At 47.6% G+C, this 72,089-nt stretch overlaps 1 protein-coding gene and 3 pseudogenes across 1 annotated transcript; all 4 read right to left on the bottom strand.

Annotated features, from left to right (window-relative positions):
* Positions 1–2,579: 2,579 nt before the first annotated feature.
* LOC147966328 (uncharacterized) lies at positions 2,580–4,106 on the bottom strand (annotated as a pseudogene).
* A 2,079-nt stretch (positions 4,107–6,185) lies between these two features.
* On the bottom strand, positions 6,186–24,890 carry LOC147966327 (uncharacterized). Its single transcript, XM_087530788.1, has 6 exons — positions 24,676–24,890; positions 14,956–15,552; positions 14,286–14,875; positions 13,385–14,026; positions 13,272–13,295; positions 6,186–6,610 (listed from the first exon to the last, which is right to left on the bottom strand). Exons 1-6 carry the CDS (start codon positions 24,888–24,890, stop codon positions 6,186–6,188), a joined length of 2,493 nt encoding a protein of 830 aa, XP_087386914.1.
* Positions 24,891–32,103: 7,213 nt separating this feature from the next.
* LOC147966326 (uncharacterized) lies at positions 32,104–61,783 on the bottom strand (annotated as a pseudogene).
* Positions 61,784–64,246: 2,463 nt separating this feature from the next.
* Positions 64,247–67,099, bottom strand: LOC147966325 (uncharacterized; annotated as a pseudogene).
* Between the last annotated feature and the right edge of the window lie 4,990 nt (positions 67,100–72,089).

Genomic DNA, 72,089 nt, shown 5'->3' with positions numbered 1-72,089 from the left:
AGGTTGCAGCGATGACAGAAAATCAACTGGAGGCTTTGCAGTATTTTTTGGTCCTAATCTTGTGTTATGGAGTGCCACGAAACAAGCCACTGTGTCTAGGTCAAGTACGGAAGCTGAGTACAAGTCTTTGGCCAATGCTACTGCAGAGATTATTTGGATTGAGTCATTATTGGATGAGATGGGAGTTAAACAGAACCGTATATCGTGCTTATGGTGTGACAATTTGGGAGCAACTTATTTGTCTGCCAATCCTGTGTTTCATGCAAGAACTAAGCATATAGAGATTGACTTTCATTTTGTGCAAGAAAGGGTGGCAGCAAAAAAACTTGAGATACGGTTCATTCCTTTCAAAGATCAAGTGGCGGATGGATTCACTAAAGCACTTCCAGCAAAACCATTTGAGGAGTTCAAGAGGACTTTGAATGTAGGATAGTTGAGATTAAGGGAGGGTGTTAGAGTTTATGTTTATCTCCACATGTAATCTCAACCATATTCTATCTCTCTCCCGTAGTAGTTTGAATCTCTTTCCTGTAATCAAATCCTCTTCTTGTATGCCACGACGAGGGCTTCTTCTCGTCCTAATATATACAGACCACGCGGCTCTCTCGAGGAGTAGGAACGCTTCCATAATTCTTACAATTGGAACATAGTTTTTCTGCCCAGTACACTGGTAAGGTATACATCCATAAAATAAAATGGACGGCCTTTAATTACGTGGTTAGTCGTTTCAGTTCGTATTTTTTTACACCGGTTTTGCTAAATACATCTATATTCCGCGGTTTCAACACACTGCTCTGTCCGTCGTTTCTCGCCTAGCATTCATCTCTCTCTCTCTATCGATCGACAGTACGAGCGGACGCGTCGCCGGACGAAGCCACGGGCAACGGGACGAGGCATCGGCAACACTGACTGCAGGATTGACACCCTCCGCAGGTCCCTGATGTGGGTGCACCGCACCGCTTGGCGGTGCATGGTCGGAGCTCCCGCCGACCATCAGGTTGAGGCGGCAAGGAGCAGGTGGCATGCAGACTGAATCAGGCGGAGAGCGCGGGCACTTGAAGACGCGACTCCTGAATGACGGCTTGACCACGGCGGTCGGCAATCTTGAAATATCACCGGTAAAATACTGGTTGCTTCTATGGGATAATAAATTACACCGGTAAACTATTTACAAGCGTATACAAGGCCTCCAATCAGGGTCTTAAGGAGGTAAAGAATTCTACTTGCTGTTAAACCCTCACTGATTCTCCATAGAAAAACTTGTAAGGCTCTGAACTTGTTGAGTGAAATTATGATTGAAGCAAGATTTTTTTTTTAGAATCTCTAGTCTCTACATACAAGAGCAGAAAATGGTTCTCTTCCATGTATTTGACTCATGTTTTTTGCTTTCGATCTGTGTGCGGACTTGCCTTTGTGCCGTCGTAATATATTTATTTGTTTGTTGCTGTTAGAGTTTCAATTTTCTTTTTTAGAACCAAAATTCGTGGGCAGCAATAAGAAAGTGCTGGCATTGCAATGTCATATCAGTGCTCCAGAAAAGTGTTCCTTTTAAGTTTTAACCATGCATTTTTTAAAGTAATACTTGTTGTCCAATGGAATCAATCAGAATAACAACTTCAGTGTAATGAAGGATAAAGCATTTTTACTTTCAGCTCCTCCCTGTGCTTGTGATGGATTGGTCCATTATCTGTTAATTTCTGCATAACAAAATGAAGGACTGGATGCTAAGCTTAACATTATCATCTCTCTAGTTAGACAATCACGGTGGTAAAAATAATTTGGGAAATAAGTTTTTTTTTTCTGCTAGTAGGGAGCAGATATGTTCCTGCAGTCCTGCTAGTACAATGTATTGTTGATGCATATTCATTTGATTAGCTCATGAGCAAATACTTTAGGTGCCCTTGCACGTCTTGTACTCAAACTGAAGGATTTGTTTGGTGTCATCTTTTCCAGCACATGAAGACTGAAGAACAAGAAGCACTATAACTAGAGGCAAAGGGAATATTTTTTTTCTTTCATGTGCTATCAAGATAATAATATTTCTGCTCAGGATGATCCACTTAGACATGTATTCAGAAATTTGTGCTTGACATGTACTCTCATATTTGTGTTTGGGGCGGTCCAGCATGGGATGAACTAGGAACAGATTGGCTTAACCATATTAAGTTTTCTTTGCATAATCAGTGATCTAGTACAAGCAACCATTGTACAATTTGGGCATCGACGATGTGAAGATTTGAAATTGGGATACAACGATTGGATATGAGAAAGTTGGGGTTCTTACTGCAAAAGTCATGTTTTACATCTAACTGGTAGTAGGGGGGTTTTGGTGAAATGTACAATAAGTTGTCTGAGATGCCTCCACTCCAATCTGTGCCGTCCATATTCAATCCAACAGCCCAGGTTTCTTTTTTCTATTCTTCTACCATAAGCTCAGCTTTTATACTAGTTGCTCCTGCATAAACACGTGTTCTCGATCTCTCCAATCAAGCGCATATTTCGCACACGCCCAGCACGTTTTTGCAGAGGTAAAGCGAATGACGCTCAACGGAAGGCCAAAGTAGAGCACCTAGCTAGTATTAAATGTCACCGTACCAATGTCTATACCCAAACAAACTGCCGCCTTCGGCGTCGTCTTCTTGGACTGCTTCTTCCTCCTCGTCGACGTGGCTATGGTAGTGAGGGACGGAGCTCCAGGGGCTGTCGTCCAGGATGCTGCGAAACCGACTCCGCAGGAACGTGACGGCCTCGTGCGCCGCCGCCTGCTTCGTTTTCTTGGCTGACGCCCGGTGCTGCGTGAAACTCCACTCCAGGAGGGGCTCCTCCCCTTCCATTATTCTTGTTGTCTTGGGCACCTCAATCCCCACTGTCACGGCGACGCCTGCGCCATCATCCTGATGGCGCGTTGTATATAAGGGCCGGTCCTATGCTCCTAGGCAGTTGGTCACATTCCACAACAGCAGCTCCGCCTCCGATAGAGACGCCAGCGGCGGTGGTCCAATGGCGCTGCTCTGCGGGAAGCGCTGTGCTGTGACGCACCGCCAGGTCCCCACCGCGGCGGTGTTGGGTCCATATGCGCGGAGGCAGCCATTGCGCACGTCGTAGGATTGCAGCAGCCGGAAAGGCCGTCGCATGTTCTTCTCGTCGTCGACGAAACAAATCTGGTTCTCTCTTATCATGCGGCCTAAAGCAGCTGCCTCAACTACGAAAGCGTCGCAACAGGCGTCGCCGACGAAGATCGCGTGGCCGTCACAGTCCTTGACCGGCGCCGGCGGCTTCGCCATCTCCCCAACGAGCGCGAAGATCCCTATATTGTTGGTGAATGTCGTCCACCGGGTCGTCCCTAAGCCCCTGCCGACCATGTGCAGGCTCCCATTGAGGACAACCAGGTACAGCTTGACGTCGTGGAATCGCTGCTTCGCAGACGGCATGCTCCACCGCTGATCAGGGCGCTGTTGGAGGTCTTCTTCATGGAAGACGTGGAGGCGGGCTTCGATGTCAAGGGCATGGAGTTTCCCCTCGAAGAAGATGATATCTTGGAGCCTGAACGCCTTAGTCAAGATCTCCCAGGAGCGCCCTTGCAGTCGTCCCCGCCTCAGGTGGCAGACGACGATCTTAGATCTCGGTATATACGCGCCGTCTCCAATCTCAACAATGGCAGCCACCGTGCAGCCCTGGGCGTCCGGCGCGGAAGACATGACAAACTTAACCATCGGCTCTTTGGTCCGCCGCGGCAGCTTGATCCGCTCCTTGGTGAAAGCGTTGAGCAAGAAGGGGCGCCCTGACACCGGCGGCACGAGGGCGAGCCAGTCGCCGAAGGAGCCAAGGCAGGTGGCAGCGGCGGCGTCCTCAGGCAGCGGGACGCGATAGATGGCGGCGTCGTGAAGGCTGACGTAGTGCCCAGGGGCGACGAGCCATGCCATGGGAGGGCGCGGGTGGGCTCGCTCGGCGGCGCGCCAGGTCTGGCACACGCCGCCGAAGCGGGCGCGGTTGCGAAGGGCCGGGGAGGTCGCGGTGAGCCGGACGAGGATGATTGTAAGCAGATCGTGCGGGAGGTCGGACCACGGACTGCGGTGGTGCCCCGCTCGTTTCTTCGCCGGTAGCATGATGATCGCCGCCACGCAACGCAAGGCAAGGCTCCAAAGAGATCTTGTCGAGCAACTCAACACGAACAATGAGCGATAGGAGTATCTTTGGGAACAGCACGTAATAACTACGTATTGCTCGTATTAAACGCGATTTGTTTGTAGGGTACTCTACTAGGGATACGCCCCGTGAAGAGTCCATAGTAATAATACTGTATGTTCTAAAAAAAAAGTCCAAGAACTCATCCTGAATCGATTTGGTTGGGGACCTGAACTCAAACATTCTTTTCTCAACCTTTTTATTTGATGTATTGTTTCCCCATCCCTATCCATTGGTAGTTTCAGGCCTTTGGGGTCGTTTTCTTTATTTCAAAAAAATAGACTTCCGCTCCGTATTATAAATAAGGTAAACCTAGACGGTGACAAGAAAATCCTTTTATAAAAAGGTGAAAGAAAAAACTGTCAACAAAAGATGTATCATAAACAACACACACGAGACATACTACAAGTGGTACGGCTAGCTGCACCATACTTGATTAGCCGGACTACAGCAATTCAGTCCCCGTGTCGACGCTGAGCAAGCTCACATCTTCCGGAAGAACCATTGAACCTTGCCACAAAGCCCTCGCTCAGTTGCCGTCGGAGAGGACCACCTTCCCTCTCACTCCGGACCAAGGAGCAGTAGGGGCTAATAGGGTTGCCGACAAAGTCGCGTGTAGAAGATAACAGACCAACTGGACCATCCCACGTTGGAACCCAAGAGACTCCATGGTATAATCCAAGCATGCCCTAAGACAACATCCCACTGTGACCGAAAGGTACCACAGCTTTACTGCAAAGCACCAAACAGGGTAAAGGCGTAGAGCATCACCCCCACCGAGTCCAAAGGAATGACCTTGGGTTTTCTACCTGAACCCTGGAACAGGGAGGGGAACCACGACGCCGGCTCAAGAGGGTTGTGAGACATCCACTCGCGTTCATTCTTTACTTTTGTAAAAGCAATCCTAACCTTATATTTTGGTGTGTGCCGTTACTGGCAAAACATTCATGCATTTAATCATAGAGTAGGTGACATCTTAACATTCCTATATGCAGTAATAAAAACTGTAAAGGTGATTCTAATTTTGTGAACGGTGTCGTGGGCGGATAGAAAATGTCACATGCATATTGACCAAGCGGAAGTAGGCAATCCCTGAACAAAAAGTATAGTGTTCTACCAATAGCCCAATTCAATATAATCTAATGTGTTTTATTTCAATCATATCTTATATATATATATCTAAAAGAGTGATCCCGGAACTTCTAATTATCTCAACATACATGCTTTCAAATTACCAAAATTGTTATAGCAGTCGTTAGATTTACTATCTACATCTAATAGAATCCGTCGGCTCTACACATAAGAATCCTCTATCAACTACCGGTACAAGATTTATGTAAACCAGTGACTTAACATTGATTTCCATACCGTTTGAAATTATGCTCATAAATAATTTTTTCAGAATATCATGTGGTCTATTTTAGTTGTTCTCCTGAAGATTGATCTAAATAGCTCTAGAATTTGAGCGGCTAAGTCTTCTATGTTTAGGATTTGATTAGTTTTTCAAAAGATTAATATGTCTAGGCGTTGGGAGTAATTGGTGATCGACCAGATTTGTATTTAAAGTTATAAACATTCCCTTGTGCGGCGCAATGACAAGCGTGGCATGTAGTGGTAAGCTCGTAGCCCCTAGGATTTACGACGTCAAATGCATTATGATCACATGCACGCCACAACCATCATGAGCGAGGATGGGAAGAGTGATAAGTAGCAACATGGTGGGCCAACATATTAAAATAGAGGATGCTCATATATATCGGGGGTATTGAGTTATACTTATTTGGCTATTCCCGCAAAAAATAACTTATTTGGCTATGGTGTAATATTTTTGTCTCCCACTGCAACCCTCGGGCATATTTGCAAGTAGTAGAGAACTAGAGATAAGTAGAGCTTTGTCAAAAAATTATCAAGCGCATGTTTTGTGCAATCTGTGCACCATATTGTAGGGCAAATCAATGGCGCTCAAGTGAAGGCCAAATTAAGCAGCAGCTAGCTAATTATTAGTACATGTCTCCGTACCAATGTTTGTACCCAAACAGATCGTAGTCTTCGTCGTTGTAGTTGTTGTCTTCTTGGACTGCTTCTTCCTCCTCATCGACGTGGCTGTGGTAGCGAGGGACGGAGCTCCAGGGGCTGTCGTCCAGGATGCTACGGAACCGACTCCGCAGGAACGTGACGGCCTCGTGCGCCGCCGCCTGCTTCGCTTTGTTGGCTGCCACCTGGTGCTTGGTGAACCGCCACTCGTGGTCGTCGGTTATCCCTGCTGTCTTAGGCACGATGATCCGCACGGTCACGGTGACGCCTTCTTGGTCGTCCTGGCGGTGGGTTCTGTCTGAGGGCGGGCAGCTTGCTCCCAGACAGTTGGCCACGTTCCAAAGCAGGAGCTCCGCTTCCGACAGAGATGGCCGCAGTGGTGATTCAATGGCTGTAACGCCCCGAGACCGATGTATTAGGTGTCCTTCAGTTTTTCGCTGTTGTTACCTTGTCATTTGCTTGCGTGTCATGCATCTCATATCATGTCATCATGTGCATTGCATTTGCATACGTGTTTGTCTCATGCATCGGAGCATTTTCCCCGTTGTCTGTTTTGCATTCCGGCGTTCCTATGTCATCCGGTGTCCCTTTCTACCTCTTTTCCTGTGCGGGTGTTAAACGTTTTCGGATTAGACCGAGACTTGTCATGCGGTCTTGGTTTACTACCGGTAGACCGCCTGTCAAGTTTCGTGCCATTTGCACTTCGTTTGATACTCCAACGGATAACTGAGGGACCGATAAGGCCTCGAGCGTGTTGCAGCCCAACACCCCTTCAAAGTGGCCCAAAACCCACCAAAACCCCTCCCATCATCTAGGCCGTTCGATCACGATCGCGTGGCCACAAACCGCACCTCATTTGGAACTTCCTAGCTCCCTCTATCTATAAATATGTGTCCGTTCCGGAATTTTCGTGCAGATGAAACCCTAACCTCCTCCTCCGCGCGCCACCAGACGCATCCTCACTGGCCGGACATGTCCACCGCGCCTTCCACCTCACTCCAGCGAATCAGCGCACGCCACATCAGCGCCGCCACCGCCCTCACCCACTCAGCGCGCGACACGTCACCCGCGCCGCGCCCTCTCTCTCCTCCCCACCGCCACGCCCGCCGTGGCCCGGGTCTGGCCCTTCGGGTCCGATCCGTCGGAAAGAGCCCCGCGCCCCGCCGCCTGGGTCACCCCACCTCCTCTGGCTCCACGCCGCCCGCCGAGGAGCCCCCTCGCCACCGCGAGCTTCTCCAGCTGCCGCTTCGCCCTCGTCCGCAGCCAAGTCCGCCGAGCCCGCGCCAAGTCCGGCGACCCCGCGCGCCAAGTCCGGCGACCCCACGCCGCGGCAACCCCTTCCTCCTCTCCGGCGGCTCCTTTCCCCAACTCCAGCGAGTTCAAGTTTTTCGGTGAAGATCCAGGCCATCCTCGGGAAACGCGCCGCTATAGTGCCACATCCAGATCCAATCTCCTCGGTTGACTTCTTCTCCCCGAAACCCTAATATTTTGCATACTTTGACGCATCATAACTTCATCACCGTGGCTCCGATTTATGCGTGTAGCATATCAAAATGTTCGTCTCGAAGAATACTTCATTTCATCTTATTGCATCATTTTCATTTGAGCTCATCTTGATGCCTGAAATGTTGTTGGAAGAGGGCTATGTGATGATAGTTTCAGATCTGTTTCAGCAAATGCACTTTTGTCATTTTTGCCATGTTTAATGTGTGCATGATATGATCCTGAGCTCTACTTGTGTTTTGAAGTATGCCATTTCATCTTTACAGGGGTGTATGCCATGTATTTTTGTGATCTTTGCGGTGACTAGCACAAGCATGCAAAGTAGCTTACTTATTGTTGCTGATTTCAAGGACTTAGAAATATTCTAAGTCCTTGTCCTGTTATTATTTTTATGCCATGTGTTCATGTTGCTACCGAGAGATCTATGCCTCTTTTGAGTGCATATGCGTCAATCATTCCTTTCCAAATCATGCATATGCGTCACATATCGCATCCCGCATATCATACCATGTTTGCATCATGTTGTTTGTGCATTGCACGTGGTTGATTGTGTTCCTTTTGCTTGTTGTTCTTGCTTTGGGTAGAGCCGGGAGACGAGTTCGTGTTCGAGGAGCCCGTTGAGTATGTTTACGAGGTTCAAGCCTTCGTCTTGTTGGAGAACTTTGCAGGCAAGATGACCATACCCTCGAAATCACTTCTATCTTTGCTTGCTAGTTGCTCGCTCTTTTGCTATGCCTATGATGCGATTACTACCACTTGCTTATCATGCCTCCCATATTGTCAAGCCAAGCCTCTAACCCACCTTTTCCTAGCAAACCATTGTTTGACTATGTTACCGCTTTGCTCAGCCCCTCTTATAGCGTTGTTAGTTGTAGGTGAAGATTGCAGTTTGTTCCTTGTTGGAACATGGATATTTTGTTGGGATATCACAATATCTCTTATTTAATTAATGCATCTATATACTTGGTAAAGGGTGGAAGGCTCGGCCTTATGCCTGGTGTTTTGTTCCACTCTTGCCGCCATAGTTTCCGTCATATCGGTGTTATGTTCCCGGATTTTGCGTTCCTTACACGGTTGGGTTATAATGGGAACCCCTTGACAGTTCGCCTTGAATAAAACTCCTCCAGCAAGGCCCAACCTTGGTTTTACCATTTGCCACCTAGCCTCTTTTTTCCTTGGGTTAGGCCGGCCCAAGGGTCATCTTTACTTTAACCCCCCCGGGCCAGTGCTTGTCTAAGTGTTGGTCCGAAATAGAGCCACTTGCGGCGCCACCTCGGGGAAACTTGAGGGCTGGTTTTAGCTGTACGTAGTGTTCATCCGGTGTTGCCCTGAGAATGAGATATATGGAGCTCCTATCAGGATGTTGACGCATCAGGCGGTCTTGCTGGACTTGTTTACCATTGTCGAGGATGTCTTGTAACCGGGATGCCGAGTCTGATCGGATTGTCTTGGGAGAAGGAATATCCTTCGTTGACCATGAGAGCTTGTGATGGGTTAAGTTGGGACACCCCTGCAGGGTTTTGAACTTTCAAAAGACGTGTCCGTGGTTATGGGCAGATGGGAATTTGTTAATGTCCGGTTGTAAAAAACCTAGAACTTATCTTAATTAAAATGCATCAACCACGTGTGTTACCGTGACGGTCTCTTCTCGGCGGTGTCCGGGAAGTGAACACGGTGTTGGAGTTATGTTTGGCGTAGGTTGTTCTAGGATCACTTCTTGATCATAGATTCTCGATTGTGCATTTGCCTTCTCTTCTCGCTCTCATTTGCCTATGTTAGCCACCAAATATGCTAGTCGCTTGCTGCAGCTCCACCTCATACCTTATACCCTTCCTATAAGATTAAATAGTCTTGATCGCGAGGGTGTGAGATTGCCGAGTCCCCGTGACTCACAGATACTTCCAAAACCAGTTTGCAGGTGCCGATGAAACCGTGCAGGTGATGCAACCGAGCTCAAGGAGGAGCTCGATGAAGACCATGTTCATAGTGTTGTTTCGTTTCAGCTGATTAGTAGTGGAGCCTAGTTGGGACAATCGGGGATCTGTGTAGCATTTGGGGTAGTCTTCTTTTATTTTGGTTCCGTAGTCGGACCTTGATTGTATCTGGATGATGTAATGTTATATTCATGTATTGTGTGAAGTGGCGAGTGTAAGCCAACTATGTATCTCTTTCCCTTATGTATTACATGGGTTGTGTGAAGATTACCTCACTTGCGACATTGCTTTCAATGCGGTTATGCCTCTAAGTCGTGCTTCGACACATGGGAGATATAGCCGCATCGAGGGCGTTACAAGTTGGTAATCAGAGCCTTCCCCGACTTTAGGAGCCCCCTGCTTGATCGAATCGCTGGCGTTGTTGAGTCTAGAAAAATGTTTTGAGTCATTTAGGATTATATATATATCGGAGAATAGGATTCTTTTAGTCCTTAGTCCCTTCATCGCTCTGGTGAGGCTTCCTGATGTAGACTTTTGACTCTTCTCTTCTCAAATTTCACTAAAAAAATTTAGGATCACGCGGGTATCTTGGAATCGTTCCGATGGTTTTGTGACGAGGACATTGTTCTTGGTGCCTCCTGACATTTAGGGGTTGTGGCAGTGTCCCGGCGAGTTGAGCTCCGAGGTGTTGTCGTCACAATTTTATCGTTGCAGTTCTGGAATACCTGAGTTTTGCCGACATCGAAAATCTCTTTTATGCAGTTGTTGGTGAGATAACCTCGACGCCACCCAGTACTGGGGCGGGAGTTCGGGAGTATTGCCATAACTCGTATAACGGATGCTTTTCGAAGGTCGAGGTAAACAATTTCCGAAGGTTTCTTGGTTATGTGTTGAAGGATGGATATAGCTGGATGTAGGATTTGCTAGTTTTGGGTGAGATATTATGCTTCCCCTGTATCCCCAACACCTGATTGCATAACCGGAAAATTTCGGGAGTTTATAAGTGGGAATTCAAGTAGCTGTTAGGATATCTTTCCGATAGATGTATGATATGAAATTGTGGTTCGACGTCTAGTGGTCCGCCTATCCATGGTTGGTTTTTACAGTGGTCTCGTTGTGTCTTAAAGAGTCCTTGGCTATGCTGACTCGGGGACGCTTCGTATGTCATGTGCACTGCCTTGTACATGATGGTGCTGTACGATCGAGCCCGTGTGGGCCCCACCACGAAAACTTCGGACGAAATCTCTATCATATGTTTATTCCGGCTTATTCTGCAAGCCAATCCTTGTTTTTGTTTTGAGTTGTGGTATTCGAGTTGCTTCGAAGTCAAGTGTTGATTCCATACCTTCCCTAAGCGGTGTTCTCATATTCCTATGTGAATACTAATCCTTCTTGATCATCGAGATTGTCATCTAAATTTCTTCTCAACCGGCGTGTCTCTCTTCAAGTGGATCTGTTCATTTTAACATCCGCAAGATCAACTCAAAGTCTTCTCAACGTTGTTTGTTTCATCTGCCCCCAAGTTGTCTTTGTTTTCCCGCCCTCCCACCCTTTTTTCTTCAAGGACTCGGATTTCTTAATCAAGTATCCATTTTATTCATGTGAAGTCTCTTCATTCTTTTCTTGCAATGTTCATACCCGGTGATTCTCATGAAGATCAGAACGAAGCTTCAAGTTCATTACTCTTCATTCTTTTCCTTCTCCGGTGGATTCAATTCAAGCTTTGGTATTGAGCATAGTCTTTTCTTTTTGCCCAATGCTTTTCTTATGCCGGTGCACCTCATAATCATTCCACTTCTCGCGCTGGTCAATTGTTCCGGAGTGCTCAAGATATCTCGAAGATTCGTGTTTCCACTCTTAATCCGTTCAAGCTATTTTGAGGATGTTATCTCATTCAAGTCATTTAATTCAACCGGTGCGATCTCTCTTTTCAAGTATTTGTTCAACGGTGTATCTTTTGAGTGGGCCCTAACCCATAGGTCTTTTCCAGGATCTTGCCTGACTCTTCTTATTTTACCGGAGCTTTTCTCAAATCTTTCAAAGTGTGACGTAAGTTTGTCAGTCAAATGCGTTTCTCCAAGATCTGTCAAATTATTTCATTGTTGGCTCAACCTTTCTATTCTTCATTATTCCGGAGTGACTCAACAATTCATGGTGGTGTTTTTCGTCATCATTCTCAACATTTGAAGACCGAAGAAGAGTTTCTCTTAAATCTTGCTCCATTCTCTTCAAGATTCATGGTTCTAGCTTGTTGCCATCCTCTCATAATTATTTTCGATTGTGGGAATTTTTTTCACCCATCCGGAGCAATTCAGGAGTCTTTTCAGTTTGATTTTCCGGAGCCCATTATCTCAGAATTATTCATTTCAGCTTTCAGCTCTCTTTCTCCAAATCTTACCGGTGCATCATTCAAATATTCTCTAATCAGTTCATGATCTCTTCGTTATCTTATATCTAAACTCTCTCATATATCTTCGTTCATTTGCTAATTCTTACCGGTGATTCACCCCTACTTCGTTCATTTTCAATTCTTACGGTGGTTCGTTCAAGATTTCTCTTCCTTCTTTATCTTATCAATTCATTCGTTGTTTCAATCCTACCGGTGGTTCATTGAAGATATTCTCAAGTATGCTATATCTCTCTTAATCTTTTCTACGAGAATAAGTAATATGCCAAATCCGTTGATTGTCATCAATTTAAATTGGTGAAGGATAAGCATAATGTAATTATTATTCTTGTTTCATCAAGTGAACTCAATTCCCTATTCCGGAGGCTCATCAAATTCCTGATTTCAATTGTTTCATCTTCTCTCTTCCCGGAGTTCCAACCTTTTTCAATTATTTCACCACGGAGATTCATTTAAATCGGTACAAGGATTCACCTTGTGTTTTCAACTTCCTTTCCTTCCGTTTGATCATTCTTTTGTTTAACGGAGTTCTTCATGAAGGTTCTACATGATGGTTCATCAAGGATTTAATTCATTCTCGAAGTTTTCATTGAGATTCTTTTCTAAGGAGCTCAAGTATTCTTCATCTTGCAATCCGGACTGCAATTCTTTCTACCGTATCATTAGAGGTGGTATTATGTCATTCTTGATAATTTGAGTTCATGTTTCATGATTCACATGTTGTCAAGAATGAGGTATTTTAAATCCATCAACCTCTCCGTTGGAGTTATCTTGGGTTATATTTCACCTAAAGCCTTCCCTAAGGATTGTCGCTAATTGTGGTACGCATAAATGACCCAAGTTCTTCATTTATCCTCCCGGTGAAATAAGTTCTTGTCTCCTTGTTGATATGAATCCAATCTATTGTTTCCGTTAGTGGCAGAATTTCACCTCATAGTTTTGAGATGTTTTCCATAAGCAGAGGCGGAACCAGGATTTTGCAAAGCCCAGGGCTAAAACTAACTGACTAAATATAAAGTCAAATACCACGCACATCAATGTGCGTTATAAGTATGCCACAAAATCACATTCAAAACGAAATATAAAGTCATTATTATCACAAGAGGAAATTCCATATAACAAATAGTTTAACAAAGTGCATCATCGCGAACATGGTTTGGTACCAAATTAGTGAAGACTTGCTTAGTTCAAGGCAGTTGTTTCTTCACCAGCAATATTAGAAGGATCTGAATCTGCAAACATAAAAATCAAGTATTTCAAATCAAGACTCTGGACATAGACTAAATCAATTGTTTATATGAAATTTTGCAAGAAAAAGAACATATTATAACATTAACACGAAGTCCACGAGGTAGTAGCCCCTTGCGTTTTCTCATTTTTTGATAGCACTGTATAATCTTAATATCATCAATGCTTGCAAATACAACACGCTCAATATAGCACACCAAAAGGTGATTCATCCATTCATCATTCATCTTGTTTCGCAGATCACTTTTGACGATGCTCATAGCTGAGAAAGCTCTTTCTACGGTTGCCGTTGCGATGGGGAGAATCAAGGCCAATTCAATGAGATGATATACCAACGGAAAATGTGTGTGCCTATCTGTTTGAACCATCTTTATAGCAAGCTGGCCAAGATCAATGCAACTTAAAATTTCAGTATCAGCTCTAGCTTCATTAACAAATGTCTCAAGTTGGTCCCTAAGAACTCTGCACTCATATTCTGAGAAATCCGTGCCATAAATCTGAGCAAGTTCCACTAGCTTATTTATATCAAAATTGGCAAAAGAATTTCTTGGCTCAAGACAAGCGATGCATCTCAATAGTTGGGTAGATTTCTCAACAAAGCGATTGTTGAACTCAACAATAATTTGGTCAAGCACCACATTAAATATTTCATGATGGAAATAATGTAAGTAAGTTACCATCTGGCCGCCACGACCTCTCGAACGACCCCCAATAGCTAATGTTTCCATCATGTTTGGAATAATGATTTTTATGTTTGAGACAAAAGGCATTTACCTCTTCAAATAGCTCATCCCACCCCTGATGCCTCATCTCATTAAGTTTCTGCAATGTGGTTTGAATCAAGCCCATAGCACGAACAATATTCTAGTTCTTCTTTTGCAAGCACTATGATAGATCATTAGTTTTTCCCAACAATTTCATCATAAGATGCAGTATAAACACAAACTCAAAGCTCTCCATATGATGTATCAAACCTCGTGCTGTGGTCTTTTGTGATGTGTTAGTGGCATCATCAGACATATTCTCCAATACCTCTAGCACTGCATACCACATGAGATGAAGATGGCACAAGGTTTTATGATGTGAGTCCCACCTAGTATCACCGGGTCTTGTAAGGTTAGTTTGTTGGTTCCTCCCTCTCCCTGTAAAAATTTCTCCATTCTCTAATTTCTGCACAAGATCATCATGTTCCGCTAGGGCTAACTGGTCATGTCTCTTACAAGAACCATTAGCACTGTTGACAATCATTGAAGTGTAACTAAAGAAATCCATGACAGAAGGACAACACTTGGCAACGGTAACAACCACTAACTGCAACTGATGTGCAAAGCAATGTATATAAAAAGCATAAGGATTCTCATCCAGTACCCTTCTTTGCAGCCCATGAAATTCACCTCTCATGTTCGATGCTCCATCGTATCCTTGGCCTCGCATTCTATGGATAGATAGGCCATGTTTAAGAAACATAGCATCCAAGGCTACCTTCAATGAAGATGATGTTGTGTCGGCAACATGTTTAATCGCAAGAAACCTCTCAATCACTTCCCCTTGACTATTCAAATACCTATATGAGATAAGAAAAAAAATATGAGCATTACTTCATAACAAAAAAAGCAATAAAAAATCAATTCATGACATACAAACCTCAAAGCCACAGCCATTTGTTCCTTGAGAGATGCATCTCGAGCCTGATCAACAAGGACAGCGAATTTTTTATCCCCAATATCCTTCACGATTGCTTTAGTCATCTCTTCTCCACAAGCTGTGCACAAATGCTTTTGTATTTGTGCAGATGTCAACAAATTATTTCCAGGAGCACAATCTAACAACTTAGCGGCATTCGAATCTCTTTTTTTATACCACTGCACCATCTCTAAGAAATTCCCCTTATTGTTTGAGTTAGCAGACTCATCATGTCCACGAAAAGCAAGAGCTTGCAATAAAAGAAACTTCACGACACCTAACATGACAGTGAGACGACCCAAGTACTCTTCCTCCTTCTTCTTGTCTGAACCGGCCCATACTTGTTCCACATTTTTCCTCGGGTTTTGAAAAGCTTGACATTGTCTTCTTGCTCTATTATGAGCACTGTTAACATTACCAACATGAGTAACAAAAGATGCAATAGCATTTTTCCAGTTACTAAAACCTTTCTTTGTATATGCTTCTATTCCATAGTTTTCAGCTCTTGGTTGCTTAAAGAGAAAACAATGAAAACAGAAGGCGGCCTTTTTGGCAACACTATATTGAAGGAAATATGCCCTAGAGGCAATAATAAAGTTATTATTTATTTCCTTATTTCATGATAAATGTTTATTATTCATGCTAGAATTGTATTAACCGGAAACATAATACATGTGTGAATACATAGACAAACAGAGTGTCACTAGTATGCCTCTACTTGACTAGATCGTTAATCAAAGATGGTTATGTTTCCTAACCATAGACAAAGAGTTGTTATTTGATTAACGGGATCACATCATTAGGAGAATGATGTGATTGACTTGACCCATTCCGTTAGCTTAGCACTCGATCGTTTAGTATGTTGCTATTGCTTTCTTCATGACTTATACATGTTCCTATGACTATGAGATTATGCAACTCCCGTTTACCGGAGGAACACTTTGTGTGCTACCAAACGTCACAACGTAACTGGGTGACTACAAAGGAGCTCTACAGGTGTCTCCAAAGGTACATGTTGGGTTGGCGTATTTCGAGATTAGGATTTGTCACTCCGATTGTCGGAGAGGTATCTCTGGGCCCTCTCAGTAATGCACATCACCTAAGCCTTGCAAGCAATGCAACTAAATGAGTTAGTTGCGAGATGATGTATTACGGAACGAGTAAAGAGACTTGCCGGTAACGAGATTGAACTAGGTATTGATATACCGACGACCGAATCTCGGGCAAGTAACATACCGATGACAAAGGGAACAACGTATGTTGTTATGCGGTCTGACCGATAAAGATCTTCGTAGAATATGTGGGAGCCAATATGAGCATCCAGGTTCCGCTATTGGTTATTGACCGGAGACATGTCTCGGTCATGTATACATTGTTCTCGAACCCGTAGGGTCCGCACGCTTAAGGTTTCGATGACAGTTATATTATGAGTTTATGAGTTTTGATGTACCGAAGTTGGTTCGGAGTCCCGGATATGATCGCGGACATAACGAGGAGTCTCGAAATGGTCGAGACATAAAGATTGATATATTGGACGGCTATATTCGGACACCGGAAGTGTTCTGGGGAAGTTACGGATAAAACCGGAGTACCGGGGGGGTTACCGGAACCCCCCGGGGGGTTAATGGTCCTCATGGGCCTAAAGTGGAGAAGAGGAGGGGCTGCCAGGGCAGGCCGCGCGCCCCCTCTCCCCCTAGTCCGAATTGGACAAGGAGGGAGGGGCGGCGCCCCCCTTTCCTTCCTCTCCTCTCTCCCTTCCTTCCCCCTCTCCTACTTGGACAAGGAAAGGGAGGGGAGTCCTACTCCCGGTAGGAGTAGGACTCCTCCTGCGCGCCTCCTTCTAGGGCCGGCCGCACCCCCTTGGCTCCTTTATATATGGAGGCAGGGGGCACCCCTAGACACACAAGTTGATCAACATGATCGTTTTCTTAGCCATGTGCGGTGCCCCCTTCCACCATAATCCTCGATAATATTGTAGTGGTGCTTAGGCGAAGCCCTGCGACAGTTGAACATCAAGATCGTCACCACGCCGTCGTGCTGACGGAACTCTTCCCCGACACTTTGCTGGATCGGAGTCCGGGAATCGTCATCGAGCTGAACGTGTGCTGAAACTCGGAGGTGCCGTAGTTTCGGTGCTTGGATCGGTCGGATCGTGAAGATGTACGACTACATTAACCACGTTGATATAACGCTTCCGCTGTCGGTCTACAAGGGTACGTAGATCACACTCTCCCCTCGTTGCTATGCATCACCATGATCTTGCGTGTGCGTAGGATTTTTTTTGAAATTACTACGTTCCCCAACAGTGGCATCCGAGCCTAGGTTTTATGTGTTGATGTTATATGCACGAGTAGAACACAAGTGAGTTGTGGGCGATATAATTCATACTGCTTACCAGCATGTCATACTTTGGTTCGGCGGTATTGTTGGACGAAGCAGCCCGGACCGACATTACGCGTATGCTTACGCGAGACCGGTTCTCCCGACGTGCTTTGCACAAAGGTGGCTAGCGGGTGTCAGTTTCTCCAACTTTAGTTGAACCGAGTGTGGCTACGCCCGGTCCTTGCGAAGGTTAAAACAGCACCAACTTGACAAACTATCGTTGTGGTTGTGATGCGTAGGTAAGATTGGTTCTTGCTTAAGCCCGTAGCAGCCACGTAAAACATGCAACAACAAAGTAGAGGACGTCTAACTTGTTTTTGCAGGGCATGTTGTGATGTGATATGGTCAAGACATGATACTAAATTTTATTATATGAGATGATCATGTTTTGTAACCGAGTTATCGGCAACTGGCAGGAGCCATATGGTTGTCGCTTTATTGTATGCAATGCAACTGCGCTGTAATGCTTTACTTTATCACTAAGCGGTAGCGATAGTCGTGGAAGCATAAGATTGGCAAGACGACAACGATGCTACGATGGTGATCAAGGTGTCGCGCCGGTGACGATGGTGATCATGACGGTACTTCGGAGATGGAGATCACAAGTACAAGAAGATGATGGCCATATCATATCACTTATATTGATTGCATGTGATGTTTATCTTTTATGCATCTTATCTTTCTTTGATTGACGGTAGCATTATATGATGATGTCTCACTAAATTTCAAGATAAAAGTGTTCTCCCTGAGTATGCACCATTGCCAAAGTTCGTCGTGCCCAGACACCACGTGATGATCGGGTGTGATAAGCTCTACGTCCATCTACAACGGGTGCAAGCCAGTTTTGCACACGCAGAATACTCAGGTTAAACTTGACGAGCCTAGCATATGCAGATATGGCCTCGGAACACTGAGACTGAAAGGTCGAGCGTGAATCATATAGTAGATATGATCAACATAGCGATGTTCACCATTGAAAACTACTCCATTTCACGTGATGATCGGTTATGGTTTAGTTGATTTGGATCACGTAATCACTTAGAAGATTAGAGGGATGTCTTTCTAACTGGGAGTTCTTAAGTAATATGATTAATTGAACTTAAATTTATCATGAACTTAGTACCTGATAGTATCTTGCTTGTTTATGTTTGATTGTAGATAGATGGCCCGTGCTGTTGTTCCATTGAATTTTAATGCGTTCCTTGAGGAAGCAAAGTTGAAAGATGATGGTAGCAATTACACGGACTGGGTCCGTAACTTGAGGATTATCCTCATTGCTGCACAGAAGAATTACGTCCTGGAAGCACCGCTGGGTGCCAGGCCTGCTGCTGGAGCAACACCAGATGTTATGAACGTCTGGCAGAGCAAAGCTAATGACTACTCGATAGTTCAGTGTGCCATGCTTTACGACTTAGAATCGGGACTTCAACGACGTTTTGAACATCATGGAGCATATGAGATGTTTCAGGAGTTGAAGTTAATATTTCAAGCAAATGCCCGGATTGAGAGATATGAAGTCTCCAATAAGTTCTATAGCTGCAAGATGGAGGAGAACAGTTCTGTCAGTGAGCATATACTCAAAATGCCTGGGTATAATAATCACTTGATTCAATTGGGAGTTAATCTTCCAGATGATTGCGTCATTGACAGAATTCTCCAATCACTGCCACCTAGCTACAAGTGCTTCGTGATGAACTATAATATGCAAGGGATGAATAAGACTATTCCCGAGCTCTTCGCAATGCTAAAAGCTGCGGAGGTAGAAATCAAAAAGGAGCATCAAGTGTTGATGGTCAACAAGACCACTGGTTTCAAGAAAAAGGGAAAAGGGAAGAAGAAGGGGAACTTCAAAAAGAACAGCAAGCAAGTTGCTGCTCAAGAGAAAAAACCCAAATCTGGACCTAAAGCCTGAAACTGAGTGCTTCTACTGCAAGCAGACTGGTCACTGGAAGCGGAACTGCCCGAAGTATTTGGCGGATAAGAAGGATGGCAAGGTGAACAAAGGTATATGTGATATACATGTTATTGATGTGTACCTTACTAGAGATCGCAGTAGCACTTGGGTATTTGATACTGGTTCTGTTGCTAATATTTGCAACTCGAAACAGGGACTACGGATTAAGCGAACACTGGCGAAGGACGAGGTGACGATGCGCGTGGGAAACGGTTCCAAAGTCGATGTGATCGCGGTCGGCACGCTACCTCTACATCTACCATCGGGATTAGTATTAGACCTAAATAATTGTTATTTGGTGCCAGCGTTGAGCATGAACATTATATCTGGATCTTGTTTGATGCGAGACGGTTATTCATTTAAATCAGAGAATAATGGTTGTTCTATTTATATGAGTAATATCTTTTATGGTCATGCACCCTTGAAGAGTGGTCTATTTTTGATGAATCTCGATAGTAGTGATACACATATTCATAATGTTGAAGCCAAAAGATACAGAGTTGATAATGATAGTGCAACTTTTTTGTGGCACTGCCGTTTAGGTCATATCGGTGTAAAACGCATGAAGAAACTCCATACTGATGGACTTTTGGAACCACTTGATTATGAATCACTTAGTACTTGCGAACCGTGCCTCATGGGCAAGATGACTAAAACACTGTTCTTTGGTACTATGGAGAGAGAAACAAATTTGTTGGAAATCATACATACAGATGTATGTGGTCCAATGAATGTTGAAGCTCGTGGCGGATATCGTTATTTTCTCACCTTCACAGATGATTTAAGAAGATATGGGTATATCTACTTAATGAAACATAAGTCTGAAACATTTGAAAAGTTCAAAGAATTTCATAGTGAAGTTGAAAATCATCGTAACAAGAAAATAAAGTTTCTACGATCTGATCGTGGAGGAGAATATTTGAGTTAAGAGTTTGGTCTACATTTGAAACAATGCGGAATAGTTTCGCAACTCACGCCACCTGGAACACCACAGCGTAATGGTGTGTCCGAACGTCGTAATCGTACTTTACTTGATATGGTGCGATCTATGATGTCTCTTACAGATTTACCGCTATCGTTTTGGGGTTATGCTCTAGAGACAGCCGCATTCACGTTAAATAGGGCACCATCAAAATCCGTTGAGACGACGCCTTATGAACTGTGGTTTGGCAAGAAACCAAAGTTGTCGTTTCTAAAAGTTTGGGGCTGCGATGCTTATGTGAAGAAACTTCAACCTGATAAGCTCGAACCCAAATTGGAGAAATGTGTGTTCATAGGATACCCAAAAGACACTGTTGGGTACACCTTCTGTCACAGATCCGAAGGCAAGACATTTGTCACTAAGAATGGATCCTTTCTGGAGAAGGAGTTTCTCTCGAAAGAAGTGAGTGGGAGGAAAGTAGAACTTGATGAGGTAACTATACCTTCTCCCTTATTGGAAAGTAGTACATCGCAGAAACAGGTTTCTGTGACACCTACACCAATTAGTGAGGAAGCTAATGATAATGATCATGAAACTTCAGAACAAGTTACTACTGAACCTCGTAGATCAAGCAGAGTAAGATCCGCACCAGAGTGGTACGGTAATCCTGTTCTGGAAGTCATGCTACTAGATCATGATGAACCTACGAACTATGAAGAAGCGATGGTGAACCCAGATTCCGCAAAATGGCTCGAAGCCATGAAATCTGAGATGGGATCCATGTATGAAAACAAAGTATGGACTTTGGTTGACTTGCCCAATGATCGGCAAGCAATTGAGAATAAATGGATCTTCAAGAAGAAGACTGACGCTGACGGTAATGTTACTGTCTACAAAGCTTGACTTGTCGCAAAAGGTTTTTGACAAGTTCAAGGGATTGACTACGTTGAGACCTTCTCACCCGTAGCGATGCTTAAGTCTGTCCGAATCATGTTAGCAATTACCGCATTTTATGATTATGAAATTTGGCAGATGGATGTCAAAACTGCATTCCTGAATGGATTTCTGGAAGAAGAGTTGTATATGATGCAACCAGAAGGCTTTGTCGATCCAAAGGGAGCTAACAAAGTGTGCAAGCTCCAGCGATCCATTTATGGACTGGTGCAAGCCTCTCGGAGTTGGAATAAACGCTTTGATAGTGTGATCAAAGCATTTGGTTTTGTACAGACTTTTGGAGAAGCCTGTATTTACAAGAAAGTGAGTGGGAGCTCTGTAGCATTTCTGATATTATATGTAGATGACATATTACTAATCGGAAATGATATAGAATTTCTGGATAGCATAAAGGGATACTTGAATAAGAGTTTTTCAATGAAAGACCTCGGAGAAGATGCTTACATATTAGGCATTAAGATCTATAGAGATAGATCAAGACGCTTAATTGGACTTTCAGAAAGCCCATACCTTGACAATATTTTGAAAAAGTTCAAAATGGATCAAGCAAAGAAAGGATTCTTGCCTGTGTTACAAGGTGTGAAATTGAGTAAGACTCAATGCCCGACCAATGCAGAAGATAGACAGAAAATGAAAGATGTTCCCTATGCTTCAGCCATAGGCTCTATCATGTATGCAATGCTGTGTACCAGACCTGATGTGTGTCTTGCTATAAGTCTAGCAGGGTGGTACCAAAGTAATCCAGGAGTGGATCACTGGACAACGGTCAAGAACATCCTGAAATACCTGAAAAGGACTAAGGATATGTTTTTCGTATATGGAGGTGAAAAAGAGCTCATCGTAAATGGTTACGTTGATGCAAGCTTTGACACCGATCCGGACGATTCTAAATCGCAAACCGGATACGTATTTACATTAAACGGTGGAGCTGTCATTTGGTGCAGTTCTAAACAAAGCGTTGTGGCGGGATCTACATGTGAAGCGGAGTACATAGCTACTTCGGAAGCAGCAAACGAAGGAGTTTGGATGAAGGAGTTCATATCCGATCTAGGTGTCATACCTAGTGCATCGGGTCCAATGAAAATCTTTTGTGACAATACTGGTGCAATTGCCTTGGCAAAGGACTCCAGATTTCACAAGAGAACCAAGCACATCAAGAGATGCTTCAATTCCATCCGGGATCTAGTCCAGGTGGGAGACATAGAGAATTGCAAGATACATATGGATCTGAATGTTGCAGGCCCATTGACTAAGCCTCCTCCACGAGCAAAACATGATCAGCACCAAAGCTCCATGGGTGTTAGAATCATTACTGTGTAATCTAGATTATTGACTCTAGTGCAAGTGGGAGACTGATGGTAATATGCCCTAGAGGCAATAATAAATTTATTATTTATTTCCTTATTTCATGATAAATGTTTATTATTCATGCTAGAATTGTATTAACCGGAAACATAATACATGTGTGAATACATAGACAAACAAATTGTCACTAGTATGCCTCTACTTGACTAGCTCGTTGATCAAAGATGGTTATGTTTCCTAACCATAGACATGAGTTGTCATTTGATTAACGGGGTCACATGATTAGGAGAATGATGTGATTGGCATGACCCATTCCGTTAGCTTAGCACACGATCGTTTAGTATTCTGCTATTGCTTTCTTCATGACTTATACATGTTCCTATGACTATGAGATTATGCAACTCCCATTTATCGGAGGAACACTTTGTGTGCTACCAAACGTCACAACTTAACTGGGTGATTATAAAGGTGCTCTACAGGTGTCTCCAAAGGTACTTGTTGGGTTGGCGTATTTCGAGATTAGGATTTGTCACTCCGATTGTCGGAGAGGTATCTCTAGGCCCTCTCGGTAATGCACATCACGTAAGCCTAGCAAGCATTGCAACTAATGATTTAGTTGCAGGATGATGTATTACGGAATGAGTAAAAAGACTTGCCGGTAAGGAGATTGAACTAGGTATTGAGATACCGACGATCGAATCTCAGGCAAGTAACATACTGATGACAAAGGGAACAACGTATGTTGTTGTGCGGTTTAACCGATAAAGATCTTCGTAGAATATGTTGGAGCCAATATGAACATCCAGGTTCCGCTATTGTTTATTGACCAGAGATGTGTCTCGGCCATGTCTACATAGTTCTCGAACCCGTAGGGTCCGCACGCTTAACGTTACGATGACAGTTATATTATGAGTTTATATATTTTGTGTACCGAAGGTTGTTCGGAGTCCTGGATGTGATCACGGACATGACGAGGAGTCTCAAAATGGTCGAGACATGAATATTGATATATTGGAAGCCTATGTTTGGATGTCGGAAGTGTTCCGGGTGAAATCAGGATTTTACCGGAGTCCGAATCTCGGGCAAGTGACATACCGATGACAAAGGGAACAACGTATGTTGTTATGCGGTCTGACTGATAAAGATCTTCGTAGAATATGCGGGAGCCAATATGAGGATCCAGGTTCCGCTATTGGTTATTGACCGGAGACATGTCTCGGTCATGTATACATTGTTCTCGAACCCGTAGGGTCCGCACGCTTAAGGTTTCGATGACAGTTATATTATGAGTTTATGAGTTTTAATGTACCAAAGTTGGTTCGGAGTCCCGGATATGATCGCGGACATAACGAGGAGTCTCGAAATGGTCGAGACACAATGATTGATATATTGGACGGCTATATTCGGACACCGGAAGTGTTCCCGGGAAGTTTCGGATAAAACCGGAGTACCGGGGGGTTACCGGAACCCCCCGGGGGGTTAATGGGCCTCATGGGCCTAAAGTGGAGAAGAGGAGGGGCTGCCAGGGCAGGCCGCGCGCCCCCTCTCCCCCTAGTCCGAATTGGACAAGGAGGGAGGGGCGGCGCCCCCCTTTCCTTCCTCTCCTCTCTCCCTTCCTTCCCCCTCTCCTACTTGGACAAGGAAAGGGAGGGGAGTCCTACTCCCGGTAGGAGTAGGACTCCTCCTGCGCGCCTCCTTCTAGGGCCGGCCGCACCCCCCCTTGGCTCCTTTATATACGGAGGTAGGGGGCACCCCTAGACACACAAGTTGATCAACGTGATTGTTTTCTTAGCCGTGTGCGGTGCCCCCTTCCACCATAATCCTCGATAATATTGTAGTGGTGCTTAGGCGAAGCCCTGCGACAGTTGAACATCAAGATCGTCACCACGCCGTCATGCTGACGGAACTCTTCCCCGACACTTTGCTGGACCGGAGTCCGGGGATCGTCATCGAGCTGAACGTGTGCTGAAACTCGGAGGTGCCGTAGTTTCGGTGCTTGGATAGGTCGGATCATGAAGACGTACGACTACATCAACCGCGTTGATATAACGCTTCCGCTGTCGGTCTACAAGAGTACGTAGATCACACTCTCCCCTTGTTGCTATGCATCACCATGATCTTGCTTGTGCGTAGGAATTTTTTTGAAATTACTACGTTCCCCAACATATATTCTAACCAATCATGCGATTTGTACCACTCTTCACAAAAGCCTCTCATCTGCTTCCCAATTCTTCCCTGTTCATAAACATGGCATGTTGGTCGACATGCTCCCATGGCCAAATACTCTCTTCTAGCAGCATCCCTAACATCCGGATGCAACTCTTCAATTGGTTTTCGGAGGCCGGGATCAGGATTAATGTCATCCGGATTAAGCTCCATACGTGGTTCACTTTCCTTTGCATTACTAGCTCCCACCGGTACTAATTCTGTAGGTGATCCATCAGTGTTGGTGTTGTTGGCTGAAGGCTGATTGGATGTTGACTGAAAGAAAGACTCAATTGTACGGGTCCTCTTGTTCATCTTGTATTTCTAATTTGCTGACAACAAATGAAATAAATTTGACTAAGTAAATATAACTCACTGAGTTTGGCTGATATAAAAGAATTAGGGAAAAAAATTAGATGATACAGATTACCTGTGCGGTCAGTATGCGTTGGCCTCAGTCTCAGTGCGTACACTGCAATTCAGAATCAGATGGAGAAGAACAAGAGGTGGTCGGGTTGTGAGGACGCCGGACCCGGCGGCCGGGGCGGCGGGGAATCGCCAATCGCTGGTTGACGAGGACGGCAGCGCAGCGAGGATTTCTCTATTGCTGCTGCCACAATCAGGCGAGGGATTTTTTTCTCTTTCTTGATTAACGAGCGATCAGGCTACAGATCAGAGATCGAAGCGTCAAACGTGTGTAATGGGCGATTTGTTCTCTGTTGTGATCAATCGATTGAGTTGGGCTAATGGGCTGAACTGCTGAAGGCTTGTACGTGAGTGCGTGGGTCTAGGTGAAGCCTGGGGCTGGGCTTCTATGTATCCCATATTCTGATTTTTTTCTACTATACATATAGATACTAGTCGGGCCATGCCTGGGGCTACAGCCCCAGTTGCCCCAGGCCTAGTTTCGCCCCTGTCCATAAGACCACAACAAGTTTACTCTTTTCGTTGTTGGTTTTTCAACAACTCTGTTCGAACCTTTGCCTAAAGATGCTTTTGCAAGCTCATTTAAGATAGAAGATGTTGTTTTCTCCTCCGTTCATTCCATTCTAGTTGTCTCTTTTCTTCCGGAGGCATTGTGTTGTTGCTCTCTTCAACCCTTCTTCTTGTTCTTGTCAGGACCTTGTTCTTTTCATGCTTATCCATTTAACCGGAGTGTTGCGTCCTCTTTTCAAGTATCCTCTCATCTTGTCAAGATCATGTTCAATTCCTTCCATTTCGAACCGGAGTGTTGCCATAATGGATCTTTATCATTCCTTGTACATCTTGTTTCAACCGGAGTGCTTGCATGTACCTCTTGTCCATTGAAACCCTTTTCTTATGTCCATCAACCTATAAGGTTCCCATAATGATCCTTGTTCCTCTTTTCTAACGGAGTGTTTGCAACTTTGTTCTTCTTAGTTGCATTCTTTCATTCAATCTGTTCAACCTCTCAAGGTTCTTTGGTTACACTCTTTGGTCAAAGAAGCAACTTAGTTTTATCGCTGCTCTTCCTCTTCTTTTTCCCTCCGGTGCCATTCTAGATCTCGGGACGAGATCCTCTCGTAGTGGTGGAGTGTTGTAACGCCCTGAGACCGATGTGCCAGGTGTCCTCCAGTTTTTCGCTGTTGTTGCCTTGTCATTTTCTTGCGTGTCATGCATCTCATATCATGTCATCATGTGCATTGCATTTTCATACGTGTTCGTCTCATGCATCCGAGCATTTTCCCCGTTGTCCGTTTTGCATTCCGGCGTTCCTATGTCATCCGGCGTCCCTTTCTACCTCTTTTCGTGTGCGGGTGTTAAATGTTTTCGGATTGGACCGAGACTTGTCATGCGGACTTGGTTTACTACCGGTAGACCGCGTGTCAAGTTTCGTGCCATTTGGACTTCGTTTGATACTCCAACGGTTAACCGAGGGACCGATAAGGCCTTGTGCGTGTTGCAGCCCAACACCCCTTCAAAGTGGCCCAAAACCCACCTAAACCCCTCCCATCATCTAGGCCGTTCGATCACGATCGCGTGGCCGCAAACCGCACCTCATTTGGAGCTTCCTAGCTCCCTCTACCTATAAATATGTGTCCCTCCCGGAATTTTCGCGCAGATGAAACCCTAACCGCCTCCTCCGCGCGCCACCGGACGCATCCTCACCGGCCAGACATGTCCACCGCGCCTTCCACCTCACTCCAGCGAATTAGCGCACGCCACATCAGCGCCGCCACCGCCCTCACCCACTCAGCGCGCGACACGTCACCCGCGCCGCGCCCTCTCTATCCTCCCCGCCGCCAGGCCCGCCGTGGCCCGGATCTGGCCCTCCAGGCCCGATCCGCCGGAGAGAGCCCCGCACCCCGCTGCCTGGGTCACCCCGCCTCCTCTGGCTCCGCGCCGCCCGCCGAGGAGCCCCCCGCCACCGCGAGCTTCTCCAGCCGCCGCTTTGCCCTCGTCCACAGCCAAGTCCGGCGAGCTCGCGCCAAGTCTGCCGACCCCGCGCGCCAAGTCCGGCGACCCCGCGCCGCGGCAACCCCTTCCTCCTCTCCGGCCGCTCCTTTCCCCAACTCCGGCGAGTTCAAGTTTTCTGGTGAAGATCCAGGCCATCCTAGGGAAACGCGCCGCTACAGTGCCAGATCCAGATCCAATCTCCTCGGTTGACTTCTTCTCCCCGAAATCCTAATAGTTTGCATACTTTGGCGCATCATAACTTCATCACCGTGGCTCCGATTCGTGCGTGTAGCATATCAAAATTTTCGCCTCGAAGAGTACTTCATTTCATCTCATTGCATCATTTTCATTTGAGCTCATCTTGATGTCCGAAATGCTGTTGGAAGAGGGCTATGTGATGATAGTTTCAGATCTGTTTCAACAAATGCACTTTTGTCCTTTTTGCCATGTTTAATGTGTGCATGATATGATCCTGAGCTCTACATGTGTTTTGAAGTATGTCATGCCATCTTTACAGGGGTGTATGCCATGTATTTTTGTGATCTTTGCGGTGACTAGCACAAGCATGCAAAGTAGCTTACTTATTGTTGCTGATTTCAGGGACTTAGAAATATTCTAAGTCCTTGTCCTGTTATTATTTTTATGCCTTGTGTTCATGTTGCTACCGAGAGATCTATGCCTCTTTTGAGCATGATCAGTAAGGATGTTTAGTAGATGATGTTGTGCTCTATCCATCCATGTCTTTGTTTGCCATTGTGGAGCACCCTAGCTTGACTCAATCGAGCTCTACTTTTGCTATAAAATATTCCTGGCAGATTCTTAACATGTTTATCAATTTTGCCGAGCTTGTTGTAGTTGATCCGTGCATGCTATGATGTTGTTCTTGCCATGTCTAGCTTCTATGCCATGTCTACATGCTGGGTGTATGCTTAGTTTGTCATGCAATGCCTCGTAGTGAGTGCATCGAGCTCGTAAACATGACTACTTGATATCTGTTTTGCCATGCTCCAGTTTTTCTACTAAGTCTGAATCTGTTAACGATAATTGCTATGTTCACATGGTTGCCATTGTATTTTCTGATCCCTTTTGGCTTATGGTCAGTAAGGGACTTTTGTTGTATACTTTGAGTAGCTTCATGCCATGCTTTGCTTTTCCATTATATGTTCCTGTAGCATGTAGTTACCTTGCTCTAAACATTTCTTCCTGATATTAAATTCCTGACATGTTGATAATTTCACTAAGTCTGTAACCTGTTACCGTTTGCACTTTTGCCATGCTTGTTTGAACCTGCTATTTAGTGCATTAGCCGTATCTCAGTGTTCATCTTTTGTCAAGCATCTTGAGTGGATCCCTGCCATGTATTTTTTTGCTATGTTTGAGTGCAGTAGCTTATTTATCTTGATGCATTTAGATGGCTTCGTGCTGTTAATCGCAGACCGGTGCCATATTTGTTTTGCTTGTCATTTCCAAACCGTGCGTCCGATTCCGGTGATCTTTATATCGATTTCAACCGAAATCAACTCCTCTTTCCAGTGGCACTCTTGGATTTCCAAGTTGAGGCCAGGTTCAATCATTCCTTTCCAAATCATGCATATGCGTCACATATCGCATCCCGCATATCATACCATGTTTGCATCATGTTGTTTGTGCATTGCACGTGGTTGATTGTGTTCCTTTTGCTTGTTGTTCTTGCTTTGGGTAGAGCCGGGAGACGAGTTCGTGTTCGAGGAGCCCGTTGAGTACGTTTACGAGGTTCAAGCCTTCGTCTTCTTGGATAACTTTGCAGGCAAGATGACCATACCCTCGAAATCACTTCTATCTTTGCTTGCTAGTTGCTCATTCTTTTGCTATGCCTATGCTGCGATTCCTACCACTTGCTTATCATGCCTCCCATATTGTTAAGCCAAGCCTCTAACCCATCTTTTCCTAGCAAACCGTTGTTTGGCTATGTTACCGCTTTGCTCAGCCCCTCTTATAGCGTTGTTAGTTGCAGGTGAAGATTGCAGTTTGTTCCTTGTTGGAACATGGATATTTTGTTGGGATATCACAATATCTCTTATTTAATTAATGCATCTATATACTTGGTAAAGGGTGGAAGGCTCGGCCTTATGCCTGGTGTTTTGTTCCACTCTTGCCGCCATAGTTTCTGTCATATCGGTGTTATGTTCCCGGATTTTGCGTTCCTTACACGGTTGGGTTATAATGGGAACCCCTTGACAGTTCGCCTTGAATAAAACTCCTCCAGCAAGGCCCAACCTTGGTTTTACCATTTGCCACCTAGCCTCTTTTTTCCTTGGGTTAGGCCGGCCCAAGGGTCATCTTTACTTTAACCCCCCCGGGCCAGTGCTTGTCTAAGTGTTGGTCCGAAATAGAGCCACTTGCGGCGCCACCTCGGGGAAACTTGAGGGCTGGTTTTAGCTGTACGTAGTGTTCATCCGGTGTTGCCCTGAGAATGAGATATATGGAGCTCCTATCAGGATGTTGACGCATCAGGCGGTCTTGCTGGACTTGTTTACCATTGTCGAGGATGTCTTGTAACCGGGATGCCGAGTCTGATCGGATTGTCTTGGGAGAAGGAATATCCTTCGTTGACCATGAGAGCTTGTGATGGGTTAAGTTGGGACACCCCTGCAGGGTTTTGAACTTTCAAAAGACGTGTCCGTGGTTATGGGCAGATGGGAATTTGTTAATGTCCGGTTGTAAAAAACCTAGAACTTATCTTAATTAAAATGCATCAACCACGTGTGTTACCGTGACGGTCTCTTCTCGGCGGTGTCCGGGAAGTGAACACGGTGTTGGAGTTATGTTTGGCGTAGGTTGTTCTAGGATCACTTCTTGATCATAGATTCTCGACCGTGCTTTTGCCTTCTCTTCTCGCTCTCATTTGCGTATGTTAGCCACCAAATATGCTAGTCGCTTGCTGCAGCTCCACCTCATACCTTCTACCCTTCCTATAAGCTTAAATAGTCTTGATCGCGAGGGTGTGAAATTGCTGAGTCCCCGTGACTCATAGATACTTCCAAAACCAGTTTGCAGGTGCCGATGAAACCGTGCAGGTGATGCAACCAAGCTCAAGGAGGAGCTCGATGAAGACCTTGTTCGTAGTGTTGTTTCGTTTCAGCTGATCAGTAGTGGAGCCCAGTTGGGACGATCAGGGATCTGTGTAGCATTTGGGGTAGTCTTCTTTTGTTTTGGTTCCATAGTCGGACCTTGATTGTATCTGGATGATGTAATGTTATATTCATGTATTGTGTGAAGCGGCAAGTGTAAATCAACTATGTATCTCTTTCCTTTATGTATTACATGGGTTGTGTGAAGATTAACACAATTGCGACATTGCTTTCAATGCGGTTATGCCTCTAAGTTGTGCTTCGACACGTGGGATATATAGCCGCATCAAGGGCGTTACAATGGCGCTGCTCTGCAGGAAGCACTATGCTGCGACGCACCGCCAGGTCCGCGCCGGGGTGGTGCTGGGCCCATATGCACGGAGGCAGCCGTTGCGCACGTCGTAGGATTGGATCACCCGGAAAGAGGGGCGGCCGGAAAGGTGGTGCAGGATCTTGTCGTAATTCATCTATGTTCGTGTGTCTTCAGGTTGGATCCTTCCGATCTATACTACTCTTCAACGGCGACGGCTCCTATTCTGATGCGCTGGTCCTATGGGGCCTTAGAATGATGACTTTCCGACTGTCTACTACAATAAGCTTTGTCCGGCTCCAGTGAGGGAGGGGTGATGATGGCGGCGCACCTTCGGCTCGCTTCAGTGCTTGTAATCGTCGCTAGGTGGTCTACGGATCTGGACGTAATTTTTATTATTTCTAGTCTTTTTTATACTACCATGATTGAAGATGAAGAGATTGAAAGTTTTTCCCAAAAAATAAATAGCCGTGCATGCATATAGAAACTAGCACGTCACTCCACTCTATTGTGAGAACACGCACTAAAAAAATTGCAGCAACAAAAAAGAATCTAGAGAGATGAATGGCCGGAACACGAGTTCTCGATCTCTCCAATCAAGGGCATGTTTTGCACACGCCCAGCACGTTTTTGTAGAGATAAGCAACGCTCAACGGAAGGTCAAAGTAGGGCACCTAGCTAATAGTAAAAGTCTCCATACCTATGTCTATACCTAAACAAACGGCGGGCTTCGCACTACCGGAATCGCACCCTATGCCGACGGCCAGGGCCGTCGGCATAGCCCTGAATGGCCGTCGGGACAGGCCTATGCCGGCGGCCCCCGTCGGCATAGGGCCGTCGGCAACATATCCGTCGGCGTAGCCAGGAAGGCCGTCGGCATAGGCCCTATCCCGACGGTGTCCGTACATCTATGCCGACGGCCCTGGCCGTTGGCAACGTTATCGCCTAACGGTGGCCACCGTCAAGTGCTGACCAACGCGTGCTCAACACATGGCAGGTCTATGCCGACGGCCTAGCTGTCGGCATAGTTTCAAACTAAGCCGACGGCTAGGCCGTCGGCATAGACGTGCCATGTGGCGAGCCGGCGTCACCCCTAGGGCGGGTCTATGCCGACGGCCTAGCTGTCGGCTTAGTTTGAAACTAAGCTGACAGCTAGGCCGTCGGCATAGACCTGCCACGTGGCAGCCACTGGGAGCTCCTGGAGCAGGCCTATGCCGACGGCCTAGCCGTCGGCTTAGTTTGAAACTAAGCCGTCGGCATAGACCTGCCGCGTGGCAGCCACTGGGAGCTCACGGCAGCTCTATGCCGACGGCCTAGCCGTCGGCATAGTTTCTGTCTGTTTTTTTTCTTTTTTCTGTTTTGTTTCAGCTCAATTCATTTGAATATATACAGCATCACACAACAAATATATGCATCACATAACAGCTAGCCCAGCAGCATCACACAACAAATTCATCATCACACATCATAAGAAGCATCGCAAAGCATAAACATATAAGTATCATCACCACCAAGCATATAAGAATCTCACAAACAACAATAAGAAACATCACAAGCATATAAGTATCATCACCACCAAGACCGCCACAATGTGACCCAAAGGCTTAAGCACCAGGACGTCAAGCACCACGGAGGTCGTCACCGCCAAAACCCGACGAGCCGACTGCCTGACTGGATCCGGACAGTACAACCCCGGCCAGTATAACTTCAGCAAGACGGTGATGAGGCCGTTGGGAATACGGACCCCTTTAGAATATATCCAGTTGCTGCAAAAGAATGAACTATTAGCATGTGACAAGCAAAATAAATAGCAACCGGAATAAGCATGTGACAAGCAAAATAATGAACCACTTACTCTTTTCTCGTGGGCTCAATGAGCCACTTCTGCTCCTCAATGGCCGGAACCTGCTTTGGTAGCTTTGCGTTACCACGCAGCCACCCCTTCTTGTCAACCCCCTTCCCGTAACCACCATCATCCCCGCCACCACCCTTCTCCTCGCCTGCCTCCCCCTCCCCAACCTCCTCCTCCTCCTCCTCGCCCGCCTCCTCCTCCACCTCCTCCTCCACCACCACCACCTCCTCCTCCTCCCTAGAGTGTACCTCACTAGAGGAGGGTACCTCACTAGAGGAGGGCCTTGAAGACAACACCCCTAAGTCGGTGAGGGTGCGCTCTTTCTGGCCGCGACCCCCTGTAGTGGCTCTCCCCCCAGCACCTCGTCCTCTAGAGGCTCTCCTCCCGCCCCCTCCTCCTCTAGGGGCACCTCTCCCTCGACCTCCCTGTGAGGAGTCATCATCAAGTAGCCGTGGGGGAGGATTACATGCTCGACCACTCCGACTAGGCAGGCCGACGACCTTGCGTAGGAAACCCACGCCGCCGGCCTTCCCCTTGCCCATGTTCCACGAACCTGCATTGAAAAGAGAAAAAGCAATTAGTAAATTAATGAAATGAAGGAAAAGGCATGATAATAAACACATTAATAAAAATGCATAAAAAGGCATATTCCTAAACTATAGAAAAAAAATACTTGAAACGTACATCTGCTAGAACCCATATGAATCATCACTGTTGTAATCATCACTATCAATCATATCATCTTCGTTGTCCGACGGAGGTGGAGGCTCTTCTTCGTCGTCATCGTCTTCGTTTAACTTTTCTAGCATAAGTATGTCATTTTCATTGACAATGGTCTCACCATCATTCCGTGCATCGTCGACGTTTGGGTCCACATCATCATCACCCAATGGTCTAGCGTCATCGTTTCTAACCACATCAACAACATCATCATCAGGTTGCTCTTGATAGAACACTCCCTCGTATGTCATGGGGTTAATGTTGTAGTAATCGTCTTCATTCGGGTCTGGTAGCTTACCATGTGGCGACACCTTGAACACAACTTCCCAACCCTTTAGATACACTTTCTGGCATGGGTAAGGCAGATAATATACTTGTGTAGCTTGGGTAGCCGCAATGAAGAGATCGGCTCCGGCATAGCCGGTTGATGGTTTAACTTCGACCAAACCAATGGAAGGCATATGTTTTACCCCCTCCCGCGGATCGAACCATCGGCATTTGAACACAGGCAGACTTAGGGTCTCACGCCCCTGGCGGAATTTAACCTCGTGTATATTTTGTACCCTTTCGTAGTAGTCTACTGAATTTTGACCGGGGGTGTACACTCCAGTATTTATAGTTTTGGGATCGGGGCGGCTGTTTTGGTGCTCCTCTGTATGGAAGCGATACCCATTCACATCATACTTTTTACATGTCATGACGGCAGGGTCAAAACCCATGGAAACCCATCTCAATTCATCATCCATAGATATGTTCGGATCTTTTCCCTACAAGTATAATGGAAATTGTTGCGTGCATTAGTTCGGTTAACTAATAAATGTTGAAGTAGGTATTTAATAGGGGAGTGTGGAAAATTACTTTCTCCATGAACCAAGCAACAAAATTTTTATGTCCAAGGTTTCCATGACGGAGAAGAGTAAGAGCCTCCGCCTCAGTAGGAGGATTCACTCCCATCCATTCCTCTTGAACGAAATCACTAAAAAAAGATAACGGTGTTAGAACGGGACTAAGTGAACATGAAACATGATGATGTGGAAGACATAAAGGAATGGTGTAGTGGTATTACCTCATCCACACTTCCTCAACTTCCTTGATGTTGTGCAGGATATAGAACATGAGGTCCTCCCACTCTTATCGTGGCATGTTATAAGATTTCGAGGCCCCAGCCCTCCCACCTTGCGCGTTGAATAGATCGAGCCTGGGTTGATACTTGGGCTCTTCTATATTGTATCGAGGCACCTTGTTATGCAGATGGGGAACGTGGTCTGGATAGTATGATGTCCTGATGTCTGACACCTCCTCTAGGATACCTGCCTCAGCTATGGAAGCTTTAATCTTAGCTTTGTTTCCACATTTCCGTCGGAGATGCTTGTTCTGCCTCTCAGGGCCATACTGCCAGCGATTTTGCATAGGGCCCCCCACAATACCTCGTTCGCGAGGTGCAGAATGAGATGTGTCATCGGAGTAAAGAAGCCTGGCAGAAAGATCTTCTCTAGCTTGACTTTCAACTCCGGTGCCTTCTTATGCAATTTTTCAATCACCTCTTTACTTACTTCTTTAGCACAGAGCGTGCGGAAGAAATGGCTAAGCTCGGCAAGCACTCGCCAGACATGCTCGGGGACATAGCCTCGAACCATCACCGGCATTATCCGCTCAATCCATACATGGTAGTCATGACTCTTCAGGCCGGTCACTTTGCCTGTTGAAAGATTGACTCCCTTACTTATATTCGATGCATAACCATCGGTGAACTTCAAAATTTGTTTCAGCCAGATAAGTACTTCTTTTTTTTTCTGGCGGTTTAAGGACAAAGTCAGCATCTGGCTTGAACCAGTTTTTTCGACCGCCTGTGGGAGGCTTCATGTTCAGGCATGGTCTATCACACATTCTCTGTTGATCGGCTCTAGCTTTTACGTTATCCTTCGTCTTATCAGGAATGTTGAGGATCATGTGGAAAAGGGACTCTGCCACATTCTTTTCGGTGTGCATCACATCAATATTGTAAGGAAGTTTGAGGTCCTTGAAATAGGGAAGCCGCGAGAAGGGGGTAATGTGCGTCCAGTTGTGCGTCTCACCATATCCCTTGAAGCCTTTGGCTTTGGCTTTGCCTTTGCCTTTGACTTTAGGCTTGAGAGCTTTTAGCTGAGCAAGAACATCTGCCCCCGAAAATGTTGGAATCTCGGTTACTTCATGAACAACCCGGCCTTTCGTGAAGTTCTTCTTGTCTTCCCTGTCTGGATGGTCTAGAGGGAGGAACTGTCGATGCAGGTCAAAGGCTACATACTTGCCACCCTTACTCAGCCAAATCATTCGCAGAGCCTGCATGCACACTGGGCATGGCATCTTACCACTTGTACACCATCCGCAGAATAGAGCATAGCCGGGAAAGTCATGCATGCAATAGTGCAACCAAACTTTCATCAAGAAATTTCTCTGCAGATCCCGGTCATATGTCAACCTCGGAAAGTACGAAGAATGGTGCAAAGCATCCACAAGCGGCTGCATAAACACACCCAACTGGTTCCCCGGGTAGTCAGGCCCCGGAATGATGAGCGACAATAACATGGTATTCCGTTGCATTAGGGCACCGGGAGGAAGATTGAGCGGAATTACAAACACAGGCCAGCAGCTATATGGATTGGACGACATACCATATGGATTCAACCCATCACCTGATATGGCTATTCTGACATTCCCAGCCTCGGCTGCTTCCTCGGGGTATTCTTCATCGAATGACTTCCATGCTTCCCCTCCCGATGGATGTACGATTTTTTTTGGATTGTAACTTATACCTTCCTTGTGCCACTTCATCATTTTTGCAGACTCCTTCGTGATGAAAAGGCGCTGCAGTCTTTTTATAAAATCAAGATACCGAAGAACCTTAACGGGGATGGTTAGCTGCTTTTTCTCACCATCCTCACCGACCACCTCAATGTACCGAGACGAACCGCACTTCCTACAGTACTTGTCATCCGTATACTCGTGCCTAAACAAAAGGCAATTCTTCGGGAAACATCTATTTTCTCATAATCCATAGAGAGTGCCTTCATGATTTTCTTTGTATCGTACATGCTTTTCGGAAGTTCATGACCCTCAGGGAGGCTGTTAGCCCATACTCCCATGAATGCTTCGAAGCATTTCTGGCTACAGCCGTACTCAGCCTTGACTGCAATCAGTTGCGAGATGGCATCCAGTTGAGATATTTTCGCACCCGCATAAAGAGGTTTCTTTGACGAGGCCAAGACCTCCAAGAAGGCCTTTGCGGTTGCCTCCGGATCCTCTGGTTCATTCTCTGAAGGTGTCGCATTTGCCGTTTCTGCAACAATGACATCATCTAGCATGTCCCTGACCCCATCGTCCTCATATCCATCGATGCGTTGTCGCATCACCTCCTCTCTACCACGGTCCTGCTCGGCTATGTTTATCGGCGGCATGTCAAAGTTTGGCATATATCCGTGCATGCGAAGGTGCTCACTCATGTCCGTCTGATTTCTACGGTGACGTCTGGCACATCTCGCACAGGGGCATGGTGGGATAATTCTCATTGGACGATGGAATATCTCTTCAAATACACATCGGTTTTCGCGATCCACTCTGATGTTACTCGATTCCGACGGATAAAACCACTGTACATCCACTGATTATCTGCCATGCTCTGCTTTTTTGCAACCCACACAACATAATTAAGGATTCACTTAAATTAATCACATCAAATTTTCAGTTTCTACCGCGTTTAATCCACCTACATCTCTAATAGGTAAAGATGGGTCCTAATCCCACCCGAGGATGTGTAGATTGAGTATGTTCTCCATTCTACCCCGTTCCGAGAAATATTTCGGCAGCACCTCCCCGTTGTTCTCCAGATACACGTCTCGGCAAATAGCCGAGAGAATGTGCTCCGGAGAACAACGGGGAGGCGCCGCCGAAATCCTGTCTCGGAACGGGGTAGAACATGGAGAACATACCCAATCTACACATCCTCGGGCTATCCATGGAAAACGCTGGACAATCCGAAAGAGCTGCGGTAATAAATATGCAATTGAATGCATATTTATCGATGCAACCCTTTCGGACGGGAGACCTAGGTTACGCGACTTGATGTGAAAATTTAATCTAGTGACATGGAAAAAAAGTGGACGAGGTCATGGAATTGTTTCTCACACTCCGATGTAGTCGATCAAAGCAGAGGGACGATCGTGGACCAACACCTCCAACGTCGACAATCACTCCACGAATATGGAACACCACAAATCCTGTTAATTACACCGAGTGGAAAAAATTTAGGTCATCACCTCACATTAAGCATTGACACTTTAAACTATAAAGAAAAAATCATATTTTGTCAATTGTCAAATTTGGAAGAACTAATCATATCGCAATTTGGGTCATCACCTCACATTAAGCATTGACACATCAAATTTTTTTAGCAAGATCATCATGATGAAATAACCACTTATCATATCACAAATTTGAAGCACATCTCACATAGCTACTTAACAACATCACAAACTGAAAATAAAATATTCATTAACAATTTTATAAACTAAGTGACTCAAGTTGCTTTTTTAACTATGATAATTCATTTTGCTGAGATTCATCCATCTAGCAACCTAACCGTAGCAAAATAATTCGTTTTGCCGAGATTCCTCCATCCATCTAAGACACATACAACATTCATCCATCTAGCAACCTAAAAACATCCAACATCTATCCATGCATCCATTCATACATCCAACAGTACCTAAATAATGCAAAAAAAGAAAAAAAAAGAAGTGTTAGCTCACCGGGCAGAGAGGTGTCGCGGTGGTGGCGTTGGAGGCAGGGGCCGGCACTGGAGGTGACGGGAGGGCCGGGGCGGGGTTGGGCCGGCCGGAGAAGCCCGACCAACACAGCAGGGGCGCGGGCCGGCAAGAGCCGCGGCCAGCCATGCTTGGGACCGCCGCCGGCGCCGCACAGGGTCAAGGAGGAGGCGGTGTGGTCAGAGCGGCGGGGCGTTGGAGAGGCAGGGGCGGTTGGGGCGCGGGCTTGGAGAGGGTAGGCCGGGGCGGGGTCGAGTCGGCGGGGGGTTGGGCGGCGGCGGCGGCGCGGGTTGTGAGGACGAGCGGGGTTCGGCGGCGGCGGCGGTGCGGGTTGTGAGGAGGCGGCGGCGATGAGGTTGGGAGGCGCGGGGGGTCGCGGAGAGAGGAGGAGAACGAGTGGACGGGGCGCCCCAGGGGATGGATAAGGTGAGTATATGCCGACGGCTTAGCCGTCGGCATATCTCTGTATGCCACGTGTACGCCTATGCCGACGGCCAAGCCGTCGGCATAGGTATATTCTTTTTTTTTCATTATTTTAAGGTGCATTTTTCCTAACACATAAATATTAAACATGTTTATTGGTTCTCACAAAAAATTTGACTGCATTTTGCCCGTCGGAATAGATAGTTTTCGGCCCAACGTGGTTGTTTCCCCCCTCCGTGACACGGCGGCAGCGACGACCGTGAGGGGTGCACACCCCGGAGCCGCGTGTCGGGTGCCTACGAGTACCATCACACTTCCACAAGCGTTGGAGGGCCCACCGCAACACCTGGCGGCATAGCTACCCCCCCTCCGGTACCCCGTCCCGTCTAACCCTCACGGACGGTGCCGCCGCCGGCACCTGGAGGGGGGAAACGGACGCGTCGGGTCTACACGGAGGGGATCTTGACGTGGGTCTGGCCCGGATGTTGCTCCAAATTGTTCCTATGGGCTGACCTAACACAACCGGGTGGATACGTCCACTGCTCAAAGCCCATCCGTGCAAAGTCAAAGGGGTAGATCCCGTGGTCAAACGCTACAGGGTTAGGCGGGACGGGGGCCTTAGGGGGTAGCAATGCCACCGGAGCGTCGCACCGGGACCTCATACATGCGGGATGGTGTGGTGGCATGTCCGAAGAGGCGGCACGCGTCTCCGGGGTGTGGCCCCCCCTCACGTACGGCGCCGCCGCTGGCACCTGGAGGGGGGGGGGAAACGGATGCGTCGGGTCTACACGGAGGGGATCTTGCCGTGGGTCTTTCCCGGATGTTGCTCCAAAGTGTTCCTATGGGCTGACCTAACACAACCGGGTGGATACGTCCACTACTCAAAGCCGTCCGTGCAAAGTCAAAGGGGTAGATCCCGTGGACAAACGCTACAGGGTTAGGCGGGACGGGGCCCTAGGAGGGTAGCAATGCCACCGGAGCGTCGCACCGGGACCTCATACATGCGGGATGGTGTGCTGGCATGTCCGAAGAGGCGGCACACGGCTCTGGGGTGTGCCCCCCCTCACGGACGGCGCCGCCGCCGGCACCTAGAGGGGGGGAAACGGACGCGTCGGGTCTACACGGAGGGTATCTTGCCGTGGGTCTGGCCCGGATGTTGCTCCAAAGTGTTCCTATGGGCTGACCTAACACAACCAGGTGGATACGTCCACTGCTAAAAGCCCGTCCGTGCAAAGTCAAAGGGGTAGATCCCATGGTCAAACGCTACAGGGTTAGGCGGGACGGGGGCCCTAGGGGGGTAGCAATGCGACCGGAGCATCGCACCGGGACCTCATACATGCGGGATGGTGTGCTGGCATGTCCGAAGAGGCGGCACACGTCTCCGGGGTGTGCCCCCCCTCACGGACGGCGACGCCGCCGGCACCTAGAGGGGGGAAACGGACGCGCCGTCCGTGAGGGGGGCCACGCACCGGAGACGCGTCCTGCCTCTTTGGACATGCCACCACACCACCCCGCATGTATGAGGGCCCGGTGCGACGCTTCGGTGGCATTGCTACCCCCAGTGCCCCCGTCCCGCCTAACCCTGTAGCGTTTGACCACGGGATCTAGCCCTTTGACTTTGCACGGACGGGCTTTGACCAGTGGACCTCCCTGAAGGAAATATGCCCTAGAGGCAATAATAAAGTTATTATTTATTTCCTTATTTAATGATAAATGTTTATTATTCATGCTAGAATTGTATTAACCGGAAACATAATACATGTGTGAATACATAGACAAAGAGAGTGTCACTAGTATGCCTCTACTTGACTAGCTCGTTGATCAAAGATGGTTATGTTTCCTAAAAATAGACATGAGTTGTCATTTGATTAACGGGATCACATCATTAGGTGAATGATCTGATTGACATGACCCATTCCACTAGCTTAGCACCCGATCGTTTAGTATGTTGCTATTGCTTTCTTCATGACTTATACATGTTCCTATGACTATGAGATTATGCAACTCCCGTTTGCCAGAGGAACACATTGTGTGCTACCAAACGTCACAATGTAACTGGGTGATTATAAAGGTGCTCTACAGGTGTCTCCAAAGGTACATGTTGGGTTGGCGTATTTCGAGATTAGGATTTGTCACTCCGATTATCGGAGAGGTATCTCTGGGCCCTCTCGGTAATGCACATCACTTAAGCCTTGCAAGCATTGCAACTAATGAGTTAGTTGCAGAATGATGTATTACAGAACGAGTAAAGAGACTTGCCGGTAACGAGATTGAACTAGGTATTGGATACCGACGATCGAATCTCAGGCAAGTAACATACCGATGATAAAGGGAACAACGTATGTTGTTATTCGGTCTGACCGATAAAAGATCTTCGTAGAATATGTAGGAGCCAATATGAGCATCCAGGTTCCGCTATTGGTTATTGACCGGAGACGTGTCTCGGTCATGTCTACATTGTTCTCGAACCCGTAGGGTCCGCACGCTTAAGGTTACGATGATAGTTATATTATGAGTTTATGCATTTTGATGTACCGAAGGTTGTCCGGAGTCCCGGATGTGATCACGGACATGACGAGGAGTCTCGAAATGGTCGAGACATAAAGATTGATATATTGGAAGCCTATGTTTGGATATCGGAAGTGTTCCGGGTGAAATCGGGATTTTACCGGAGTACCGGGAGGTTACCGGAACCCCCCGGGAGGTATATGGGCCTTAGTGGAAGAGAGGAGAGGTAGCCAGAGATGGGCCACGCGCCCCTCCCCCCCTTGGTCCGAATTGGACAAGGAGAGGGGTCCGGCCCCCCTTCCTCCTCTCTCTCCTCTTCCCCCCCTCCACGAATCCTATTCCAACTAGGAAAGGGTGGGGGAGTCCTACTCCCAGAGGGAGTAGAACTCCTCCTGGCGCGCCTCTCCTGGCCGGCCGGCCCCCTCCCTTTAACCTTTATATACGGAGGCAGGGGCACCCCCTAGAGAAAAAAGTTGATCCACGTGATCATATTCTTAGCCGTGTGCGGTGCCCCCTTCCACCATAGTCCTCGATAATATTGTAGCGGTGCTTAGGCGAAGCCCTGCGACGGTAGTACATCAAGATCGTCACCACGCCGTCGTGCTGATGGAACTCTTCCCCGACACTTTGCTGGATCGGAGTCCGGGGGTCGTCATCGAGCTGAACGTGTGCTAGAACTCGGAGGTGCCGTAGTTTCGGTGCTTGATCGGTCGGGCCGTGGAGACGTACGACTACATCAACCAAACGCTTCCGTTGTCGATCTACAAGGGTACGTAGATCATACTCTCCCCTCTCGTATGCTGAAACTCGGAGGTGCCGTAGTTTCGGTGCTTGGATAGGTCGGATCATGAAGACGTACGACTACATCAACCGCGTTGATATAACGCTTCCGCTGTCGGTCTACAAGAGTACGTAGATCACACTCTCCCCTTGTTGTTATGCATCACCATGATCTTGCGTGAGCGTAGGAATTTTTTTTGAAATTACTACGTTCCCCAACAGTGGCATCCGAGCCTAGGTTTTATATGTTGATGTTATATGCACGAGTAGAACACAAGTGAGTTGTGGGCGATATAAGTCATACTGCTTACCAGCATGTCATACTTTCACTACTAGGAAAAGGGCTATAGATAGGATTGATGAGATGATGCTAAATTTTATTGTATGAGATGATCATGTTTTGTAACCGAGTTATCGGCAATTGGCAGGAGCCATATGGTTGTCGCTTTATTGTATGCAATGCAATCGCGCTGTAATGCTTTACTTTATCACTAAGCGGTAGCGATAGTCGTGGAAGCATAAGATTGGCGAGACGACAACGATACTACGTTGGAGATCAAGGTGTCGCGCCGGTGACGATGGTGATCACGACGGTGCTTCGGAGATGGATATCACAAGCACAAGATGATGATAGCCATATCATATCACTTATATTGATTGCATGTGATGTTTATCTTTTATGCATCTTATCTTGCTTTGATTGACGGTAGCATTATAAGATGATCTCTCACTAAATTTCAAGATAAAAGTGTTCTCCCTGAGTATGCACCGTTGCCAAAGTTCGTCGTGCCCAGACACCACGTGATGATCGGGTGTGATAAGCTCTACGTCCATCTACAACGGGTGCAAGCCAGTTTTGCACACGCAGAATACTCAGGTTAAACTTGACGAGCCTAGAATATGCAGAGATGGCCTCGGAACACTGAGATCGAAAGATCGCGCGTGAATCATATAGTAGATATGATCAACATAGCGATGTTCACCTATGAAACTACTCCATCTCACGTGATGATCGGACATGGTTTAGTTGATTTGGATCACGTAATCACTTAGAGGATTAGTGGGAGTTCTTAAGTAATATGATTAAATTGAACTTAAATTTATCATGAACTTAGTCCTGGTAGTATTTTGCAAATTATGTTATAGATCAATAGCTCGCGTTGTTGCTTCCCTGTGTTTATTTTGATATGTTCCTAGAGAAAATTGTGTTGAAAGATGTTAGTAGCAATGATGCGGATTGGATCCGTGATCTGAGGTTTATCCTCATTGCTGCACAAAAGAATTATGTCCTTGATGCACCGCTAGGTGACGGACCTATTGCAGGAGCAGATGCAGACGTTATGAACGTTTGGCTAGCTCAATATGATGACTACTTGATAGTTTAGTGCACCATGCTTAATGGCTTAGAATCGGGACTTCAAAGACGTTTTGTACGTCATGGAGCATATGAGATGTTCCAGGAGTTGAAGTTAATATTTCAAGCAAATACCCGAGTTGAGAGATATGTAGTCTCCAACAAGTTCTATAGCTAAAAGATGGAGGAGAATCGCTCAACTAGTGAGCATGTGCCCAGATTGTCTGAGTACAACAATCGCTTGAATCAAGTGGGAGTTAACTTCCAGATAAGATAGTGATTGACAGAATTCTCTAGTCACCATCACCAAGTTAGTAGAACTTCGTGATGAACTATGATATGCAAGGGATAACGGAAACGATTCCCAAGCTCTTCGTAATGCGGAAATTGACGAAGGTAGAAATTGAGAAAAACATCAAGTGTTGATGGTAGACAAGACCACTAGTTTCAAGAAAAGGGCAGAGGGAAGAAGGGGAACTTCAAGAAGAACAACAAGCAAGTTGCTGCTCAAGTGAAGAAGCCCAAGTCTGGTCCTAAGCCTGAGACTAAGTGCTTCTACTGCAAAGGGACTGGTCACTGGAAGCGGAACTACCCCAAGTGATTGGCGGATAAGAAGGATGGCAAAGTGAACATAAGTATATTGGATATACATGTTATTGATGTGTACTTTACTAGTGTTTATAGCAACCCCTCAGTATTTGATACTAGTTCAGTTGCTAAGATTAATAACTCAAAACGGGAGTTGCAGAATAAACAGAGACTAGTTAAGGGTGAAGTGACGATGTGTGTTGGAAGTGGTTCCAAGATTGATATGATCATCATCGCACACTCCCTATACTTTCGGGATTAGTGTTGAACCTGAATAAGTGTTATTTGGTGTTTGCGTTAAGCATGAATATGATTTGATCATGTTTATTGTAATACGGTTATTCATTTAAGTAAGAGAATAAATTGTTTTTCTGTTTACATGAATAAAACCTTATATGGTTACACACCCAATGAAAATAGTTCATTGGATCTCGATCGTAGTGATACACATAATCATAATATTGAAACCAACAGATGCAAAGTTAATAGTGATAGTGCAACTTATTTGTAGCACTGCTGTTTAGGTCATATTGGTGTAAAGCGCATGAAGAAACTCCATGCTGATGGGATTTTGGAATCACTTGATTATGAATCACTTGATGCTTGCGAACCATGTCTCATGGGCAAGATGACTAAGACTCCGTTCTCCAGAGCGAGCAACTGACTTATTGGAAATAATACATACTGATGTATGCGGTCCGATGAGTGTTAAGGCTCACGGCAAGTATCGTTATTTTCTGAACTTCACAGATGATTTGAGCAGATATGGGTATATCTACTTGATGAAACATAAGTCTGAAACATTTGAAAAGTTCAAAGAATTTCAGAGTGAAGTGGAAAATCATCGTGACAAGAAAATAAAGTTTCTACGATCTGATCACGGAGACAAATATTTGAGTTACGAGTTTGGTCTTCAATTAAAACAATGTGGAATAGTTTCACAAACTCATGCCACATGGAACACCACAGCATAATGGTGTGTCCGAACATCATAACCGTACTTTATTGGATATAGTGCAATCTATGATGTCTCTTACCGATCTACCACTATCGTTTTGGGGTTATGCATTAGAGACAGCTGCATTCACGTTAAAAGGGCACCATCTAAATCTGTTGAGACAACACCGTATGAACTGTGGTTTGGCAAGAAACCAAAGTTTTCGTTTCTTAAAGTGTGGGACTGCGATGCTTATGTGAAAAAAAATTTCAACATGATAACCTCGAACCCAAATCGGAGAAGTAAATCTTCATAGGTTACCCAAAAGAAATTGTTGGGTACACCTTCTAGCACAGATCCGAAGGCAAGTTATTCATTGTCGAGAATGGATCCTTTCTAGAGAAGGAGTTTCTCTCGAAAGAAGTGAGTGGGAGGAAAGTAGAAAACTTGATAAGGTAATTGTACCTTCTCCCTTATTGGAAAATAGTTCATCACGGAAATCTGTTCTTGTGACTACTACAATTAGTGAGGAAGCTAATGATGATGATCATGTAACTTCAGATCAAGTTACTACCGAATCTCGTAGGTAAACCAGAGTGAGATCCGCACCAGAGTGGTACGGTAATCCTATTCTGGAAGTCATGTTACTAGACCATGACGAACTTGCGAACTATGAGGAAGCGATGATGAGCCCAGATTCCGCAAAATGGCTTGAGACCATGAAATCTGAGATAGGATCCATGTATGGGAACAAAGTATGGACTTTGGTTGACTTGCCCGTTGTTCAGCAAGCCATTGAAATTAAATGGATCTTCAAGAGGAAGACGGACGTTGATAGTAGTGTTACTATCTACAAAGCTAGACTTGTCGAAAAAGGTTTTTGACAAAGTTCAAGGTGTTGACTACGATGAAATTTTCTCACGCGTAGGGATGCTTAAGTCTGTCCAAATCATGTTAGCAATTGCCGCATTTTTATGAAATATGGCAAATGGATAAACAAAACTACATTCCTTAATGGATTTAAAGAACAGTTGTATATGATGCAACCAGAAGGTTTTGTCAATCCTAAAGGTGCTAACAAAATATGCAAGCTCCAGCAATCCATCTATGGACTGGTGCAAGCATCTCGGAGTTGGAATATACGCTTTGATAATTTGATCAAAGCATTTGGTTTTATACAGACTTTTGGAGAAGCATGTATTTACAAGAAAGTGAGTGGGAGCTCTGTAGCATTTCTGATATTATATGTGGATGACATATTACTAATTGGAAATGATATATAATTTCTGGATAGTATAAAGGGATATTTGAATAAGAGTTTTTCAATGAAAGACCTCGGTGAAGCTGCTTACATATTAGGCATAAAGATCTATAGAGATAGATCAAGACGCTTAATTGGACTTTCACAAAGCACATACCTTGACAAGATTTTGAAGAAGTTCAAAATTGAAAGTGCAACTATCCCTAGGTGGTTTTGGTAATTCATAAGAACATATAGCTCATTGAGCTAATGCTATTCCAAGATGATTATTTCAGGAAAGCTCAATGATTGGCATGGCATGGATGTGAAAATGGAACCCTCAAAATGCTAAGGACAAAGGATTGGCTCAAGCTCAAAAGCTCAAGACTCTTCATTTTATATTTTAGTGATCCAAGATCACATTGAGTCTTTAGGAAAAGCCAATAATATCAAGGAGGGATGAGGTGTTGCTTAATGAGCCTCTTGCTTCATGTGCTTAGTGATATGCTCCAAAACCCTCAACTACTTTCCCATATCCACTCATGACCTAAACCCTAAGCCAAACTCGGTCCTACCGATTCTTTCTATCCGGCGCCACCGAGTTTCACTTGTCATAAGCCACTGCAAAACCCTAGCAATTCGGTTCTACCGATAGGGATCTCGGTCTCACCGAGATGGGATTGCAAACTCTCTGTTTCCCTTTCGTAACTTTTCGGTCTCACCGAAAGAGCGAATCGGTCCCACCGAGATTGCAATGTAAATTCAGTGTTTCCTTTTTGTAACTTTTTTGTCTCACCGAAAGAGCAAATCGGTCCCACCGAGTTTGCCTGACCAACTCTCTGGTTAGCTAATTACCAAATTCGGTCTCACCGAGTTTGTGTAATCAGTCTCACCGAGATTACGTTATGCCCAAACCCTAACCACATCGGTCCTACCGAGTTGCATGTCAGTCCCACCGAAAATCTCTAACGGTCACTAGGTTTACCTTTTCGGTCCGACCGAGTTTGTTGATTCGGTCCCACCGAGATTGGAAAACTGTGTGTAACGGTTGGATTTTGTGTGGAGGCTATATATACCCCTCCACCTCCTCTTCACTCGTGGAGAGAGCCATCAGAACACATACACAATTCCAACTCATATGTTCTGAGAGAGAACCACCTACTCATGTGTTGAGACCAAGATATTCCATTCCTACCATATGAATCTTGATCTCTAGCCTTCCCAAGTTGCTTTCCACTCAAATCTTCTTTCCACCAAATCCAAATCCTATGAGAGAGAGTTGAGTGTTGGGGAGACTATCATTTGAAGCACAAGAGCAAGGAGTTCATTACCTACACACCATTTGTTACTTCTTGGAGAGTGGTGTCTCCTAGATTGGCTAGGTGTCACTTGGGAGCCTCCGACAAGATTGTGGAGTTGAACCAAGGAGTTTGTAAGGGCAAGGAGATCGCCTACTTCGTGAAGATCTACCGCTAGTGAGGCAAGTCCTGTGTGGGCGATGGACATGGTGGGATAGACAAGGTTGCTTCTTCGTGGACCCTTTGTGGGTGGTTGCTTCTTCGTGGACCCTTTGTGGGTGGAGCCCTTCGTGGACTCACGCAACCGTTACCCTTTGTGGGTGGAGCCCTCCGTGGACTCGCGCAACCGTTACCCTTTGTGGGTTGAAGTCTCCATCAACGTGGATGTAGGATAGCACCACCTATCCGAACCACGGGAAAAACATCCTTGTCTCCAATTGCGTTTGAATTCTCCAAACCCTTCCCTTTACATTCTTGCAAGTTGCATGCTTTATTTTCCGCTGCCAATATACTCTTTGCATGCTTGCTTGAATTGTGTGATGATTGCTTGACTTGTCCTACAATAGCTAAAATCTGCCAAGAACTAAAATTGGGAAAAGGTTAAGTTTTTATTTGGTCAAGTAGTCTAATCGCCCCCCTCTAGACATACTTTCAATCCTACAAGTGGTATCAGAGCTTTGGTCTCCATTTGCTTTGATCTCCACAGCTTTTGGTGGTCATAGCCTTGGTTTCACAACCTAGGAGAGTATGGCGTCTAGCGAGAGAAATTATCACCGTAGAGGTCCTTACTTTGATGGTACTAACTTTGCTAGTTGGAAGCATAAAATGAAAATGCATATTCTTGGACATAACCCCGCCGTTTGGGCTATTATGTGTGTTGGTTTGCCAGGTGACTTATTTGATGGGAAAGAACCAAACCATGAAGCTACCGCGGATGAGTTGAAGATGTTGCAATACAATGCTCAAGCTTGTGATATTCTCTTCAACGGATTGTGCCCCGAAGAATTCAACAAAATCAGCCGTCTTGAGAATGCAAAGGAAATTTGGGACACTTTGATTGATATGCACGAAGGTACCGACTCCGTCAAGGAATCCAAGTTGGATGTGCTTCAAAGTCAACTTGACAAGTTCAAAATGAAGGATGGTGAAGGTGTCGCTGAAATGTACTCTAGGCTTGCTCTCATCACAAATGAGATTGCCGGCTTAGGAAGTGAAGAGATGACTGATAGATTCATCATCAAGAAGATTCTAAGAGCCTTGGATGGAAAATATGATACCGTGTGCACAATTATCCAAATGATGCCCAATTACAAAGATCTCAAGCCAACGGAGGTGATTGGAAGAATTGTTGCTCATGAGATGTCACTTAAGGATAAAGAGGAACTTCACAACAAATCAAGTGGTGCCTACAAAGCCTCATGTGAAGCCCCTACATCATCAAGTGAGAAACAAGACTTCAATGAAGAATTGAGCTTAATGGTGAAGAACTTCAACAAGTTCTACAAGAGTAGAAGCAAAGATAGAAGCTTCAAGTCAAGGTCCTACAATGACAAAAGATCTTCTAGTCGAGAGCGAAACTGCTACAGTTGTGGAAGACCCGGACACTATTCCAATGAGTGTACGGCTCCCTACAAGAGAAGAGAAGATTCTCCAGAAAGAAGAAGCAAAGAATCACCACCAAGAGAGAGAAGGAGTAGAGATGATCGTTATGAACGAAGATACTCACGGAGAAGCAAGGATTCAGAAAGGAAGGAAAAATCATCAAGGAGCTACACAAAACGAAGACATCAAGCTCATGTTGGTGAATGGGTATCCGGTTCCGACTCCGACAGCCACTCCGAGAGAAGTTATCACTCCGACTACGAAGATACTCAAGATGAAGGTGTTGCAGGTCTAGCACTTGTGTCATCCAACTCCTACGACATATTTGACTCACCAAATGAAGGAATTGGAAGATGCTTCATGGCCAAAGGTACTAAGAGAAAGGAGTGTACAAAAGCCTTGCCGGGAGTAAGCAATTCGAGGAAATTGTGCGCAAGCAAGGAATGCACCGGAAGAGTCAAGGTGTTTGTTTTGAACGAAAGTTCAATGCCAATGGAGTTGAGTGGGAAGAAGATCAATACCCCAAGACAAAGTTTGTTCCTCAACAAGAGAAGTATGATACTTCTTTCAAGGGGACACAAGCTCAAGATGATCTTCCACTACAAGACTACAAGCAAAAAGGCAAAGACAAGCTTCAAGAGGAAATTGATGCATTTGAAGAAGCTCCTAAGACCTTAGTCAAGTGGATTCCCAAGACTACTTCAAGTTCCACTTCATCAAGTACAACTACAACTCCAAGGATTCCCATCAACATGGTGTGGATCCAAAAGAAGAAGAACTAGAGAGTTCTTGAGGGTGACTCCGCCAACATACTTCACTCTTATCATTTTGGCAAGAACAAGTGCAATCAACTTCCACATCTTGCACTAGTTCAAGGAGTCACAAACCCTCTTGTTGGTAAGACAAGGGACAAGGTAACCTAAAAGTTCTCATGGACATCATCTTGTGTGTGCATCACTCTATGTCTATGGATATCCTTGTTTGTTCCTTGTGGGACTAACCCATGTAGGTATTGAAAGTGCAATTCACTCAAATGGATAGCTCCAAGTGATCTACATCAACATTGAGCATCCACATCTTCAACATCTACATGAAGTCATCATCGACAAAACCCAAGGTTAGTTCATCCCTCTAAGGGGGGATATCACATCTAGGGGGAGCTTTACTCTAAGACTTGAGCTAAAGCAACTCTAAAGATGTGAACACAACAATGCTTTATGTAAAAGTGGTAACCCCACTTGAGCTTAAACGATGAGTATGACCTATGATCAAGTGTTCTCACTTGACTCCTAAGTCAATATACTCATATATAGATGACCTAGTCATCACAAATTGCTTGATAGATTCTAGAATTGGTTGTGCATGCCTTGTCACATATTACATTTGCCATCTTATTGTGTGAGCATGCTGGTTGCATATTTTACTCATTCGAGGACATCCACTTGTTGTTTTGGTTGTTTGGTTTTATTTCCTTTTGCCAAGTGGATGGACAAGAATCCCTAAGAACCTCCTCTAGCTATCTATGCTTTTCTCGTCTCAAACTCTATTCATGCTCCATCACAAAATTTGATCAAGTCAGATTCGAACCACTCTGTGAGAGGAGCGCTCGGAGTTCCCGATTCGTCATAGACTTAAACTTCCAAAACCTCTTTATGATTCTCGGTCTGACCGATACCCCACTTTTGGTCCTACCGAGATCATTAAGTTGATCTAGGTTTTCGATCTCGGTGCAACCGATTTGAACCTTTCGGTCACACCGAGTTTCAGTAACTGCTTGCAGTTATGAATCTCGGTGCCACCGAGTCGTTCCACTCGGTCACACCGACAGGGTCGGGCTATATATAGTCACGGGCAAAAATTTGGAAATTTCTCCGAACCCCTTCGCCCGCGTGATAGCCTGCTCTGCCAACGTGGTCTCCGGATCGTCTTCTCGTCGCCAGCCGCCTCCAGTCGCTGGTCTCCATCGCCGTCAACGGAATTCTACCCCGCCGTTGCCGCCGTAGCGAGTCTCCGCCGAACTAGGGTATGGACTCGATCTTTGTGCTATTCCCCAATCCGATTCTTAGCACATTGTGATCATCATGATTCTTGCCACGATTGAAACACTCCTGTCTAGTCAATGCGCTCGTAGATTAGGTTTGATTCGAAAATTCTAGGTTTAGGTTTCCGCCGAAACCATCTCGGACCCACCGAGTTGAAAAACTCGATCCCACCGATTTGGCTTATGCCATTGCACAAGTAAGACTCGGTCTGACCGAGAATTACTTATCGGTGTGACCGATTTTGGAACTCTGTGAAACCCTAGCAGTCTCGGTGCCACCGAACTGTGACTCGGTCCAACCGAGTTCACTAGTTTAGGTTCCAAAACTGCTTCGGTATCACCGAGTTTTAAAATTGGTAGATCCGAGATGATTTCAGTGGGAAACTAAAACTAAGCTTTTGGATCACTCTTTTGCAAAAATCTCTGCATTTTGTGATGCTCATCCAGTCTACCTCATCTATAAACTGTTCATAGGGTCAGCAGTCAGCTTGTTCATCATGTCAGAACAAAGTGATAGCCAGAACATGTCAGAAGAGCAAGTGCAGATGAGTGAGGGCACTAGTCCCTCAAGTTCTTCAGATGATGGCAGCAGGAGCACTCCTAGCAATTTGCCAAAAGCTACCACCAGACAGAGGAAGAAGAGAACTTCGGATTCTGAGGATGAAGATTATGTGGCAGAAGAGGAAGCCACATCAAAGAGAATTGAGCCAGCTCAAGGCATAAAGCCAGGGATGAAAGTCAAAAGGCCAGTAGGCAGGCAGCCTATGTCAAAGGCCAGAGCTTCAACTGAAAAGCCTGCACCCAAAGAGCCAGTTGCTGCTGAAGGCAAGAAAAGGAAGGAAAGGGTCAAGAAGACCGTAGCCAGAGTGCTTGGAAAGGCTTCCATCATGGAAGAAGAGGAAGAAGAAGAGGTTGCTGCACCAGCACATAAGGCACCTAAGCTTATGGGTGATGCTATCAGGACAGGGGCTGCCACATCTAAGCCCAAAGAAGCACCCAAAGCTGCCTCCAAGCCCAAGTCTGCACCAAAGAGAAACACAAGGAGCATACCTGCAACTGAGAAGAACAAGGCCCCAGTGCCTGAAGCTGCAGAAGAAGATGATGAAGAGCAAGTACTCAGAAAACTCAAGCCCAAGATCCCAGACCACAACGATGCTCATCCTATGGCTAAGGATATGAAGCTCAGGAGAGACTCGGGGCTCAGGAAGTGGAGAGAAGCAGACCCATATGCTTCAAGGAGAAGAACTGCTGTGGATTACAGATTTCACACCAAGGAATAGTAGGACTTCTATGAGACAGTGCTGCTTGATAAGAAGCCAATAGTCTGTGATATGAGATGGGTTGACTGGCAATACATCAAGGACAACGAAGAGCACTACCCTGGAGTGCAAGACAGCTTTAGTGCTTGTGGAGTTGCAGACTTTGTTGGGCAGAAGCTCACAAAGTGGAATGAGGAGCTTATCATGCAATTCTACTCCACAGCACACTTTTATCCAGATGGTAGGATAACTTGGATGTCTGAGGGTACGAGGTACCAATCTACAGTTGCTGAATGGGCTCAGCTAATCAATGCCCCTGAAGAGCATGAGGATGACTTGGATATCTATGCCAAGAAGAAGATGGATCATAACTCAATGTCCAATATGTACAAAGAAATTCCAAATGAAGCTCTTGAAACTTTCAAATTTGGCTCAGTGCATTATCTTCTGGCAGGGCTGCCAACTATCAATTGGATCTTGAAGCACACCTTATTGCCCAAATCTGGAGATCACAAGATGATCCGAGGCCATGCAATCAATTTTCTTCATGTATTTGATGTACCTCAGAAATTCAAGGTCATGAGCCTCATAGTAGACACAATCAAGAGGACAGCAGCAGACCAGAAGAGGAGCTGTGGATATGCCCCATAGATTTAGGAGCTCATCAACTCAAAGATGGGCACATGCATATACTCATTGGACAAGGAACACCTGCCCATCCGTCCAGATTTTGAGGATAATCAAGTGGTTATGACTGAGAATGAACCATCATCAGCACAAGCACAAGCAAAGAAGGAGAAGGCAAGGAAGGAGAAAGCTGCCAAGATGCCAACTCAAGAGGAGGCATCTGAATATTTCTTGAAAACTAAACAAGAGCAGCTTGGTTACCTGATTGCATCCACCCTGCGGATTGAGAAAGGACTAGCCACCCTAACTCAGAACCAGGCAAGCCTAGAGAGAATCATGGAACAAAAGTTCTATGACTTGGATGTCAAGGTGACAGAGATTCAGACTGCAGTGGAGCAGCTCCAAGATGATATGCAGGAGAAGAAAGGGAAGACAACCACTGATGCCTTTGCCAGAGTGCCACGAGGTCCAAGGTCGTCTGCAGTGCCAGTTCCTGACACAAGAGCAACTGCCTCAGCTCCAGCCATAGCACCAGCCCAACCTGCTCCAGCGTCTACTTCAGCTCCAACTCCAGCGTCTACTTCAGCGTCTACAGAAGCCTTCGTCCTTGGAGTGATCCGGACTCCACCACCACCTGAAGATCAAGCCTGAGCGTCGATCTAGCACTATGCATTTTCTAGGAACTTTTTGGTAACTTGTTGCCAAAGGGGGAGAAAAATGTATAGATCATAGGCTCCGAAAGAGCAAATCGGTCCCACCGAGTTTGCCTCACCAACTCTCTGGTTAGCTAATTACCAAATTCGGTCTCACCGAGTTTGTGTAATCGGTCTCACCGAGATTACGTTATGCCCAAACCCTAACCACATCAGTCCTACCGAGTTGCATGTCAGTCCCACCAAAAATCTCTAACGGTCACTAGGTTTACCTTTTCGGTCCGACCGAGTTTGTTGATTCGGTCCGACTGAGATTGGAAAACTGTGTGTAACGGTTGGATTTTGTGTGGAGGCTATATATACCCCTCCACCTCCTCTTCACTCGTGGAGAGAGCCATCAGAACACATACACAATTCCAACTCATATGTTCTGAGAGAGAACCACCTACTCATGTGTTGAGACCAAGATATTCCATTCCTACCATATGAATCTTGATCTCTAGCCTTCCCAAGTTTCTTTCCACTCAAATCTTCTTTCCACCAAATCCAAATCCTATGAGAGAGAGTTGAGTGTTGGGGAGACTATCATTTGAAGCACAAGAGCAAGGAGTTCATTACCTACACACCATTTGTTACTTCTTGGAGAGTGGTGTCTCCTAGATTGGCTAGGTGTCACTTGGGAGCCTCCGACAAGATTGTGGAGTTGAACCAAGGAGTTTGTAAGGGCAAGGAGATCGCCTACTTCGTGAAGATCTACCGCTAGTGAGGCAAGTCCTGTGTGGGCGATGGACATGGTGGGATAGACAAGGTTGCTTCTTCGTGGACCCTTTGTGGGTGGTTGCTTCTTCGTGGACCCTTTGTGGGTGGAGCCCTTCGTGGACTCGCGCAACCATTACCCTTTGTGGGTGGAGCCCTTCGTGGACTCGCGCAACCGTTACCCTTTGTGGGTTGAAGTCTCCATCAACGTGGATGTAGGATAGCACCACCTATCCGAACCACGGGAAAAACATCCTTGTCTCCAATTGCGTTTGAATTCTCCAAACCCTTCCCTTTACATTCTTGCAAGTTGCATGCTTTACTTTCCGCTGCCAATATACTCTTTGCATGCTTGCTTGAATTGTGTGATGATTGCTTGACTTGTCCTACAATAGCCAAAATCTGCCAAGAACTAAAATTGGGAAAAGGTTAAGTTTTTATTTGGTCAAGTAGTCTAATCACCCCCCCTCTAGACATACTTTCGATCCTACAAAAATGGATCAAGCAAAGAAAGGGTTCTTGCCTGTGTTACAAGGTATGAAATTGAGTAAGACTCAAAGCCCGACCACGGCAGAAGATAGAAAGAGAATGAAAGTCATTCCCTATGCCTGAGCCATAGGTTCTATAAAGTATGCCATGCTGTGTACCAGATCTATTGTATACCCTACCACTGAGTTTGTCAAGGGGGTACAATAGTGATCTAGGAGTAGATCACTGGACAACGGTCAAAATTATCCTTAGTGGAATAAGGATATGTTTCTCGATTATGGAAGTGACAAAAGGTTCGTCGTAAAGGGTTACGTCGATGCAAGTTTTGACACTAATCTAGATGAATCTAAGTCTCAATCTAGATACATATTGAAAGTGGGAGCAATTAGCTAGAGTAGCTCCGTGCAGAGCATTGTTGACATAAATATTTGCAAAATACTTACGGATCTGAATATAACAGACCCGGTGACTAAAATTATCTCACAAGCAAAACATGATCACACCTTAGTACTCTTTGGGTGTTAATCACATAGCGATGTGAACTAGATTACTGACTCTAGTAAACCCTTTGGGTGTTGGTCATATATCGATGTGGACTATGGGTGTTAATCACATGGTGATGTGAACTATTGCTGTTAAATCACATGGCGATGTGAACTAGATTATTGACTCTAGTGCAAGTGGGAGACTGAAGGAAATATGCCCTAGAGGCAATAATAAAGTTATTATTTATTTCCTTATTTGATGATAAATGTTTATTATTCATGCTAGAATTGTATTAACCGGAAACATAATACATGTGTGAATATATAGACAAATAGAGTGTCACTAGTATGCCTCTACTTGACTAGCTCGTTGATCAAAGATGGTTATGTTTCCTAACCATAGACATGAGTTGTCATTTGATTAACGGGATCACATCATTAGGTGAATGATCTGATTGACATGACCCATTCCATTAGCTTAGCACCCGATCGTTTAGTATGTTGCTATTGCTTTCTTCATGACTTATACATGTTCCTATGACTATGAGATTATGCAACTCCCGTTTGCCGGAGGAACACTTTGTGTGCTATCAAACGTCACAACGTAACTGGGTGATTATAAAGGTGCTCTACAGGTGTCTCCAAAGGTACATGTTGGGTTGGCGTATTTCGAGATTAGGATTTGTCACTTCGATTGTCGGAGAGGTATCTCTGGGCCCTCTCGGTAATGCACATCACTTAAGCCTTGCAAGCATTGCAACTAATGAGTTAGTTGTGGGATGATGTATTACAGAACGAGTAAAGAGACTTGCCGGTAACGAGATTGAACTAGGTATTGGATACCGACGATCGAATCTCGGGCAAGTAACATACCGATGACAAAGGGAACAATGTATGTTGTTATGCGGTCTGACCGATAAAGATCTTCGTAGAATATGTAAGAGCCAATATGAGCATCCAGGTTCCGCTATTGGTTATTGACCGAAGACGTGTCTCGGTCATGTCTACATTGTTCTCGAACCCGTAGGGTCCGCACGCTTAAGGTTACGATGACAGTTATATTATGAGTTTATGCATTTTGATGTACCGAAGGTTGTTCGGAGTCCCGAATGTGATCACGGACATGACGAGGAGTCTCGAAATGGTTGAGACATAAAGATTGATATATTGGAAGCCTATGTTTGGATATCGGAAGTGTTCCGGGTGAAATCAGGATTTTACCGGAGTACCGGGAGGTTACCGGAACCCCCCGGGAGGTATATGGGCCTTAGTGGGCCTTAGTGGAAGAGAGGAGAGGTAGCCAGAGATGGGCCACGCGCCCCTCCCCCCGTGGTCCGAATTGGACAAGGAGAGGGGGCCGGCCCCCCTTCCTCCTCTCTCTCCTCTTTCCCCCCCCTCCACGAATCCTATTCCAACTAGGAAAGGGGGGGAGTCCTACTCCCAGAGGGAGTAGGACTCCTCCTGGCGCGCCTCTCCTGGTCGGCCGGCCCCCCTCCCTTGAACCTTTATATACGGAGGCAGGGGCACCCCCTAGAGAAAAAAGTTGATCCACGTGATCATATTCTTAGCCGTGTGCGGTGCCCCCTTCCACCATAGTCCTCCATAATATTGTAGCGGTGCTTAGGCGAAGCCCTACGACGGTAGTACATCAAGATCGTCACCACGCCGTCATGCTGACGGAACTCTTCCCCGACACTTTGCTGGATCGGAGTCCGGGGGTCGTCATCGAGCTGAACGTGTGCTAGAACTCGGAGGTGCCGTAGTTTCGGTGCTTGATCGGTCGGGCCGTGGAGACGTACGACTACATCAACCAAACACTTCCGTTGTCGATTTACAAGGGTACGTAGATCATACTCTCCCCTCTCGTTGTTATGCATCACCATGATCTTGCGTGAGCGTAGGAAATTTTTTGAAATTACTACGTTCCCCAACACTCCCCACCCGGTTGTGTTAGGTCAGCCCATAGGAACACTTTGGAGCAACATCCGGCCAGACCCACAGCAAGATCCCCTCCGTGGGGACCCCACGCGTCCGTTTCCCCCCTCCAGGTGCCAGCGGCAGCGCCGTCCGTGAGGGGGGGCACACCCTAGACACGCGTGCCGGGCGTTTGCAACCGCCACAAAACTTCCAGACTTGTGAGAGGCCGCCTACGCAAGATTTGGCGGCATGCTAGCCCCCGGAGGCCGCCGGCCACAGCCGTAGATGCGCGAAGGGCAATCCGCGTAGAGGGAATTTTTCGGATACTTCTCCATCACCAAAAATTATGAAAAAATACCATCGTTCCTATAGCACATGTGCCCACGTCATGCAAAAAAACTCTTGATTTTATCGCGCTCCGAGTATTTAGTAATATTGACGCCGCATCGTTACCGCAGAACGTCTACTACCGTGTCATCGCCGTCCGTGAGGGGGGGCCCACGCACCGGAGACGCGTCCCGCCTCTTCGGACATGCCACCACACCACCCCGCATGTATGAGGGCCCGGTGCGACGCTTCGATGGCATTGCTACCCCCCCCCCCCCCCCCCCCCAGTGCCCCTGTCCCGCCTAACCCTGTAGCATTTGACCACGGGATCTAGCCCTTTGACTTTGCACGGACGGGCTTTGACCAGTGGACCTCCCCACCCGGTTGTGTTAGCTCAGCCCAGAGGAACACTTTGGAGCAACATCCGGGCCAGACCCACAGCAAGATCCCCTCCGTGGGGGGGGGGGGGGGGGAAACGGACGCGTCGGGTCTACACGGAGGGGATCTTGTCGTGGGTCTGGCCCGGATGTTGCTCCAAAGTGTTCCTATGGGCTGACCTAACACAACCGGGTGGATACGTCCACTGCTCAAAGCTGTCCGTGCAAAGTCAAAGGGGTAGATCCCGTGGTCAAACGCTACAGGGTTAGGTGGGACGGGGGCCCTAGGGGGGTAGCAATGCCACCGGAGCGTCGCACCGGGACCTCATACATGCGGGATGGTGTGCTGGCATGTCCGAAGAGGCGGCACACGTCTCCAGGGTGTGCCCCCCCCTCACGGACGGCGCCGCCGCCGACACCTAGAGGGGGGGAAACGGACGTGTCGGGTCTACACGGAGGGGATCTTGCCGTGGGTCTGGCCCGGATGTTGCTCCAAAGTGTTCCTATGGGCTGACCTAACACAACCGAGTGGATACGTCCACCGCTAAAAGCCCGTCCGTGCAAAGTCAAAGGGGTAGATCCCGTGGTCAAACGCTACATGGTTAGGCGGGACGGGGGCCCTAGGGGGTAGCAATGCCACCGGAGCGTCGCACCGGGACCTCATACATGCGGGATGGTGTGGTGGCATGTCCGAAGAGGCGGCACGCGTCTCCGGGGTGTGGCCCCCCCTCACGGACGGCGCCGCCGCCGGCACCTAGAGGGGGGGAAACGGACGCGTCGGGTCTACACGGAGGGGATCTTGCCGTGGGTCTGGCCCGGATGTTGCTCAAAAGTGTTCCTATGGGCTGACCTAACACAACCGGGTGGATACATCCACTGCTAAAAGCCCGTCCGTGCAAAGTCAAAGGGGTAGATCCCGTGGTTAAACGCTATAGGGTTAGGCGGGACGGGGGCCCTAGGGGGGTAGCAATGCCACCGGAGCGTCGCACTGGGACCTCATACATGCGGGATGGTGTGGTGGCATGTCCGAAGAGGCGGCACACGTCTCCGGGGTGTGGCCCCCCCTCACGGACGGCGATGACACGGTAGTATACGTTCCGCGGTAACGATGCGGCGTGAATATTATTAAATACTCGGAGCGCGATACAATCATGAGTTTTTTACACGACATGGGTACATGTGCTGTAGGACTGATGGGAATTTTTCATAATTTTTCGTGATGGAGAAGTATCTGAACAATTCCCTCTTACGCGGATTGCTCTTCGCGTGTCTACGACTGTGGCCGGCGGCCTCCGGGGGCTAGCATGCCGCCAAATCTTGCGTAGGCGGCCTCTCACAAGTCTGGAAGTGTTGTGGCGGGTGCAAACGCACGGCACGCATCTCCGGGGTGTGCCCTCACGGACGGCGCTGCCGCCGCCGGCACCTGGAGGGGGGGGAAACGGACGCGTCGGGTCCACACGGAGGGGATCTTGCCGTGGGTCTGGCCCGGATGTTGCTCCAAAGTGTTCCTATGGGCTGACCTTACACAACCGGGTGGATATGTCTACTGCTCAAAGCCCGTCCGTGCAAAGTCAAAGGGGTAGATCACGTGGTCAAACGCTACAGGGTTAGGCGGGACGGGGGCCCTAGGGGGGTAGCAATGCCACCGGAGCGTCGCACCGAGACCTCATACAAGCAGCGTGCCGGGTGCCTACGCCTGCCACTATGCTTATACAACCATAGGAGGGCCACCGCAACACCTGGCGGCATTGCTACCCCCCAGGTACCCCGTCCCGTCTAACCCTGACACAGACGACCGCCGGGTCTATCCCTTTGACTTTCGTTGGACGTAGTTTGACCGGTGGACCTTTTCACCTTGTTGTCATAGCCCAGCCATAGCTACACCCCCCAACACAGTCCCGGCGCAACCCACCCCAAGATTCCCTCTGCGTCGGCCCGACGTGGCAGTTTCCCCCCTCCGGGGCATGGCGGCATCGACGCCCGTGAGGGGGGAGGGGGCACACCCCGGAGCCGCGTGCCTGCGCCTGCCACCACGTTTCCACAACCGTAGGAGGGCCCACCGCAACACCTGGCGGCATTGCTACCCCCCACAGGTACCCCGTCCCGTCTAACCTCTCCGTGACACTTAAGTTAATGGAATATATGTTTTCTGTACATTTAAGTTAATGGAATTAGTATTGGAAAAAAATAAAAAATAGAAAGAGAAAATACAAAAAATATAAAAATATTATTAGAAACCTATGCCTACGGCAAAGCCGTCGGCATAGCTACGGCCACGGAACGGTAGAGCCCTGGATCGATGACGTGGCGTAGGGCGGGGATCAATGATGTGGCAAAAACCATGGGCCAGGCCTATGCCGACGGCCTAGCCGTCGGCATAGAAATGCCACCCCACGGGACCGGCGAACGACGCGGATCGATGACGTGGCGGCGCGGCGGATCGATGACGTCGGCATAGCTATGCCGACGGCTAGACCGTCGGCGTAGCTATGCCGACGGCCACCGTTAGCCCGTCGGCGTAGCCTGACGCCGTCGCCGCCCGGGTAGACGGGCCCACGCGATATGCCGACGGCCTGCTCTATGTCGACGGCCCTCGTCAGTATATTCGAAGAAACGCCGACGGTTTATCTATGCCGACGGCCCCCGTCGGCATAGATGGTTATACGCCGACGGCCTTTCTACGCCGACGGCTTTAGTTGGGCCGTCGGGGTATGCCCATATATGCCGACGGGGGCCGTCGGCAAAACAAGTTTTTCTGGTAGTGTCGGCGTCGTCTTCTTGAACTGCTTCTTCCTCTTCTTCGACATGGCTATGGTAGTGAGGGACGGAGCTCCAGGGGCTGTCATCTAGGATGCTGCGAAACCGACTCCGCAGGAACGTGACCGCCTCGTGCGCCGCCGCCTGCTTCGCTTTCTTGGCTGACCCCCGCTGCTGCGTGAAACTCTACTCCACGAGGGGCTCTTCCTCTTCCATCATTCTTGATGTCCTGGGCACCCCAACCTCCACGGTCACGGCGACGTTTGCTCCATCGTCCTGATGGCGTGTTGTATAAAAGGGCGGGTCCCATGCTCCTAGGCAGTTGGTCACGTTCCACAACAGCACCTCCACCTCCGACAGAGACGCCCGCAGCGGTGGTCCAATGGCTTTGCTCTGTGGGAAGTGCTGTGCTGTGCCGCACCGCCAGGTCCCCACCGCGGCGGTGCTGGGTCCGTATGCGCGAAGGCAGCCGTTGCGCACGTCGTAGGATTGCAGCAGCCAGAAAGGCCGGCGGCTATGGGCGGCCAGCAACGTCACGTTCTTCTCGTCGTCGACGAAGCAAATCTGGTTCTCCCTTATCATGCGGCCTATAGCGGCTGCCTCAATTACGAAAGCGTCGCAGCAGGCGTCACCGACGAAGATCGCGTGCCCGTCAAAGTCCTTGACTGGCACCGGCGGCTTCGCCATTTCGCCGACGAGTGTGAATACCTCTATATTGTTGGTGAAGGTCGTCCACCTGGTCGTCTTTAAGCCCCTGCCAACCATGTGCAGCCTCCCATGGAGGACAACCAGGTACATCTTGACATTGTAGAATCGCTGCTTCGCAGACGGCATGCTCCATCGCTTATCAGGGACCTGTTGAAGGTCTTCTTCCTGAAAGACATGGATGCGGGCTTCGATGTCAAGGGCATGGAGTTTCCCCTCGAAGAAGATGATATCTTGGAGCCTGAATGCCTTAGTCAGAATCTCCCAGGAGCGCCCTTGTCGTCGTCCCCTCCTCAGGTGGCAGAAGACGATCTTAAATCGCCTTATATAAGGGCTGTTTCCAATCTCAACAATGGCAGCCACAGTGCAAGCATTGGCATCCGGCGCGGACGACATGACAAACTTAATCATCGGCTCTTTCGTCCGCCGCGGCAGCTTGATCCGCTCCTTGGTGAAAGCGTTGAGCAAGAAGGGTGCCAACAGGGTTGTGGTGGTGCGGAGATGCCGTGGATGCAACAAGCCAAAGAAGCTGGAAAGAGCGCAGCTTCCGAGGCAGGTCGGATCCGAAGCCGTGCCAGCCGGCCATGGACACTGGAGGGGGCGCAGGTCCATGGTCGCTGGGCCGAAGCCGCCCCTGCGGGATGGTGGTGATGGTGGTGCAGAAGACTCGTGCGCAGCCAAAGCTCCCGGTGGCACGCTGCAGAAACAGACACCGTGGAACACAAACATCTCCATGGCACGAAGCTCGAACACGAGGTTGGGGGGGGGGGGGGGGGGGGGTGATTCGCAGCGAGGAGGGCGCGTCCGGCCGCCACGGCAACCGGCCGGAGAGTACCGCAGCTGGCCGGGCGAGGAGCCCCCAGATCGCATCTAGGGAGGGGCGGAGCCGCGCCGCCCAGCGAGTCGGAGGGGAGACAGTAGGGGACGGCCGGCCCCGCCGTCAGAGGAGTCAGCCGGCGTCGCCGTAGATCGAATCTGGGGGTGGAGCGGGCAGAGGGGCGGGAGTGAGCGATGGAGGAGAAAAAAGAGGGCCCCGCCTCCGTCATCCCAGGGCCGGCGCGGCTTCGCCGGCCAGCCCTCCGACGATGGCGACGCGTGGGTGGGCGGAAGGTGGTGGTCGGACCGCCGACGGCTGGAGTTTCCCCCGTGTCGCCCGGCTCGGGCGTAGTTTGCCTTTGCAAGCCTCACCTGCTTGCCATTTAGTAGATAAGACCGCTTGAAACTATCACATAAGCTATTATTAGCACCATAGTGGATGTTGATTCCTATTTACTATCAGTATAAGATTTATGTAAACCATTGACTTAACATTGATTTTCATATAGTTTGAAATTGTGCTCATAAAGTTTTTTTTAAAGCATATCACGTGGTCTATTTTAGTTCTTCTTCATAAGATTGATCTAAATAGCTCAAGAAGTTGAGCGCTAAGTCTTCTATGTTTAGAATTTGATTAGTTTTGGAAAGATGTATATGTCCAGGCGTTAGGAGTAGTTCGTGATCGACCAGATTTGTTTTTGAAGTTTTAGAAATTTCCTTGTGCGACACAATGACAAGTGTGACATGCAATGGCAAACTTGTAGCCTTGGGATTTGCCACGTGGAATGCATTGTGATCACGTACATGCGGCCATCATCAGCAAGGATGGGAAAAAAGATAAGTGGCAACACGATGGGTCATCGTATTAAAATAAAGGGCGCTCACATATTCCAGGGTATCGAGTCATATTTATTTGGACATAGCTTAATATTTGTGTCTCCCGCTGCAAGGCACAGACAGTTTTCTAGTAGTAGAGATAAACAAGAGTTACCCAATCAAGCGCATGTTTTGTGCACGCCATGCACTGTATTGTAGGGCAAAGCAGTGACGCTGAAGTACCCCTAAAAAAAGCAATGGCGCTCAAGCAGCGGCGGATGGTGCGGGTCAACGCAGCTCTGCCAGATCTAGCCGCGTCGCGACGCGGGCTGCGGGCGGCGAGGACTGCGGACGGCGCCGTGAGGTCCGGCGGTGGTCGTCCGTGGCAGCGGGGGCGGTGGTGCGTGCTTGGCGGCGGCGGCCCCGTCCAACACCATTCTGGTCTGGCGGGCGTGTGGGCGTCGGGCGGCGCGGGGCGTGCTGCGACTGGGTGTGGTCGTGGCCATGTCCGTGGACCACGGCGGCGCACTAGCTGCTGCCGCTGGCAGCGGTGGTGGTGGCAGGTTGATTGCGGCGGCGGCCAGATCTTCCTGGCGTCGGCCCATCTGTAGGCTGCCTGTATTGGCTTTCGACCCCTCTCCTTGGCGTCCGCCCGCTTCTCTCACCAAAGGGCTGGCCTTTTCCCGGCTGCGGTCCATCATCCGTCTCGCACCCGGTGACGTAGGACCGAGCTGGTCTCGCGCCCGGTAGCAGGATCGGCTCGTCTCGCGCCCGGCAGCAGGACTGCGCTCGTCTCGCGCCCGGCAGCAGGACCGGCCCGTCTCGCGCCCGGCGGCAGGACTGCGCTCGTCTCGCGCCCGGTGTAGCAGGACGGCTCGATGGAGGCTTGTTGTGGCCAGCCTATTGGGTCTCGGCTTGGGACCGACCAGGGGTGTGAAAGGCAGATCCTTTCCTCCCGTCTTTGCGGTGGGGGTAGCGGTGGGGCTCGGGGGACTTGGTGTCAAGGTCTTGGATTCCGAGGCGGCGGCCCTGGTGGTGGTGGCGTGGTGCTCTCGGGCAGAGCTCATGCTTTGGTGCTGCCCGGCTACTACGGCCGTGTGGGCGGCGTGGTAGCCGGGGTGTGGCGTTCGGTGGCGGTGAATGTTGGCCGGGGTGAAAACCTCTCTATCTTCGGACGGACTGGCGACGGCGAAGATCGTTCCCTTCTTGAAGGCGTCGTCGCGGCTATCACTGCCCGTCGTGGTGCTCCAGGGGAAACTCTGATCCTCAGATCGGGCGGTGGCGACGCTCCGGTGCCGTATCCTTCCTGAAGGCACCGCTTTGGAGCCCACGGTTCATCATATGCGGCTTCCCTTCTTCGGATGAAGCGCCCGGCGGCTCTTGTAGTGCTAGGGTGTGTGTTGCTGCGCTCAGCGCCTATGTATCCTACCTTGAGTGCGTATGTGTGTGTTTGTGGTGGGTGAGTGCGGTTGTACCAAGCACTGTGGATCTTTGCTTTATATATAAAGCGGGGCGAAAGCCTTTTTCGACAAGTGAAAGCCAAATTAAGCAGCAGCTAGCTAATTACTAGTACATGTCTCCGTACCAATGCTTATACCCAAACAGATCGTAGTCTTCGTCGTCGTAGTTGTTGTTGTCTTCTTGAACTGCTTCTTCCTCCTCATCGACGTGGGTGTGGTAGCGAGGGACGGAGCTCCAGGGGCTGTCGTCGAGGATGCTACGGAACCGACTCCGCAGGAACGTGACAGCCTCGTGCGCTGCCGCCTGCTTCGCTTTGTTCGCTGCCCCCCGGTGCTTGGTGAACCTCCGCTCGTGGTCGTCAGTTATCCCTGCTGTCTTAGGCACGATGACCCGCACGGTCACGGTGAAGCCTTCTTCGCCATCCTGGCAGCGGGTTCTATATGAGGGTGGGCAGCTTGTTCCTAGACAGTTGGCCACGTTCCAAAGCAGGAGCTCCGCCTCCGACAGAGATGGCCGCAGCCAGGGGCGATTATACCGTCCGGGCACCGCGGGCACGTGCCCGGACTCGAGCGCTGCTAATTTTCCAAGCGCCAGAGTCACAATCTGTGAATACGTACAATATATACTAAAAAATACATCTGGTTCACAAATTGGGCTACTTTGGACGTTATTTTTGCCTCTTGGGCTTACCCACGTCAAAGGCCCATCCATTAATTTCCCTACATGGGCCATAATAATAGGTAATCAGATCGTGTCATCGATCAGGAGGCCGGTGGCCTCATCGCTCGCCTCGCCTGGGCGGCTATCTCGCACGCCTATTCGTCTGTGCGCCACGCCGCACGACGTACCCTAGCAACTCTGGCGGTTGAAGGCGGCGACCGGCGAGGTGGACTGACGGAGCACTGGCGGTCAGCAAGACCGCAAGAGATGATGCACGCTGGGCCTAATCAGGCTAAGCGCGAAAGTCAAAGCGGCAGGCCCTTGTGTAGCGCTGCTAATTTTCCAAGCGCCAGAGTCACAATCTGTGAATACGTACAATATATACTACATCTGGTTCATAAATTGGGCTACTTTGGACGTTATTTTTGCCTCTTGGGCTTACCCACGTCAAAGGCCCATCCATTAATTTCCCTATATGGGCCATAATAATAGGTAATCAGATCGTGTCATCGATCAGGAGGCCGGTGGCCTCATCGCTTGCCTCGCCTGGGCGGCTACCTCGCACGCCTATTCGTCTGTGCGCCATGCCGCACGACGTACCCTAGCAACTCTGGCGGTTGAAGGCGGCGACCGACGAGGTGGACTGACGGAGCACTGGCGGTCAGCAAGACCGCAAGAGATGATGCACGCTGGGCCTAATCAGGCTAAGCGCGAAAGTCAAAGCGGCAGCCCCTTGTGTAAATTCCACTTCGGCTCCGGCGGATGGTGCTTGTATTAGTCACGATCGGCACTTCAATTCAATGAAAATTCTATAATCTGGTAGTGTGTTGTATCTTGTAGATTCTCTTTTTTTTGCACTTCAATTCAATGGAAATTTAATTATTTGATAATGAGTTGTATCTTGTAGATTCTCATCTGTGCACAAGGATGAACGTCGGAGATTGGAAATTTATTTGGTAAATTGTATCTCATGTTTTAATTTATTGATATGATGTATGAAATATTAGTGTGCATATTACACATGATGTTTACCTAAATATATGATATTTCTGGTGTTGATAGACCAAAGTAAATTTTAGTTTGCGTCGTGCCCAGGCTTCGACAATTTGCTAGCTCCGCCACTCAGCGGTGGTTCAATGGCGCTGCTCTGCGGGAAGCGCTGTGCTGCGACGCACCGCCAGGTCCGCGCCGCGGTGGTGCTGGGCCCGTATGCGCGGAGGCAGCCGTTGCGCACGTCGTAGGATTGGATCACCCGGAAAGAGGGGCGGCCGTAGGCGGCCAGCAACTACGCGCTCTTCTCGTCGTCGACGAAGCAAATCTGGTTCTCTCTTATCTTGCGGCCTGAAGCGGCTGCGTAGTCGGTCGTCCGCCGCAAAAGCGTCACAGCAGGCGTCACCGACGAAGATGGCATGCCCGTCAAAGTCCTTGACCGGCGCCGGCAGCTTTGCCTTCTTGCCGATTGCGTTTGTGAAGTGCGTGCACCCGGGCATGCGGGTCCTCCCGAAGCGCCTGCCGACCATGTGCAGCCTCCCATGGAGGACAAGCAGGTGCAGCTTGTTGGCATTGTCAAATCGCTCCGTTACATTCGTCAGGGGCGGCATGCTCCATCGCGTGTCAGGGCGCTCTTGGAGTTGGAGGAGTTGGTCTTCCGTCCTTAAAGACGTGGAGGCGGGCTTCTGAGTCAAGGGCATGGAGTTTCCCCTCGAAGAAGATGATGTCTTGGAGCTTGAACGCATTAGTCAGGATCTGCCAAAAGCGCCCTTGCCGTCGTCGCCTCCTCAGGTGGCAGACGACGATCTTACTGCACATGCTATGATCTTCATGGTCTTCAGTCTCAACAATGGCAGCCACCGTGCAGCCCTTGGCGTCCGGCGCGGACGACAGGACGAACTTAACCATCGGCTCTTCCGTCGGCCGCGGCAGCTTGATCCGCTCCTTGGTAAAAGCGTTGAGCAGGAAGGGACGCCCTGACATCGGCGGCACGAGGGCGAGCCAGTCGCCAAACGAACCTCGGCAGGTGGCAGCGGCGGCGTCCTCAGGCAGCGGGATGCGGTAGATTGCGGCGTCGTGGAGGCTGACGCAGTGCCCGGGGGCGACGAGCCATGGCATGGGAGCGCGCGGGTGGGCGAGCTCGGCAGCACGCCATGTCTGGCACACGCCGCGGAAGCTGGCGCGATCGCGAAGGGCCGGGCAGGGGACGGTCGCTGTGAGACGGACGAGGATGGTTGCAAGCAAGTCGTGCGGGAGGTCGGACCACGGACGGCGGTGGCCTCCCGCTCGTTTCTTCGCCGGTAGCATCTTGACCGCCGCCACGCAACGCAAGGCTCAAAAGAGATCTTGTCGAGCAACTCGCCTGGAACCATCAAATAAATAAATAGGAGTATGTTTGGGACAGCACGTAACTACGTATTGCTCGTATTAAACGTGATTTGTTTGGTAGGGATACGCCCGGTGAAGAGTCCATCGTAATATATGTTCTACAAAAAATAGTCCAAGAATTGATGCAAAAAAAAAAGTCCAAGAACTCATCCTGACTCGATTTTGTTGGGGACCTGAACTCAAACATTATTTTCTCAACCTTTTTATTTGATGTTTTCCCATCTCTGTTCATTGGTTGTTTCAGGCCTTTGGGCCGTTTTCTTTATTCCAAAAAATGACTTCGGCACAATACAACGAAATCCGCTTATAAAAAATATTTTCAAAAAGCCGGCAATAAAAGATGTACCTAAATGATAAGTGCCATACATTTGGCACGAAGCACTCCGGCCCTATATTTTTTACAACTAAAGTTGTCATCCAAAAGAAAAAAAAATAATACTTGTCATCCGAAAATAAGTTGCCATGCTTGATAACTAAAGTTGTCATCCTTGTGTAACTAAACTTACCATAAAAAGTTTGGAGTTGTCATGTGTTCATGCCACACCCCGTGACACTTATCGGGGTCCAAGATGTAACATAAACAACACACACGAGACACACTACAAGCAGTACGGTTGCGCTTGCGAGCAAGAGTACATGAGTAGCCAGACTCCAGCAATTCATCCCCTGTGTCGACACTATGCGAGCTCACGTCTTCAAAAGGAACCGTTGGACCTTGCCGCAAAGCCTTCGCCCAACTGTCATCGGAGAGGGCCACCTGCCCTCTCGCTTCGGACCGAGGAGTAGTACATGCCGATGGCGTTGCTGACACAGTCACATGGAAAAGATAAGAGACCAACTAGACCATCCCACATTTGAAACCAAGAGACTTCAAGGTACAATTCAAGCATGCCTTAAGACGGCATCCCACCGCAACTGAAAGGTACCAGAGCTCGTCCTCAACGCACCCAATAGGGTAACGATGTAGAGCATCGCCCCCTTTGAGTTCAAAGGAATGAACTTGGGTTTTCAACTTGAACCCTAGAACAGGGAGGGTAACCACGACGGCGCCCTCAAAAGGGTTGTGAGACATGCGCTCGCGTTTATTCTTTATCTATACCAATTAAAAAAACCCAAATGGGCAGATCCAAACCATCTTGACCGTCAAATCATGTTATCTAGCGGTTTAAATCGCTCCAATGTTGAGCACCAAACACGTTTAACGCTCTAATTACCCACCACTGCCATTGGTTATAAACATGTTTTCACTCAACGCTATCCCTTAAAATCTGTCATGTAATTAATATCCTACTACTCCAGCGAAAAATAATTGATATCTTACCAAATACCAACGTGCAACAGATATATCTTATCTAATATAACATGCAATTAATATCCTACCTAATATAAACGTGCATTGCACGTACATTATTACTAGTCTATACCAATATAAAAAGACTCAAAGGGGTGAAGGAAATATGCCTAGAGGCAATAATAAAGTTATTATTTATTTCCTTATATCATGGTAAATGTTTATTATTCATGCTAGAATTGTATTAACCGGAAACATAATACTTATGTGAATACATAGACAAACAGAGTGTCGCTATCATGCTTTTACTTGACTAGCTCGTTGATCAAAGATGGTTATGTTTCCTCGCCTTTGACATGAGTTCTCATTTGATTAACGGGATCACATCATTAGGAGAATGATTTGATTGACTTGACCCATTCCGTTAGCTTAGCACTCGATCGTTTAGTATGTTGCTATTGCTTTCTTCATGACTTATACATGTTCCTATGACTATGAAATTATGCAACTCCCGTTTACCGGAGGAACGCTTTGTGTGCTACCAAACGTCACAACGTAACTGGGTGATTATAAAGGTGCTCTACAGGTGTCTCCGAAGGTACTTGTTGGGTTGGCGTATTTCGAGATTAGGATTTGTCACTCCGATTGTCGGAGAGGTATCTCTGGGCCCTCTCGGTAATGCACATCACTTAAGCCTAGCAAGCATTGCAACTAATGAGTTAGTTGCGGGATGATATATTACAGAACGAGTAAAGAGACTTGCCGGTAACGAGATTGAACTAGGTATTGAGATACCGACGATCGAATCTCGGGCAAGTAACATACCGATGACAAAGGGAACAACGTATGTTGTTATGCGGTCTGACCGATAAAGATCTTCGCAGAATATGTGGGAGCCAATATGAGCATCCAGGTTCCGCTATTGGTTATTGACCGGAGACGTGTCTCGGTCATGTCTACATAGTTCTCGAACCCATAGGGTCCGCACGCTTAAAGTTTCGATGACGGTTATATTATGAGTTTATGGTTTTTGATGTACCGAAGGTTGTTCGGAGTCCCGGATGTGATCACGGACATGACGAGGAGTCTCGAAATGGTCGAGACATGAAGATTGATATATTGGAAGCCTATATTTGGATATCGGAAGTGTTCCGGGTGAAATCGGGATTTTACCAGAGTACCGAGGGGTTACCGGAACCCCCCCCCCCGGGGGGGGGGGGCTTAATGGGCCATAGTGGGCCTTTGTGGAGAAGAGGAGAGGCGGCCAGGGCAGGGTCGCGCGCCCCTCCCCCTAGTCTGAATAGGACAAGGAGAGGGGGGCGCCCCCCCCTTTCCTTCCTCTCTCCCTCCTCTTTCCCCCTCCACTCCTAATCCAACAAGGAAAAGGGTGGGAGTAGGACTCCTCCTGGCGTGCCCCTCCTGGCCGGCCGCACCTCCCCCCTTGCTCCTTTATATACGGGAGCAGGGAGGCACACTAGAGACACAACAATTGATCGTTTGATCTTTTAGCCGTGTGCGGTGCCCCCTTCCACCATAGTCGACCTCGATAATACTGTAGCGGTGCTTAGGCGAAGCCCTACGTTGGTAGAACATCATCATCGTCACCATGCCGTTGTGCTGACGAAACTCTCCCTCAACACTCGGCTGGATCGGAGTTCGAGGGACGTCATCGCCTGAACGTGTGCTGAACTCGGAGGTGCCGTACGTTCGGTACTTGATCGGTCGGATCGTGAAGACGTACGACTACATCAACCGCGTTGTGCTAACGCTTCCGCTTTGGGTCAATGAGGGTACGTGGACAACACTCTCCCCTCTCGTTTCTATGCATCACCATGATCTTGTGTGTGCGTAGGATTTTTTTTGAAATTACTATGTTCCCCAACAATGGCATCCGAGCCAGGTTTTATGCGTAGATGTCATATGCACGAGTAGAACACAAGTGAGTTGTGGGCGATATAAGTCATACTGCTTACCAGCATGTCATACTTTCACTACTAGGAAAAGGGCTATAGATAGAATTGATACTAATGGCGCACCATGGAAGCAGTGCGCCACTACTATATACTAATGGCGCACCGGTTGGTGATGCGCCATTAGTGTGGAAGACACTAATGGCGCACCAGAAACAGGGTGCGCCACTAGTATTAAATTATTATTTTTTCCATTTTTCCATACATACTAATGGCGCATCAGGTCGAAGTGCGCCATTACTAGTTCTAAGTAGTAATGGCGCACCAAGCAGACAGTGCGCCATTACTGTAAAAAAAATTATTCTTTTTTTTGCAAAAGTACTAATGGCGCATCGTTTCACAGTGCGCCATTACTAGTTCACACTATTACCCGGTGTGCCATTAGTATATATATTTATTTATTTTTACTTTTTTGCAAAACTACTAATGGCGCACCACTTGCAGGTGCGTCATTAGTAACCAGGGTTACTAATGGCGCATTTGCTGGTGGTGCGCCATTAGTAACCTGGGTTTGGACAGCCCCACACCTACCCACTCACTTTCCCCACTTCATTCCCTCCACCTCCTTCTCCAAGCTTTCGGCCATCTCCTCCTCCTCACCTCATTTCCACCATAGATTCATCAAAATTAAGTGGTGAAATTACCTTTTTTTGATAGGTAAGTAAGGGGAAAGCTATCTTCATGATGTAGATCTATTTTTTTTCTCCCTAGCTCGCTCCAACAACGTGCACATGCACTTTTTGTGGCCTAGCTAGATCTATGTATGTTTGTGGTGTTGCATGTGTTTGTGGTGTTGCATATATGTTTGTGTTTGAAGGTACCAGTATTTGAAATGCGATAGTTGCCAATATTTTGCCGGAATGTTTTGATTCATTTCCGTTTCGGCGAGAATTTTGGCACTATGCATTCTTTTTGGTCCTATTTTTAGGGAAGGTCATGCCTAATTTTTTCTTGGTTCTAAAATATCGTTTTGCTCTACCCCGCAGGCGACCATGGTCTGCACGATGATTGAAGGCATCGTGAATAGGTTTTTGAGCTCCACGAAGGCCGAGATGCTTCAAAAGAACGAGACGAAGATAAGATGTCCGTGTCGAAGATGCAAGCTGAAGAGCCTTATTACAGACCCGGATTCCGGGCAGGTGTGGGACCACCTGCTCTTGCGTGGTTTCATGGATGGCTATCGGTGGCAAGGTGATGAAGATGACTATGAAGTCGTCCATGGGGGCCGGGCAAGAAATGAGGAAGGGCAACAAGACAAGTACCACCGCGGCGAGGGCGGGCGAGAAGACGAAGAATCTCCAGGACATGATCACGACGGTGATGCTGTACACAGTCATCATGTAGAAGATGTCGTACATGATGATGAGGAAGATCAAGACGAAGGGCATGATCATGAAGATGAAGATGCCGGAGCAGACGACGATGGAGGCTGGGTGCAGGACCCTCATATTCAAGAGCTGCTTCTCAAGCAGACGGATAACGCAAGAGCTGCCGCCCGAGAGAAAGCCAAGCTGGATCTACTGGAGATAGACGCGGTTACTCCATTGTATGAAGGATGCAGGCCCGAGGATACCCGCCTGAAAGTAACGCTCATGGCTCTGGAGATGAAGGTAAAACACAAAATGACTGACGCATGCTTCGACGAGAA

This window comes from Triticum urartu, chromosome 6A (assembly GCF_056163025.1).
Source record: "Triticum urartu cultivar PI428250 chromosome 6A, HENAU_Tu73, whole genome shotgun sequence".
Lineage (NCBI taxonomy): Eukaryota > Viridiplantae > Streptophyta > Magnoliopsida > Poales > Poaceae > Triticum > Triticum urartu.
This window is presented reverse-complemented; position numbering and strand designations above follow the sequence as displayed.

Excerpts from the sequence above, each read along its gene's own strand:
- LOC147966327 (XM_087530788.1), bottom strand. The coding sequence starts at position 24,890 with ATGGAGCTTAATCCGGATGACATTAATCCTGATCCCGGCCTCCGAAAA. Across the intron at positions 14,876-14,955 it reads CAAATGGCTGTGGCTTTGAG|GTATTTGAATAGTCAAGGGG; the intron begins GTTTGTATGTCA and ends TATCTCATATAG. Across the intron at positions 6,611-13,271 it reads AGATCCTTCTAATATTGCTG|CCATTGAATCACCACTGCGG; the intron begins GTGAAGAAACAA and ends GGGGCGTTACAG.